The 72,089-nt window shown below is 38.5% G+C and overlaps 1 pseudogene; it reads left to right on the forward strand.

The window, feature by feature from the left end:
* The first annotated feature begins 23,024 nt into the window (after positions 1–23,024).
* On the forward strand, positions 23,025–24,866 carry LOC117072604 (annotated as a pseudogene).
* The last annotated feature ends 47,223 nt before the right edge of the window (positions 24,867–72,089 follow it).

A 72,089-nucleotide genomic window follows, 5' to 3' on the forward strand; every position in this document is an offset into this window, starting at 1 on the left:
CTTTGTGGATTTTTCTACCTTTGATCTTTGAGGCTGATGACCTTTGGATAGGGTTTTTGTGTGGGGGTCTTTTTTGTTGATGTTTTTGTTGTTGCTTTCTGTTTGTTAGTTTTTCTTCTAATAGTCAGGCCCCCCTTCTGCCCATCTGCTGCAGTTTGCTGGAGGTCCACTCCAGACCCTATTCACCTGGGTATCACTAGTGGAGGCTGCAGAACAGCAAAGATTGCTGCCTGCTCCTTTCTCTGGAAGCTTTGTCCCAGAAGGCAGTAGCCTGGTGCCAGCCAGAGCTCTCCTGTATGAGGTGTCTGTCGACCTGTGTTTGGAGGTCTCTCCCAGTCAGGAGGCATGGGGTTTAGGGGCCCATTTGAGCAGGTAGTTGGTCCCTTTTCTGAACTGGTGTGCTGTGCTACGAGAATCATCCTTGTCAGGATCAGCTGCTCTCTTCAGTGCCAACAGGCAGGAAAGATTAAGTCTGCTGAACCTGCGCCCACAGCCACCCCTCCCCTCAGGTGCTCTGTTCCAGGGAGATGAGAGTTTTATCTGTAAGTCCCTGACTGGGCCTGCTGCGTTTCCCTCAGAGATGCCCTGCCCAGTGAGGGGGAATCTAGAGAAGCAGTCTGGCCACAGCCACTTTGCTGCATTGTGGTGGAATCCACCCAGCCCAAACTTCCCAGTCTCCTTAGCACTGTCACGGGAAAACTGCCTACTAAAGCCTCAGTAATGGTGGTTGCCTCTCTCCCCACCAAGCTCTATCATCCCTGGTCAACTTCAGACTGCTGTGCTGGCAGTAAGGATTTCAAGCCAGTGGTTCCTAGCTTGCTGAGTTCTGTAGGTGTGGGAGCCACTGAGTAAGACCACTTGGTTCCCTGGCTTCAGCCACCTTTCCAGGAGAGTGGACAGTTCTCCTGTCTCACTGGGGTTCCAGGTGCCACAGGAGTATGAAAAAAGCCCCTGCAGCTAGCTTGGTGCCTGCCCAAACAGCCGCCCAGTTTTGTGCTTGAAACCCAGGGCCCTGGTGGTGTAGGCTCCAGAGAGAATCTCCTGATCTGCAGATTGCAAAAATCCGTGGAAAAAGCATAGTACCCAGGGTGGGTAGCACAGTCCATCACCACTTCCCTTGGCTGGGGAGGGCGGTCCCACAGCTCCTTGTGCTTCCTGGGTGAAGTGACGACCCACCCTGCTTCTGTTTGCTCTCTGTCAGTTGCACCCACTGCCTAACCAGTCCCAATGAGATGAACTGGGTACCTTAGTTGGAAATGCAAAAATCACCTGCCTTCTGTGTTGGGTTTAATGGGAGCTGCGGACCAGAGCTGTTTCTATTTGGCCATCTTGGCTCCTCCCCGTTTTAAGGTTTTCGTATGAAAATAAATATGTATGCAGGTATGTATTTGTATCATTGACCAACATTTCATTAATATTCACTAATGCAGAATAATAGTTTTCAAACCAAGCAAGTTCCAATTTGAATATTAAAAGTCAATTATTTTTTCTTATAGATCAGGAGTCAATGTGGTCTCAGAGGAAGAATAACACGCATATCAGCTACTTAAATTGAAACTGTTGAGGCACTAAGTCCATTGGGAACTTGGGGATGTGACAGTGCAGGCCTATTGGCATCCTGTGCCATAGGCTTTAGACTCTAGTTTCCACTATGTTCTATGCTTGGCCTCTTTGGTATGTTTCTAATTTTCATAATGGTTTCAGCTTTGATACTTTTTAACCAAGGACCATAATATTTCATTGATCATCTTTGAAGACATTGAGAGAGTCACAAAGGGGAAGTTTACTTTAACAGTGAGGCACTGATGTTTCTCTGCTTACTTCCATGGAATCTACATTGAGTAAGCAGAACAAGGATACATAAAAGACAAGAGTTTGACTTTGTGACCTAAAAATTGAGTTTTAAGATTGAGATAACTGGAGAAGTATGTCTAAAATAAAAATAAATCCTGAGTCTTTAAACATTTACTCTGCGTCTGTTTGCTGGAGTCATTTAACAATGGTTTTATCTGCAGGAAATGCTTTCTCTCTCACAGTAGTGGCGTGCTAGCATACTTATATAGAATATTTTTATTGATAAATAATATGTAGCACACAAGTTACAAATACTGATAAAAATACAGTACTCTTTATTATAAATTCCATATGGCTAATTGATTCTCCCAGAATACTTTAATAAATTTTTCCTAAGCTCTTGTATCCATAGCTAATGTCTGGCTTCAATTTAACCATAATTTGACAAATATAACTGCATCCCAGCCTACTAACTCTTTTCTCAATAACTTTATTGTCATTAAACCTGATATATGATTATAGATAAACTATATTTCACCTTTGTACACATTACATTCATTTTGTATGACAAAAACTGAAACATGTTTCTACTTCAGCATTATGTAAGGCAAAAATTCACTTGTTTATCCATGATAGATGTGACTTTTTTGCTGAGCTAAATAACAGTTTTCAAATCCTGGAATAATATTTTCTTAATTTTTTGTGCATAAATGTAATGACTACAGACGCAACACATTTTTATTTCACCTGAATTATTAATATTTTCACAATCTCTTTCTTTAAGTCTAGGCGTTGAATCAAGTCCTGATTTATAGTGTTTTCCAATTCACATGGGATAAATATTCCTGCTATGGCTGATTTTAAACTACCAATGTGATGTTACTGAACGTAGGCTTCAGAAGAGATGTATACAGCATTTCATCACACAGATACAACAGAAGTAAATAACATCAAGGTCATATGTAATTAGAAAGCATACTGAATAAATAGTAATGAGTTTGAAGTATTCATTCCCTTTGTTATTAATATAATTGATTTAATTATGAGCTTATAAAATTTAATTTTTAATAATGACCATGTTTAACAACCATGAAATTCCCGAAAATTTAACTGTCAGCTCTCATGAGCCAGTATAAGCTGGCGCAAATTTCTTACAGTCATATAAACTCCATATTCAGGAAGTCAGAATTCTAAGTGAGTAACCTAACATGTGTGTCATAATAAAATCTCACAAATATACACAAAAGGAGACAGAAGAGTATAATTTACTTCTATGCATCCACTACTCAGCTTTGACAACCATCAATATTTTGACAAACTTATGTCATCTATCCCCTCTCTCCTTTCTCTTTTCTGAAATATTGTAAAGCAAATATTTTAAAGCAAAGATAATCTCCTGCATCACACTACAGCATGGAGTTGCCAGAGTACTTGGCCCATCTACTGAGGGCGGGACAGCTGTTTGAGGGTTTAATAGCTACAAGTGCAGGTACTGGCTATTGAGATGGATGGGGATGCATCTCCATTATGGCCAAGGAGAACAGTAAGAGAAGATGGAAGTCTACACAAGTGACTGGCCCCAAGTGCAAGATGAAGTACTAGGATGTTTCAGTGGTGGGGAGGGGGATCAGAATTAAGGCATCTTGGGGGAGGTGCTCCTTGGGAAATCTGACAGGCAGGTTTCAGTGCTTAGTAGGACTCAGTTCCCATTTTGAGAATAATTTTGGTCCCTTGGAGGGAATATTGGCCACAATAAGGCAAAGGCCAGTCTCAGGAGAGAGCTGGAGGTACTGGAAGCTTTAGAAGAACAGGAACCGTGTCTTTAAAATTTTAGAACTACAGGTTTCCATTTATGTGCCTCCAATCAAAATCAAAACTGGGCTTCCAAATTAGAAACAAAGCTCAACCTGTGAGTAGACATCAAATGATGGTGGCTACAGAGAAAGGAGGCAGATTGGACCTAGCATATGACAGACCACTCCCAAGAGATGTAGAGCTGCAAAAACCAATACAAGCCCTAAAGCAGCTATTCTCAGACTTGAGCATTCAGAATAATCACATGAGGAGCACCCTAGTGCAGATTCTTGAGCTACACCTCAGGGACTCTGGTTTTGTAGGTTTGAAGGGGCCCTGGAGTCTTTGCCTTGAGTCATTGACCCTGGTCATTCTGGAGAACAGGGTGCCAGGACCATTCATAGAGAAAATTTGCTCTAAGTTTCAACAGAGGATAGAGCCTTCCTTCCTTTTGATCACCCCCATCTTATTATATAATTGATTTCTATTCTTTCCATAACGTGACTAAAAAGTGTTAACTTAAACTTGACATGGCGGGAGAAAATGAATATGATATACTTTGTAAGTGAAAAAGCTGAAAGAAAACTACATACATATTTCATCCTAGGCAATGTGCATAGTACTTTACAGAAATTGGTTTCCAAGCTAAGAGTTTCTTATTGTGGGGGCAGTATGGGTACAGTGACAGAAGCCTGCATTTGTTGAGTGCTTCTTCTGTGTCAGGACATAGCCGGCGTTAATTCAATTTCTCCAACAACTCATTGAGTAGGCACTATGATTATGATTATGCCATTTTACAAATAAGAAAACTTTTATTGGAGGTTTTCGTATTGACCTTTATTGGAGGTCATAGAGCAAGTGAGTGGTAGAGCTGGGATTAAGCCTAGGCATTTGGCTCCATAGATCACATCTGACGACCAGATGACTTGGCCAAGCACCTTGGTTGGTGGTCAGATGTCCTCAGTTTCTGGTTGCCATCTCCCCTCTCCCAGAGCTAGTTTGGTCAGTAACAACAGCTCTCCACAGAGTGGCTCCGACATGTTCTTGTACAGACTAATCCTTTTATTGTGGTAAAATATACATCACATAAAATTTACCAACTGTAAGTATTTATAAGCATACAGTTCAGTGGCATTAAGCACTTTACACTGTTATACAACCATCACCACCATCCATCTTCAGAGCTTTTTCATCTTCTCAAACTGAAACTCTGTACCTGCCATTACAACTAATTTTGACTCCTGGCTGTGATGGATCACTCTCTAGTTGCTTTCAACCCTATCTCTGCAGCTTAGATACAGTGGGAGTCCCCTTCCAGTCCTACATTCTTCCTCATTTGGGGGAAATGTGCAGCTTGCTCAAATAATGTTCCCCTTTCACGCTTCTCTTGCTTTTCATGGTCACAATGCTGCTTTCTCCCTCCCTAATTCACCTTCACAATTGTATATCTTGAAACCCACATCTCACAGGTCCTAGAAAATGCAAACTGCGTGAGAAATCCAGCCTCCCCCTTCTGGCTCTGCTCCCTGCTTCCCCTTCTGAAGAGCCCCCGGCCCTCTTGGCCTCCCCTACAATACACTGTCCTCTTTGTATTCAGCCTTGTCTTATACTGAAGAGACATCTCTTTTTTCTTCTCCCAGGGCCCCAGCGGCTACCTCTCTGGCCTCCTGCATTCTTAGTCCACTTGTTGTACATATTCCTACGCTAAGTTGTGATTTGTGTTTGTGTCATTTGAATGAGTCCTTGGAGGCTGTCTTTGAACTGTCTGCACTCCCCTCCCCCCGCTCTGCGCCAGCTCTTTCGCTGGGGGCGACCTCCCACCTCCAGTATTCTGATTCTATCCAGGCTGGGTCTGCTGAGCTCATTCTCTTGGCTCTTTTCCGTTCACTGGACCTTGGACACCCTCCTCCCAACCTCTGCCACCCCCTCCACCCAATCCTTTCCTCCTCAGTGGATTCTTGCAAAGTGCTCTCTTTTTGACCAGGAAGGCTTCTGCCTTCTTGTCTACTGTCTTCAGCCCAGCCCAGCTCACTTCCAAACACCTCTCTGTCCTCCCTAGCCCATTTTCTTATTGAGTTTTTTTTTCTATCCCACTGAAACTTAAAATTCAGCCTCTTTGTTTGCCTTCCCTTGGTTCCGCCCTCCTTTCTCCTTCTCTTACAGACTAAGAGATACCTGGGCCGCTCCTTCTTCCTTTTCTCCTTTCCCTCTGCTCCTACCTCTCTCCCAAGACAAAGTAAATACACAATGTCCTTTGCCAGTAGCACTGCAGAGCCACCAAAACCCCTTGTCCTGCCAGTGATTTCTTGTGCTACACCCATGTCTTATCTTTGGCCCTCCCTAATGCCTACACTGGAAACAATTTCCAAACCAAAATCAGAACAATGACAGCTTTTTTCTGACTTGGGCTTTGTCATGAAACATCCCCTAAAGAAAGCGATAGAGACTACATCTCACTGAGTTCTGCTCATAATGTGTTCCATGTGTATGTCCCAGGAAATGTACTCCAAAGAAGCAGTGCTCCTTTCCCAGATTCAACTCTTGCCTGACCCAAGCTGGAGAGCCCTGCTTGTCCTTCAGCTCTTTGGATCATGCTTATACACTTAGGCCAGCTCCCAGAGATGTCTGGTTTTTGTCCTATGACTGCGAATACATCTACAATGGCTCTCCTGATCAGGTCAGTGTTTCATTCCTGCAGAGAATGAACAGATTCCCTGGCCATGGCCTGCCAAGTGGAATCATCCTGCCGCCGCCCTGGCCCCTTTTCTTCTGATACGGTCTCCACCACAAATCAAATTTATCTGCTCAATCTGAAGCTCCCATCAAACCTCTTACTTGCCAGGATGTGAATTACTGTTAATCGGTCTCGTGAGTCAGTTGCAATCAAATTAATAAGCAGGATCCCCACCGGATTTTCTCTGATTGAGTAACTGCTCTCATCCTCCAAATGAATCTTCCCATGCAGGGGTCTCCAGCTTGTTTCACTCATCCTGAGGATACTGGAAAGTTACCTCTCACTTCTGCTTGTCCTTTCCTCCTCTCAATTAACCTGACTTAAAACACTGCAGACACAGAAATATTACACTGCTTTTCTTTCTCACTTCATCCTTGTAATTCTCCACATTTACCTCCCTCCCTCCTTTCCATCTAACCCGGTTCTTGAGTTTCTCCTTGGCATCCCTGTTCTAAAGGGTTCTCACGTGCAGCTGGCTCCAAAGCAGGTAGATGTTGTACTCGAGTTACCCTCCCATCTGTTATTTATGCCTACCCTGGTCTCTCTCTGTCCTCATTTGGGCCTGGCAGCCTAAACTGCTACTTCTTCAGAGATATCACACACCTTATAAAGGTGGCCATATTGTCTCCTTCCCAGTATTCACCATTTACTCACAAGTGATACTTGTTCTAACCTTTTGATGCCCTTTTGGGTAAACAAGACAGGATCAGGTAGCATCTCAATTTTGCATCTGGGAAAGGTGAAGCCCAGAGAGATTTCATGATTGACCCAAAGTCCCTTGGTGAGTTGCTGTTAGGGGCGAGACTATGACTCAAGCATCCTGGTTCTTAGGTGGGTATTCTGTCTAGCAGATGCTGCCACAATCCATTATCCAAATAATATCTGACTTAGACCAACCATCTATGAATAATCCCCATTTCCCAGACCATGTCTGCCACTGAGAAATTGAGGACCTGGTTACATTTAAGCAGCACACAACATGGCACATGTATGCATATGTAAAAAACTTGCACGTTGTGCACATGTACCCTAGAACATAAAGTATAATAAAAAAAAAGAAAGAAAGAAAGAAAAAAAAGAGTCTCTAAATGACTTAAACTCCCACCCAGAGTTTCTGAGCTTTTAATAACAGACCTACTGAGGATAATTGTGTATTAACTAAGCACCCTATCCATGTTCTCTTCTCCTTTGACAGCTCAGTTCTATGAGCAGAAGAGGAGCCTTAGGCACGACCATCCCCCAACTCTTCACTCTTACCATTCTTTCCACTTCTTACCCCTCCAACCACTTTGTTGGTTTCTCACAGTTCCTTTTTCAAAGATTATTATCTTCTGCTCGAAATGTCTTCCATTCTTCTCTCTCATTCTCATCCCTCATGGCCCCAGCCCTGTCATTAATTCACTGTATACACTGAGACAATCATTCCTTCTCCCTGTCCCTGATCTGCATATCAGATGCCTGGTTAATAAAATAATGTCATCTATTTTATCTTGATGGTGCAAATACTATAATGGAGGATTGATGAACAATAAACCAAGAAGGACTTAGAGAGAGGAACCCAAATTTTAGCAAATAACAGACAATAAGACCTGATTTAATGGAGTGACATACTTGGTTTCTGGAGAGAAAGATTTAACATCACCAAGATGTAGATATTTAGCAAATTAATATAAAAATGTGACTTCAGTCAAAGTATCAGTGGTGATTTATTTCAGACTTTACAAATGATTCTAAATTTCTTCTTAATGTAATTATAAGTAGATATATTTGAAAAAGAAGAATAATAAGAGAGGTCATATGTACTAAATTCTCATTAATGAAAACAATGTGGAACCAGCACAGAAAGAGTTTAGTCAATCAGTGGAACAGAATAAGCATTTTAGAAACAACCACATATGTCTGTCTATGAATGTACTACTTAATAATGTTGGTATTTCAATTCAGTGGGAAAAGTAAGTATTAGTCAACAAATAAAATGCAGGGATTATTAACTATCTATATGGAAGAAAACATATGCAGAGACCTGCTTCACTCATTTTGCAAAAATAAATAAATAAATCAGGTGTCTTAAGATCTAAATGTGAGGGGGCGGAGCAAGATGGCCAAATAGGAACAGCTCCAGTCTCCAGCTCCCAGTGCAAGTGACACAGAAGACGGGTGATTTCTGCATTTTCAACTGAGGTACTGGGTTCATCTCACTAGGGAGTGCTAGACAATGGGTGCTGGTCAGTTGCTGCAGCCCGACCAGCAAGAGCTGAAGCAGGGCAAGGCATCGCCTCACCTGGGAAGCGCGAGGGAGAAGGGAATCCCATTTCCTAGCCAGGGGACCTGAGACACACAACACCTGGAAAATCGGGTAACTCCACCCCAATACTGCGCTTCACCAAGGGTCTTAGCAAATGGCACACCAGGAGATTATATCTCACACCTGGCCGGGAGGGTCCCACGCCCGCGGAGCCTCCCTCATTGCTAGCACAGCAGTCTGCATTCTAATAGCAAGGCAGCAGCGAGGCCGGGAGAGGGGTGCCCGCCATTGCTGAGGCTTAAGTAGGTAAACAAAGCCGCTGGGAAGCCCACAGCAGCTCAAGGAGGCCTGCCTGTCTCTGTAGACTCCATCTCTGGGGACAGGTCACAGCTAAACAAAAAAAAAGCAGCAGAAACCTCTGCAGATGCAAACGACCCTGTCTGACAGCTTTGAAGAGAGCAGTGGATCTCCCAACACGGAGGTTGAGATCTGAGAAGGGACAGACTGCCTGCTCAAGTGGGTCCCTGACCCCTGAGAAGCCTAACTGGGAGACATCCCCCACTAGGGGCAGACCGACTCCCCACACCTCACATGGTGGGGTACACCCCTGAGACAAAGTTTCCAAAGCAAGAATCAGACAGGTACCCTCGCAGTTCAGCAATATTCTATCTTCTGCAGCCTCTGCTACTGATACCCAGGCAAACAGGGTCTGGAGTGGACCTCAAGCAATCTCCAACAGACCTACAGCTGAGGGTCCTGACTGTTAGAAGGAAAACTAACAAACAGGAAGGACACCCACACCAAAACCCCATCAGTACGTCACCATCATCAAAGACCAGAGGCAGATAAAACCACAAAGATGGGGAAAAAGGAGGGCAGAAAAGCTGGAAATTCAAAAAATAAGAGCACATCTCCCCCTCCAAAGGAACGCAGCTCATCGCCAGCAACAGATCAAAGCTGGATGGAGAATGACTTTGATGAGCTGAGAGAAGAAGGCTTCAGTCCATCAAACTTCTCAGAGCTAAAGGAGGAATTACATACCCAGCGCAAAGAAACTAAAAATCTTGAAAAAAGAATGGAAGAATGGATAACTAGAATAATCAATGCAGAGAAGGCCATAAACGAACTGACAGAGATAAAAACCATGACATGAGAAATACGTGACAAATGCACAAGCTTCATTAACCAACTCAAGCAACTGGAAGAAAGATTATCAGCTATTGAGGATCAAATGAATGAAATGAAGCAAGAAGAGAAGTCTAAAGAAAAAAGAGGAAAAAGAAATGAACAAAGCCTTCAAGAAGTATGGGATAATGTGAAAAGACAAAATCTACGTCTGATTTGTGTGCCTGAAAGTGCGGGGGGAAATGGAACCAAGTTGGAAAACACTCTTCAGGATATCATCCAGGAGAACTTCCCCAACCTAGTAAGGCAGGCCAACATTCAAATTCAGGAAATACAGAGAACGTCACAAAGATACTCCTCGAGAAGAGCAACTCTAAGACACATAATTGTCAGATTCACCAAAGTTGAAATGAAGGAAAAACTGTTAAGGGCAGCCAGAGACAAAGGTCAGGTTACCCACAAAGGGAAGCCCATCAGACTAACAGCAGATCTCTTGGCAGAAACTCTCCAAGTCAGAAGAGAGTGGGAGCCAATATTAAACATTCTTAAAGAAAAGAATTTCAAACCCAGAATTTCATATCCAGCCAAACTAAGTTTCATCAGTGAAGGAGAAATAAAATCCTTTACAGACAAGCAAATGTTTAGAGATTTTGTCACCACCAGGCCTGCCTTACAAGAGACCCTGAAGGAAGCACTAAACATGGAAAGGAAGAACCAGTACCAGCCATTGCAAAACATGCCAAAATGTAAAGATCATCGAGGCTAGGAAGAAACTGCATCAACTAACGAGCAAAATAACCATTAATATCATAATGGCAGGATTGAGTTCACACATAACAATATTAACCTTAATGTAAACGGACTAAATGGTCCAATCAAAAGACACAGACTGGCAAACTGGATAAAGAGTCGAGACCCATCAGTTTGCTGTATTCAAGGAGACCCATCTCACATGCAGAGACAACACATAGGCTCAAAATAAACGGATGCAGGAAGATCTACCAAGCAAAGGAGAACAAAAAAAAAGCAGGGGTTGCAATCTTAGTCTCTGATAAAATAGACTTTAAACCATCAAAGATCAAAAGAGACAAAGAAGGCCATTACATAATGGTAAAGGGATCAATTCAACAGGAAGAGCTAACTCTCCTAAATACATATGCACCCAATATGGGGGCACCCAGATTCATAAAGCAAGTCCTTAGAGACTTACAAAGAGACTTAGACTTCCATACAATAATAATGGGAGACTTCAACACCCCACTGTCAACATTAGGCAGATCAATGAGACAGAAAGTTAATAAGGATATCCAGGAATTGAATTCATCTCTGCACCAAGCGAACCTAATAGACATCTATAGAACTCTCCACCCCACATCAACAGAATATACATTCTTCTCAGCACCACATCACATTTATTCCAAAATTGACCACATAATTGGAAGTAAAGCACTCCTCAGCAAATGTAGAAGAACAGAAATTATAACAAACTGTCTCTCAGACCACAGTGCAATCAAATTAGAACTCAGGACTAAGAAACTCAATCAAAACCGCTCAACTACTTGGAAGCTGAACAACCTGCTCCTGAATGACTACTGGGTACATAACGAAATGAAGGCAGAAATAAAGATGTACTTTGAAACCAATGAGAACAAAGATGCAACATACCAGAATCTCTGGGACACATTTAAAGCAGTGTGTAGAGGGAAATTTATAGCACTAAATGCCCACAAGAGAAAGCTGGAAAGATCTAAAATTGACACTCTAACATCACAATTAAAAGAACTAGAGAAGCAAGAGCAAACACATTCAAAAGCTAGCAGAAGGCAAGACATAACTAAGATCAGAGCAGAACTGAAGGAGATAGAGACACAAAAAACCCTCCAAAACATCAATGAATCCAGGAGGTAGTTTTTTGAAAAGATCAATAAAATTGACAGACTGCTAGCAAGACTAATAAAGAAGAAAAGAGAGAAGAATCAATAGACGCAAAAAAAAATGATAAAGGGGATATCACCACCGACCCCACAGAAATACAAACTACCATCAGAGAATACTATAAACACCTCTATGCAAATCAACTAGAAAATCTAGAAGAAATGGATAATTTCCTGGACACTTACACTCTCCCAAGACTAAACCAGGAAGAAGTTGAATCCCTGAATAGACAATAGCAGGTTCTGAAATTGAGGCAATAATTAATAGCCTACCAACCAAAAAAAGTCCAGGACCAGATGGATTCACAGCTGAATTCTACCAGAGGTACAAGGAGGAGCTGGTACCATTCCTTCTGAAACTATTCCAATCAATAGAAAAAGAGGGAATCCTCCCTAATTCATTTTATGAGGCCAGTATCATCCTGATACCAAAGCCTGGCAGAGACACAACAAAAAAAGAGAATTTCAGACCAATATCCCTGATGAACATCGATGCAAAAATCCTCAATAAAATACTGGCAAACCAAATCCAGCAGCATGTCAAAAGCTTATCCACCATGATCAAGTGGGCATCATCCCTAGGATGCAAGGCTGGTTCAACATATGCAAATCAATAAACGTAATCCACCATATAAATAGAAAAAAAAAAAAAACCACATGATTATCTCAATAGATGGAGAAAAGGCCTTTGACAAAATTCAACAGCCCTTCATGCTAAAAGTTCTCAATAAATTCGGTATTGATGGAATGTATCTCAAAATAATAAGAGCTATTTATGACAAACCCACAGCCAATATCATACTGAATGGGCAAAAACTGGAAGCATTCCCTTTGAAAACCAGCACAAGACAGGGATGCCCTCTCTCACCACTCCTATTCAACATAGTGTGAGAAGTTCTGGCTAGGGCAATCAGGCAAGAGAAAGAAATAAAGTCTATTCAGTTAGGAAAAGAAGAAGTCAATTGTCCCCATTTGCAGATGACATGATTGTATATTTAGAAAACCCCATTGTCTCAGCCCAAAATCTCCTTAAGCTGATAAGCAACTTCAGCAAAGTCTCAGGATCCAAAATCAATGTGCAAAAATCACAAGCATTCTTATACACCAGTAACAGACAAACAGAGAGCCAAATCATGAATGAACTTCCATTCACAATTGCTTCAAAGAGAGTAAAATACCTAGGAATCCAACTTACAAGGGATGTAAAGGACCTCTTCAAGGAGAACTACAAACCACTGCTCAGTGAAATAAAAGAGGACACAAACAAATGGAAGAACATTCTATGCTCATGGATAGGAAGAATCAATATCGTGAAAATGGCCATACTGCCCAAGGTAATTTATAGATTCAATGTCATCCCCATCAAGCTACCAATGACTTTCTTCACAGAATTGGAAAAAACGGCTTTAAAGTTCATATGGAACCAAAAAAGAGCCCGCATTGCCAAGACAATCCTAAGTCAAAAGAACAAAGCTGAAGGCATCACACTACCTGACTTCAAACTATGCTACAAGGCTACAGTAACCAAAACAGCATGGTACTGGTACCAAAACAGAGATAGAGACCAATGGAACAGAACAGAGTCCTCAGAAATAATACCACACGTCTACAGAATCTGATCTTTGAAACCTGAGAAAAACAAGAAATGGGGAAAGGATTCCCTATTTAATAAATGGTGCTGGGAAAACTGGCTAGCCATAAGTAGAAAGCTGAAATTGGATCCTTTCCTTACTCCTTATATGAAAATTAATTCAAGATGGATTAGAGACTTAAATGTTAGACCTAATACCATAAAAACCTAGAAGAAAACCTAGGTAATACCATTCAGGACATAGGCATGGGCAAGGACTTCATGTCTAAAACACCAAAAGCAACGGCAACAAAAGCCAAAATTGACAAATGGGATCTCATTAAACTAAAGAGCTTCTGCACAGCAAAAGAAACTACCATCAGAGTGAACAGGCAACCTACTGAATGGGAGAAAAGTTTTGCAATCTACTCATCTGACAAAGGGCTAATATCCGGAACCTACAAAGAACTCAAACAAATTTACAAGAAAAAAACAAAACTCATCAAAAAGTGGGCAAAGGATATGAACAGACATTTCTCAAAAGAAGACATGCATACAGCCAACAGACACATGAAAAAATGCTCATCATCACTCGCCCTCAGAGAAATGCAAATCAAAACCACAATGAGATACCATCTCACACCAGTTAGAATGGCGATCATTAAAAAGTCAGGAAACAACAGGTGCTGGAGAGGATGTGGAGAATAGGAACACTTTTACACTGTTGGTGGGATTGTAAACTAGTTCAACCATTATGGGAAACAGTATGGCGATTCCTCAAGGATCTAGAACTAGAAGTACCATATGACTCAGCCATCCCATTGCTGGGTATATACCCAAAGGATTATAAATCATGCTGCTATAAGACACATGCACACGTATGTTCACTGTGGCACTATTCACAATAGCAAAGACTTGGAATCATCCCAAATGTCCATCAGTGACAGACTGGATTAAGAAAATGTGACACATATACACCATGGAATACTATGCAGCCATTAAAAAGGATGAGTTCGTGTCCTTTGTAGGGACATGGATGCAGCTGGAAACCATTATTCTCAGCAAACTATCGCAAGAACAGAGAACCAAACACCGCATGTTCTCACTCATAGGTGGGAACTGAACAATGAGATCACTTGGACTCGGGAAGGGGAACATCACACACCGGGGCCTATTATGGAGAGAGGGGAGTGGGGAGGGATTGCATTGGGAGTTATACCTGATGTAAATGACTGATTGATAGGTGCTGACGAGTTGATGGGTGCAGCACACCAACATGGCACAAGTATACATATATAACAAACCTGCACGTTATGCACATGTACCCTAGAACTTAAAGCATAATAATAATAAAAAGAAACCAAAAAAAAAGTTGAATTAATCTATACCCAGAAAAAAAAAAAAGATCTAAATGTAAAAACTTTGGAGTTTTAGTAGAAGATACAAAAGAATTATTACCCTGAGATAAAATGCCTGAACTCAGAAACCATAAAGTGAAATGTTGACAATATGACTACATAAAAGATTTAAAGCTATATGGTAACCATCTGACAAGGGATTAATTACTAGCATACATAAAGAGCTTAAACCACTCATTAAGGAAAAAATAATCTGATTAAAAATGGGCAAAAGATCTGAATAGACATTTCTCAAAAGAAGACATACAAATGGCAACAGGCATGTGAAAGATGCTCAAGATCACTAATGGTCAGGAAAATGCAAATCAAAACCACAATGAGATATCATCTCACCCCAGTTAAAATGGCTTTTATCCAAGAGACAGTTAGAATGGCTATTAACAAAAAGACAAAAAATGCTGGCAAGGATGTGGAGAAAGAGGAACCCTCATATACTGCTGATGGGAAAGTAAATCAGTAAAATCCCTATGGAGAACAGCATGGAGGTTCCTCAAAGGACTAAAAATACAACTGCTGTATGATCCATTAATCTCACTGCTGGGTATATATCCAAAAGAAAGGAAATCAGTAGATCAAGATATCTACATCCCATGTTTATTGCAGCACTTTCATAATAGCCAAGATATGGAATCAACCTAAGTATCCATCAACAGGTGAATGAATAAATAAAATGTGATACATATTCACAATGGAATATTATTCAGCCATAAAAATGAATGAAATTCTGTCATTTGCAGGAACACGGATGGAACTGGAGGACATTATGCTAAGTGAAACAAGACAGTCACAGAAAGACAAACTTTGCATGTTTTCACTCATACTTGGGAGCTAAAAAACATAAAATGAATTGAACTCATGGAGATGGAGAGTGGAATAACGATTGTCAGAGGTTGCGAAGGGTGTGGGGAGGAGGAAATAAGTGGGGATGGTTAGTGGGTATAAAAATCCAGTTAGATAGAAGGAATAACATCCAGTACTTGGTAGTGCAATAGGATGACAATGGTTAAAAATAATATATTGTATATTTTAAAGTAACTAAAAGAGTGGAATTGGAATGCTCCTAAAACAAAGAAATGACAAATGCTTGAGGTGATGGATACCCCAATTATCCTGATTAGATCATTATACATTGTAAGTTTGTATCAAAACATCACACATACCGCATAAATATATACAACTACTACGTATCCATAATAAAAAATTGTTTTAAATGTTAGATTTTTAAAAATGAAACTATATGGCAAACTACATATAAACAAAGTTAAGGACAAGCAAAGAACTGGGAAAAATATCTGCAACATGTCTAACAAAGGATTAATAATTTTTCTATACAAAAGTTTCTACAACTAACCCAGTTAAAAAATGGATGAAGAATACTACACCATTCAGATTCTTTAAAACATAATAAAAATAGGCGAAAATATGAAAATATGTTCACTTCCACTAGAAAATAACATAAAAGTTAAAATAATGCACCACTTTCCCAGATTAAGGAGAATTTAAAATATGGATAATATCAGGTATTAGTAGGTATGAAAGGGAATGGATATTCATGGACTGTTAAACAGAATATATACATATGTCCACACACACAGACACACAGTTACATGTGTATATATATATATGAAGCTAGGTAGTGTCTAATATGTGTGTGTATATAACATATATGTGTAATATATATATGCCCCCATGCCAATGAACTTTGTTTCCAGGAACCCATAATTCATTTTATAAAAGTATTATCACAAATATTTATAAAGGTATATGTGTGATATATATGAGGATGTTTGTTTGAACCTTTGTTTTCTCCTGTGATTCGAGTGGCCCAGAGACGGGCACAGCCTGCCTCCCAGGATGACAAGGGCTACTCTATTCCTTCATTCTGGCTGCTGGGAGCAGTGGAGCTCCAGACAGTCAAAGCTTGAGGGGACTCAGTTTTGTTTTTAATGGTAGAAAAAGGGAGGTGGACAACCTAAGTGTCTATCAATTTACTATACTATACCCACACAGTGGAATACTAGGCAGCCATTAAAAAGCCAGGATAGATTTATATATCCTGTAAAGACACCCAGATAGCTTGTTAAGTGAAGAATAAATTACAATCTCATATGTCTAACATTGCAACTTATTTTTTTAAAATAACATATTTATGTCTATTTATATATAATCATGGATTTATAAGCATAGAACAATGTCAAGAGATCTATGCACCAAAATGCTTCAGGAGTAACCCCTACCCCTCTGGGGGTGATTGGAGAAACTAAAAGGGGTACTTTCATTTTTTACTTTATATTATTTTCCCAAAAGATGATAGAGAATAGATAGTATTTATAGTTTTTCTGTGTGAGTTTAAAAAATGCAAACAAAATCATAAAATGATCAAAAGAATGGTTATGACTATAAGTCCAATAATTTCATTCGTTTATTGAACCAACAATTAGGCACCTACTTGCGCACCTGGCACTATACAAGATGCTGAGGGTAAGTGACTAAGGGACTAAGCCAGGGTGCCTACTATTAAGAAAATTAAATGCACACACCTGTAAGAGAAAGAAATAAGCAGACAGTGACAACCCTACTGGGAGCATGGTGACACCAGTAACCAAAACGGAAAAGACAGAGGCAGATTTGGAAGACTTGAGGTGATGACGAGTCTGGTTTTGGATATCTGGACTTGGGAGTTGCCTGTGGGACCTCCAGGTGGAACTATCCAACAGACTGATAGATGATTCTGGAGTTTGAAGGGAGAGATTTGGGCTAAAGGTAGGAATCTTAGAGAACCTTGCCAGATGTAATATGAACTCATGTGAGTTGGCAAGATCACTTAGGAAGAATGTGAACAGTGAGAAGAGCCCCACCTGGGAACCCAATCTTGAAAGTGCAGGTGGAGGAAGAGCGACCAGACCCGCCCAACATGGAGAGCTGCAGCAGATTCTCCAAACTTCATAACAGAGCTATTGTTAGTGACTTGAAGAGAGCTGGTCCAGGGGCAGAATCCAGATTGTGATCCATTAAGAGTGAGAAAGAGCTGAGTGAGTGGAGACTGTGTTTGTGCATTACCTTTGTGAAAAGTTTGGAAGGGAATTGAAGGAAAGGAATCTCAGGCAGGTAGTTAGAAGAAGACGAAGTGTCACGGGAGAGGGATTTTGTTGTTTTTTTTTTAAGATTCAACTACCCAGAGGAGAGAGTAACCTTGATTCCTACTTCATATCTTGTTTGTTTTCACTTTATATAGTGTAACACAAACAGCAATATCACCAACAGTCTTTTAAAACATTATTTAAACATACGTAGCATTCATAATATGATAGCACAAGTATGTCACTAATAATATGATTAAACAATATATTTAACTAAATAGCTCTTGGTGGGCATTTATGTTATTTCCAGTTTAAACTAATTATGTATAACACCTATATGCATAAATCTTTGAACATATCTCTGAAGCAGTTTGGGGTGTGTGTCAATAAGTAGAATTTCTGGGCCAAAGTCAATGAACCATTTTAAGTTCTTGATGCAAATTACCAATTGCCTTCTAGCGGGTAGGTGAATGTCCTCCTCTGCACACCTCTACCACAATTGGGCATTAGTGCTTAAAGAAAAACTGTCCATTTAATAGACAATAATTAGGGTACTGTTAAATTAGTGGTTTTTTTCATTAATAAGGATTTCACGCTCATTGGCCATTTGCATTTATTCATCGTGAATTATCTGCTCATGTCCTTTGTCCACATTTTTATTAAGTGATTTCATCTTTTTCTTATTGACTTGTCAGAATCTTTACTATATATGTATTGTAAATATTGTTCAGAGTCTGTCATTTGCCTTTTAATTTTAGTTATGATGACTTTCTTGACTTGCAGTTCTTTTTGTAATCAAATTATAAACAATCAGAATTTGTTTAGGGGCATCCTGTGAGGTCTACTTTTATTAATAACTTTTTACACCAAATAGCTATCCAATTATCTCAGTACCTTTTATGGGATAAATAATTCTTTTTCCAGATCAGAAACAACACCTTTCATGCATGATAAATTTTTATATACTGGGGCCTGTTTCTAGACTTTTTATTTTGTTCCATTAATCTACATCTATTTTTGACAGTGATACTGCACTGTTTTGTTTTGTTTTGTTTTTTTAACTTTTATTTATTTATTTATTTGAGATGGAGTTTTGCTCTTGTTGCCCAGGCTGGAGTGCAATGGCACCATCTCGGCTCACCGCAACCTCCGCCTCCCAGGTTCAAGCAATTCTCCTGCCTCTGCCTCAGCCTCCTGAGTAGCTGGGATTGCAGGCATGCGCCACCACGTCCAGCTAATTTTGTATTGTTTTAGTAGAGATGGGGTTTCTCCATGTTGGTCAGGCTGGTCTCGAACTCCAAACCTCAGGTGACCCGCCCGCCTCGGCCTTTGAATGTCTGATAGCACAAGGTAGTAGAGGGAGGGAGAGAAGAGAAGAAAAAGGAAATCCTCATTTTAGGCACATCTCAGTGAACCTCAGAATGACCCAGTGATCCAGCAATATCAACTCCACTACTTTGAACTACACAGGGTTGTGTTTGCTGTTTGTTATTCTTGTTTGGTTTGGTGGTTTCTTTGGTTTGGTTTGGTTTGGTTTGATTCAGTGAACTTCTGGTAGGACTTAAAGGCAGAGATCTATGTTCACTCAGTTTCTGGATATCAGCTCTGCCAGAACCAAGAACTGCTGCTTGCTGGCTCCCAGTGTCCTGTGCAAGGAGAGACAAGATATACTCTGTTTGGATGCACTCCCCCAGTCCTTGAGGGAAAGGAGTAGTGACTTGTGGAAAGGAGTAGTGACTCCTCTTGCATGAGCAAGAATTAACCATAACAATCATTGAGTTTTACTGTATTAGGAAAAGGAGGGAGGTAATCTCTTGACACAGACTCACACACTTGCCCACGTCCAACATTCACCAAATGACATGTTCAAGAAGGCACCAGTGAGGCTTTCAAGAATTTTAGATTAAAGAAGCCTAAATTGGGTTTTGTAAAACTCAGAGAAAATTTCACTTCCCACAAATTCAAATCAGGGCACTCCTCTCCTCAATATGCCAGATCTACATCAGGCTTCCCAGGCTCACCATCATTATTAGTTTATAAAGATTCATTGATATTCAATTAAGTAGTTCTAATGTTCTCAATGCAGCCCTAGACAGCACTTTATAAAGAATACATCCGCCCTCTGGAGACAGCCGGGGAAGCCAATTAGTCCGGGTAAATTTACATATCAATCCAGCTGTGGAATGAAGTCAGCCTTGTTCACCAGTCACAATGTGAAGAGCAAAGGGAGGAATCCTAGCGCTCCCTTGTCTTTTATTCCCTCACCTCAAGTGAGCCACAGCTCTCATTAAAAGGCTGTGAATACTGGGAGAGAAAACCTGTAAACGCTCCCATTCCCTGCCAAGTGTGGACTATCACTTAGAAGCAATTATTAATGGCGAATGTTTAATGCTCTTCCAAAAGTTAGTACTAATTCACATAAATATTGTATCATTTAAGAAACGATTTTTGTTCAAGGGGTTGAAAAATTGGGAAGTAATTCTATTGTCAAGTTAAACTTCAATATAGCGAGTTTCCATTTTTCTAATGATTTCATTAAATAGAAAGGATCCAACTCAATTCAAAAAACATTTAATGAGTCACTACCATGCTAAGGTCCTGTGCAAAGAATGTGAGGAAGGACTTTGATAAGCCACAAATAGCAATCCCTAATGATGGCAAATTGATAAACTATAAAGTTTATTTAAGCCACGAGCCAAACCCTAGAAACTTTCATAAGTTCCACCACTAGAATCCTCCCAAGGCAGCCTTTCTAATCTCCAAGTCAGTTTATTATGTCTCCCCTAATGGCTCCATTCCCAGGCTAAACTGAAGCTCTTCCACATTTGACAGAGCTCTGCTAGCCCTCTATACTAGCATCAGCTCTCTGCTGAACATGTTGCTGCTGGTATCTCCTTGAAACATTGCAATGAGAAGAGATTGGAACAACATCCTTAATGTGCTGAAAGAAAAAATATCTATTCAGAAGAGAGAAGGAAATCCAAATACACTGCACACTAGTGCTGGGCTCTACAGCTCATGATGTCATTTGCATATGCCATCACTCTGTGAGTTGCAACAATCAGTAGGCATTATTATCTTCATTTCAGAGATGAGCAGCCTGAGGCCCAAAAAAGGACGGTGACTTGCTCAAAGTCACACAACTAAGAAATGATGGAGCCAGGACCCTCTTTTCAATGATTTTGGCCAATATCGTTTATTCCCTTGCTTCACTGTCCACATTCTACTTCATCTCATCCCCAAAATGGCCACACCTGGGCTGACTTCACTGTTGCGTTTCTCACTCCTACAGCAGCATCATGGAGTGCTACTAGAAAAACTCACCTGGCCATGCAGGTCCTCCCACCAAAGATTTGACCCATTTGCTCCCAGGCACCTTCTCAAGACCACCATCTATCAATTATGGTCTCATTCTCTTGTCTGGCTTTTTCTCCTTAGCATCCAAACCTGCTAACCAACCCACATACTCCACTTAAAAAACAAACAACAAACAAACAAAAACCCTTTTCTGAATCCTGTATCTCACTCTAGGTACTGTCATATCTCTTTCCTTTCTCAACAAAGCTTATTGAGAAAAATCATTACTGGTCATTGCCTCCTTTCCCTCACTTCCCGTTCATGGTTTAATCAATTGCAATTTTGGGTACAACCTCCATATTTATCCTTGAAACTGTTCTTAAGGCCAAATTCAATGGGCACATGTCAATTATCATCTTATTGGTCCTGACAGCAACGTTTAGTCAGGTTAACCTTCAATCTTGAAAGTCTCTCTTTGGCCTTTGCTTCCGGGACTCAACTCTTGCCTCAATTTCCTTCTGCTTCTCTTGTGGTTTCTTTTTAGTCTCTTGCTCAGACTTGTCCTCTGTCTACTCCAACAAAATATGTAGCTATCCAGCTGTGAAGCAGTCTTGAGCAGTAGAAAGTTCCCCATCACCAGGGGAGTTCAGTCAGAGGTTACATAAGTATCTGTGTAGAGACATCATAGAAGAAATTCCTACACCAAGTGTTAACTTCAGTTAATGAACTTTAAAGTTCTTTCCAACCCTAAAATTGTGTAAGTCTACATATGCTGAGTGCCAAGTAAGAGGTCTGGTGAAAGAAATGCTATCAGAATTCAAAGGTGGGGGGAAAAATTTTTTTTAAAATGAGTTATCCCATTTAAATTTGTTTGAATAACACTATGGCCATAAAGATCACCCGGTAATAGGACAATGGCTGCTATTCATTTTTCTAACTCAAGGACTTATTTGTCTTTGATGTTGCGATATCACTACTCGAATCTGGGCCTACCTGAAGGGTAAGAGGGCAGAAATGGAGAAAATCTTCCACTCTTTAACCTGTATCCTCATTCTCAAACCTTTCCGACACTCGGGTCTTTCTCATCACCTCCACCACCACACAAAATCTTTTATGGATTACAAAATCTATAATCCATGAAAGAATTACAAGTGCCCTCTAGAGCTTTGGTGTCCATCTCTGGAAAACTGCTGTAGCTTAAGTTTTTATCTCCTATCTTTCAAGAATAGATTTCTCTTTGGTGTCAGACTGCTTTTCTGATATTATTCAGAGATTTGGATATAATTTATATTCAGAATTTGGGTCATATTCCTGCTTCAGTTACCTTAATAATAGAATTGCCGTTTAAAAATTGTAATCATATTTCTAGAATTAAAATTACAAGTTGATTTTACATCCCTGAATTCTGAACTCTGGCACCTTGAACTGGTAAGGCTATCATTTTCTAACATTATTTTCAGTAGTCATAGCTGTGGGGTTTGCGGGTCATCCTTTTACTATAAAGCAACAAAATCACAATCTTACAGCTGGAAGTTTTAGAGTAAATTATTATCTGTATTCTGGATGCTCTTAGAGACATGTCAGTGTCTTTAAATAATTGTCTTTGGGTGTATCATCCAGTTTCTATTATTGTCATCTGTGGGAGGGTTTACATGACTACTTCACCCTTTTGACATTACCATTCCTAGGTCATTTAGGGCTGACCAAACAGAGACCTACATGGCTCTCAATTAAAAGCACAGGAGTGGGGAGAGGCGCTGCCGCCACCGCGGCCAAGGCCAAGCCAAGCGAGCGCAGTCGGGCAGGTGGGCGAGAAGAAGCGGCGGGACCGAGCTGGGGGGCAGCAGGGAGAGAGCGCCCACCACCTTCCCTTCCCTTCTCGATGTGATCGGGGGCGTCCCGGCCTCCGCCTCCGCAGCCGCCGGAGGAGGGAGAGCCGGGTGGCCGTCGCTTCGGAGTTGGGGCCCAGTAGTCCTCAAGGAGAGCGCCTAAGACCGCGGCAGTTGCTAGTTGAGTTAAACCCAGCCACTGTAATGGCTGTGGCCTTACCCAGGACCCTGGGGGAGTTGCAGCTGTATAGAATATTACAAAAAGCCAATCTGCTTTCTTATTTTGATGCCTTTATCCAACAAGATGATGATGATGTCCAGCAACTCTGTGAAGCAGGAAAAGTGGAGTTTTTGGAAATCATGGCACTTGTGGGCATGGTTAGCAAGCCCCTTCATGTTAGAAGGCTACAGAAGGCTTTGAGAGACTGGGTCACAAACCCTGGACTTTTCAATCACTTGCTGACTTCCCTTCCTGTCAGTAGCATACCCATCTATAAACTGCCAGAGGGATCACCAACATGGCTGGGAATATCCTGCGGCAGTTATGAAAGGAGTTTAGCAATGCCTGGGAACCTCAATTTAAAATCCCCAATTTTACCACCCAATGTTTTCACCACCCAATTTCCCCAATTTTGCCACCACCTGTGTGCAGAGCTTGGGACAGGGGAAGTCAGATGTGGTCGGGAGCCTAGCACTGCAGGATGCTGGTAAATCCAGACTCTGGCAAGGCCACCATGCCACCAAGAGCGAGCACAGCCTCTCCCCAGCAGACCTGGGCTCCCACACGTCCCCAAAGGAGAGCAGCGAGGCACTGGATGCTGCTGCTGTGCTCTCAGTGGCCGAGTGTGTGGAGCGGATGGTCCCCACACCGCCGAAGAGTGACTTGAACGAAATGAAAGAGCCGCTAAAAAACAAGAGAAATGGCTGGGCGCGGTGGCTCAAGCCTGTAATCCCAGCACTTTGGGAGGCCGAGAAGGGCGGATCACGAGGTCAGGAGATCGAGACCATCCTGGCTAACACGGTGAAACCCCGTCTCTACTAAAAAAAAAAAAATACAAAAATCTAGCCGGGCGAGGTGGCGGGCGCCTGTAGTCCCAGCTACTCGGGAGGCTGAGGCAGGAGAATGGCGTAAACCCGGGAGGCGGAGCTTGCAGTGAGCTGAGATCCTGCCACTGCACTCCAGCCCGGGAGACAGAGCGAGACTCCGTCTCAAAAAAAAAAAAAAAAAAAAAAAGAAGTTGGCCAAAATGATTGGGCACATCTTTAAGATGAACAATAATGATCCACACAAAGAGGAGGAAATTTGGAAATACAGTGAGTATATGGCAGATTTGACTCAAAGAGGAAGGATGGAAAACATCTCTTGCTTCATGAGCTCACTGTTAATGAAGTGGCTGCTCAACTCTGTGTGAAGGATAATGCTCTGCTGACAAGAAGAGATGAGCTTTTTGCCTTGGCTAGGCAGATTTCTCAAGAAGTCACCTATAAATATACTTACAGAACCACCAAGTCAAAATGTGGAGAAAGAGATGAATTATCCTTGTAGAGGATTAAAGTGGAGGATGGGTTTCCAGATTTCCAGGATTCTGTGCAAACGCTCTTCCAGCAGGCTAGAGCTAAGAGTGAAGAACTCACAGCTCTTAGTTCACAGCAGCCTGAAAAGGTGATGGCAAAGCAGATGGAGTTCCTTTGCAACCAAGCTGGCTGTGAGAGATTGCAGCATGCCAAGAGGAGGCTGTCTGCAGGGCTTTACAGGCAGAGCTCAGAAGAGCACAGTCCTAATGACTTGACTTCCGATAACTCAGATGGACAAGGAGAAAGACCTTTGAATCTCCAAATGCCTAATTTACAGAACAGACAACCCCATCATATTGTGGTGGATGGGGAGCTGAGCAGACTTTATCCCAGTGAGGCAAAGTCCCACTCATCAGAGAGCCTTGGGATTTTAAAAGACTACCCTAACTCAACTTTTACTTAGAAAAGAAAGTCATCAAAACAGACCCTGAAGATTCAAGATACCGTTCTCTGGAAATGGAATCAGGTTAAGGATAATACTCCATCACAGAAATAAGCCTTAATAACCAGTGTTGCCTCATTCAGCTCGAACAGATTTCATAGCCATTGTAAAAGGACTGGTACAGTAGCCCGCAGAAACCAGGAAGATAAAATAACAGCCACAAAAGAGAAAATCAAAAGAGTGTTGCAATCTATAACAATAACATTGATTCATTCACATTCCTGTGTTGAGTCATTCTATATGGAAAGGCTTACAAATCAATATTGTAAGCATTCATTATTTAAGAATGTGCAATGTATTTGTGTAATTTATAGAAGTGAAATCTAGATGTTCAGTCCTGTTTGGTTCAATAGATGTGGATACAGTTTATTTTACTTGAAATTTTGTTGTCTACTTTGTGTGTTTAATGTAAATATATGTCAGAGTTTAGGATCTTTGCCTGCAGTTGTGAAAAAGAAAGCTTAAGTGATGTAGTTGTTGGCAAGATTGCAATGATTATGGAAAAATAGAAAGCAAATACTCAATTTAAGCCAAGGAAAATATTGTGGATTTAATATTTGACAAAACTGATTTTGTTTAACAAGAAATGTGTAGCATTCACTCATATAATATCTGGTTATCAATGCACGTTTACACAATAAATACTTGAGTGGAGGAAAGTTAAAAAGATGAGCAATAGAGTAGAAAATCTCTCTCTTAAACTAGTTGACCTAGATTGTATTAACAGCTACTTAAAATGTATCAAAGATAGGAAGCTACTACATAGACAGATAAATTGAATTAAGTGTACCCATGTATAAAAGCTTTGACTTAAGCACTGATATTTCAGAATGTGTTAAATAGATTAAGACATAGTAAGTTAACCCTACGTGTTATAAAGATGGTGACTGTTAACAAAGGCTATAACAGATTAAGTACTGTTTATATCCAGAAAGTCTTCTCTATGTAGAGAAGACAGAGAGACTAGATGCTTTCACTAGAGAATGTCTCCCCACCCAGCCATCACAAGTGTGGACAATCACTGCATCCACATTGTAGGCATATTTCTATGGAAGTTTAGTTGACACCTATATTCATTACTTATTTTACGATTTCATTTTTCTACACCTTTGAGATTTGTGAATGCAGTTTTTTCTTAAAATTCATTTTAACTTGACAGTACGTTTTTAATTCCCCCAATTTAATTAATGGACTGTGTGCATACATATGAGAGTGTGCTTAGAGGTTTATAACGTACTCGCATACTTATGAGAATTTCACACTGGAATTCATAATGGTAAAAAATCAAATACATCTGCCAATATACGTTTTTTTCTGTTGGTTTAAGAGAAGATGGCCAGGTGCAGTGGCTCACTCCTGTAATCCCAGCACTTTGGGAGGCTGAGGCGGGTGGATCACCTGAGGTCGGGAGTTCAAGACCAGCCTGACCAACATGGGGAGACCCCGTCTCTACTAAAAACACAAAGTTAGCCAGGTATGGTGGCACATGCCTGTGGTCCCAGCTACTTGGGAGGCTAAGGCAGGAGAATTGCTTGAACCCGGGAGGCAGAGGTTGCAGTGAGCCGAGATTGCACCATTGCACTCCAGCCTGGGCAACAAGAGGGAAACTCCGTCTCAAAAAAAAAAAAAAAACAGAGCAAAACAAACCCGACAGCTTCACCTACTTCCTACAGATTCATCTAAACCCACGTATTGTTGAGAAGAGTGTATATTGACTTAGAGTAGTATTTTTTTTTTTTAGTTCTGCTCTAGATCATAACCGTGTACAAAATATTAAGTCATAATCTGTTACACTAAAATTTGTCAGCCAAATGTTAGATGAAATGTCTGCACTGTAATCTCAGATCACTGTCACATATATAAACTGCTTCTTCATTTTAATTTGTGGAAGAACTTTACAGTAGGAAACACCAGTAAACAACTTTTATACTGTTAAACAGCTTTTTCCCCTTCCTAAATGTTTTAATTGTACCATAGTGTTTTGCGCACTGAAGAAGCTTCTTATGGACCTTGCAACTTTGTTGCTAGCTTGAGGTTGATTATTGTGGTTGTATTGTTCACTGCGTGTAGAAATACTATGAGTATGATTTCAATAGACTGTTCAGTTTTTAATGTTAGCCATAGCACTGGTTAGTATCTCAGCGGTTTCATGAAACGTTTCCTGTATTAGAATCTATTTTGAGACATTTATTTGTGTGTGTGTGTGTGTCTTAGGGTCAAGTTTGTAAATTTTAATAAGCCACAATGTTAAAACATGCAGTAATCTTCCAACTTCCAATATTTATCCATTCCTTGTGGACCCACAAATTGCATCTTTAAATTCATAATACCTTTCCTTAAGTATCATATGCTTCCAGTTGTTCAAGCTTAGTGATGAGGTGGAAGTACAAGAGAAATTTCAGTAGAATATAGTTTTTATTTTGTAAACACTAATGTATTAAACTTGTAATACATTAAAGCAAATAATATATTTTTTATTTGAATTGTATATATGAATTTGATGTTATAACTAGTTGATTTTTTTTTCATTTCATTAGAGGTATTTTCACTGAACAAAGTCAATTGGTTACCTCAGTATTAGGGCCAATATAGTCCAAGGGACCATTTCTCCCTGAGTTTCTGACACTTTATTTTGTGATGTCCACGTTTTTTGTTTGTTTGTTTGCTTGTTTGTTTGAGATGGAGTCTCGCTCTGTCACCCAGGCTGGAGTGTAGTGGCGCGATCCTGGCTCACTGAAAGCTCCGCCTCCCGGGTTCACGCCATTCTCCTACCTCAGCCTCCCGAGTAGCTGGGACTACAGGCGCCCGCCATCTCGCCCGGCTAGATTTTTGTATTTTTTAGTAGAGACGGGGTTTCACCGGGTTAGATAGGATGGTCTCTATCTCCTGACCTTGTCATCCACCCGCCTCGGCCTCCCAAAGTGCTGGGATTACAGGCGCGAGCCACCGAGCCCAGTCTAATTTTTTAGACTCTTCAAGCTGTTGGTGAGGTGGGAGGAGTGCACTTGCTTCCTGTTCCTTTGGCAATAAAGATTTTCTGTGCCCCCCAACCCCCAAAAAAGCATAGAAGGACCATCCCCAAGTAAGAGGGATGCACCAGAGTTTGGTTAAGTTTTATTAAAACTTCAGCGGAGTCCCAAGCACTAAGGTGATCAACATTTCACTCTATCAGACTGAGAGGAAATAGGACAATTATATGGTTCTCTTATACAGTAGACATAAGAAGAAGTAGAAAGACATGTGACCTATAATCAAGGAAAAAGCATACTATGCAAGCAGACTCAACATTACATGAAAGACACAAGCCTTCTCCTCTATTTTCAGACAAAAAGAAAGTTGATTTGTGAAAAAGTGAAGATTACTGGAAATGGAACACATGAAAGTAAACATAAAATTTGTTTATGTCTTCGTTTGTGACTATATGACTGAATGCACCGGCTTTGTTGCTGACTGCCAGCTGACAGTCATCTTCATGTCTTAGGGGCCACCTGCAGTTCCCAGTTTTTTCCCATGTGGGCTTTCTCGTCATGGCTGCTTACTTCATCAAATCAGCAAGAGGGATTTCTTACCTCACAGAGGACCCAGTACCTCTTTTAAAGGCTTTTAGCTAATTAAGTGAGGCTCATCCACTGTAATTTCCTTTTTGATTAACCCAAAGTCAACTGATTTACAACCTTAACTACACCGAAAAATCTCTCGCCTTTGTTATATTCTATTGACTAGAAGCTAGCCAGAGGTTCCACCCACACTCAAGGGGAACAGATCATAGAGGGCATGAACACAAGGGTAGGGGAACCTTGGGACCCATCATAGAATTTTGCCTACCATAGTTAGCATTTATATACAGAGCAAGCCTCCAGGAGGTTAGGCAAAGAATAGCTACTGAGGAAATAAATATTACTGAGAAAGAAACAACTGGACAACTACTAAAACTCACATAAGACTGTAAGAAACTTAGGTGTCAACCAATCAGAATGTATAGACATCACTGAACATCCAGGACATTCCAGTAGATATCCCAGAGAGACCACACTTTAGGAGTAGGGAACAACTATCTCAAGGGTAAAAGTTATTCTAGACCCACTCCAACAAAAATATAAGCCTCAAAAGGATCAAGCTGATGCACAGTAAATTGTCTGCTAAAATAAAATTTAATACAATTAAAGAATACAACAAAATGCTGACACTCAAAAACATACCACTCCAGCCTGGCCAATATAGTGAAATCCCTTCTCTACTAAAAATACAAAAATTAGCCAGGCGTGGTGGCACGTGCCTATAGTCCCAGCTACTCAGGAGGCTGAGGCAGGAGAATTGCTTGAACTCAGGAGGTGGAGGTTGCAGCGAGCTGAGTTCATGCCACTGCACACCAGCCCAGGCGACAGTACGAGACTCCATCTCAAAACAAACAAACAAACAAACAAACAAACAAACAAAAACATACCACTAATAATGTCCATCATACAGTCCAAAATTTTTAGCTATGGGTATTTCTGTTTCGCCCATAGGAAATAACTGATGTAAGAGTAGCTATCTCACAACAAACAACTGTAAAACTAGACAAAATAAATGAAACAAATGCTTTCAGACATTGTACAAGAAGCAAAGCAGGTCAGTGATCCAAGACAGTAGGGGAACTAATGAGGTGAGCCCTATATTTACCCAGGCTTTTTGCTTCAAGGCAATTGCCAGACTGCAACAAAGGCAGGGAGAACCCAAGTAGATCTTGGAAATTTTGCTGAATAAAAACACAACAGTCTCTAAATAAAGACAATAAAATCCAGACATTTAACATCATAATTTCCATAATGTGTGTCACCTCATTAAAATAAACCATTACCAAGAGAAAAATCAGTCATATAAACAAGCTCAGAAATGACAGGTAAAATGGAATTAGCAAACAAGGACTTTAAATGATGTACTATAAATATTATCAAGGGCTTAAAGCTAAACATGAACACAATGAGAAAACATACTGAAGATACAAATGAAAATGAATCAGAACTTCTAGAGCTGAGAAAAATATGAAGTGAAAAAGTCACTTGACAGATGAAGAGACAGATGTACCAGCAGATTAGATACTACAGAAGGAAAGATTAGTAAATTTGAAGACAAAGCAATAAAAACTACCCAAACTGAAACAAAGACAAATACTGAAAAAATTAAAAGAACTTCAGTGACCTGTGGGATAATGCCAAACAATCTACATATCAATAATTGCTTAAACTGTGAAAAGGCAAAATTATCCCAGGAATGAAGAGTAAATCACAAACTGTTCATAAGAGAATATACTCAAATAAAAATTAATAAGGGGCATTGAAGAAAGAGACAAAAATAATCAAGTGAATGAAAATGACCTAAGAAAAAATGTTTAAAGGGTCAGAGAAAAGTAGTGGAAGTGAAAAACAGGCAAAGAGAAAATAGATTTGTATTATCAGAATTTCTAAAGAAGAAAAACAAGACAATGAAATACAGTGAATACTTAAAATTATAATCCAAGAAAAAGAAAATCAGAAATAGAAAAGACCTGAATCTACAAATTGAACAAGCTTCCTAGGTACCTAGAAAAAACAACCTAGACCTATGAACTGTAAGATATAGGTAAATAAAACTATAAGATTTTAAAATAAATATAAAGCCCTCAACTTTCACTTTTAGCCAATATGGAAAAACGAGTAACAGATTTACTATCCCACCTGAAAAAAAAAAAAAAAAAAAATGAACAAAATGTATAAAATAATGGTTTGCAAGGCATGCAGGTAAAAAGGACAGTGAATCTTGAGAGATGGGAAACAATGGAAGTAAGCTATACAATTGTTCCCTGCTTACTGTCTTGAAAGAGTTTCCAGGCTGCAAGGAACAAAGGAAGAACCCAGGAAGAGCCTTGATCAACTCCCTGAGATCAGGAATCAGCACTAACACTATGGGAAGACCAAGATAGCTAGAGTTCATGAAACAGAGAACTGGAGATGAGAGTACAACACATAGACAGAAATTGGGAGATCTGCAAAGGATTATTCTTAACAATTTAGCTGATATTGATCAGAAATTCATATGAGGAAATTATCTAAGGAGAAAGAACCATCAGAAAAGATAAGAAGCAATAGAGCCTTGCACTCAAACAGGACAAGGAAGTGTACTGGTTACCACTAGCATTATTGTAAATGCTGAAGATTCATGGAGTATTAGGTAGAGTACACACAAAAAATGTCTTGTCTCAGTAGGGATAATTAGGTCTAGATTGAGCATAGTTTAAGTCCCACTTAACAAAGTCCAAAATAAGACCCAAAAGTAGCAAATTGTCTCCAAGTAACTCAACTGCATTCCAGAACAAAGCTCAAGATTTATAGGAATGCAAAAATATCCATCATCCAAAAGGCTAAATTTGCAACGCTTATCATAAACCAAAGATCACAAAGTGTGCAGAGAAGTAAATATATATATATATATTTACACATATATATGCCATGATGTGAGGTAAATAAATAAAGCAAACTCAGAACTGACAAAGATGTTAAATTAGCAGACAAGAGCAATAAAACAGTTATTATGACTGTATCCCATATATTCAACACCTTAAATTTATACATTCAAAATGTATTTTAAGGGCCAAATCAAACTTCTAATAATGGAAACTACAGTATGTAAAATATGATTAGCTGAATGTGGTTAACAATAGATTTGACATTGCAGAATAAAAGATAAATGAAGTTGAGGATGTAGTAAAGAAACTACCCTCGATTATGCACAAAGATAATTAAAGTTAATAAATAGAACAACAAAGAGCTGTGGGATAACTTCAAGTAGCCTAATATAGGTTTAATTTGAGTACCCACAGGAAACAAGAGAAGGGAGTAACAAAAAAGTATTTTAAGAAATGATGGCCAGATATGGTGACTCTCGTCTGTAATCCCAAAACTTTGGGAGGCCGAGGCTGGAGGATCACTTGAGGTCAGGAGTTCGAGACCAGCCTGGCCAACATATGGAAACCCCGTCTCTACTAAAAATACAAAAATTAGCTGGGCATGATGGTGCACACCTGTAATCTCAGTTACTCAGGAGGCTGAGGCAGGATAATTCCTTGAACCTGAGAGGCAGAGGTTGCAGTGAGCCAAGATCATACCACCACACTCCAGCCTGGTTGACAGAGTGAGACTCCATTTCCAAAAGAAAAAAGAAACAATGGCCAAAATTTTTTTCAAATTTGATAAATATTATAAATATAGATTCGAGAAGCTCAGTGAAGTCCAAGCACAAGAAGCATGAGGAAAACTATGACTGCATTTAATTATAACACATCATAATTAAATGGCTCAAGACCAGTGACATAGAGAAAGTTTTAAAAGCAGCTGGAAAAATAGACACATCATATTCAGAGGAACAAAGATAAGGGTGATAAAATATTTCTTATAAGGTATAATGCAAGTGAGAAGATAGTGGAGTGACATCTTTAAATTGCAGAAAGAAAAAAACTGTCAATCTAGAATTGCATGCCCAGGGAAAAAAATTTTCGAACATGACGGCAAAAGAAAGCATTTTTCAGACATATAAATATTGAAAGAATTCATCACTAGCAGATGCACATTACAACAAATGCAACTCTTTCTTGTAGAAAGAAAATGCCAGATGGAATATGGATTTATACAAAGACATGAAGATCATCAAAAATAGTAACTACATGGCTAAATACCTGAGATTCTTTTCTTATGCAAATACCTTTAAGAGATGTTTTAAATCAACTTTTAAAACAAAAATAATAGCAATACAGTGAAGGTATTTGTATTAGTCTGTTCTCACGCTGCTAATAAAGACATACCTGAGACTGGATAATTTATAAAGAAAAGAGGTTTAATGGGCTCACAGTTCCATATGGCTGGGGAGGCCTCACAATCATGACAGAAGGTGAAGGAAGAGCAAAGGCATGTCTTACATGGTGTCAGGCAAGAGGGCTTGTGTAGGGGAAACTCCCCTTTATAAAACCATCAGATCTTGTGAGACTTATTCACTATCATGAGAACAGCATGGGAAAGACCCACCTCCATGATTCAATTACCTCCCATCGAGTCCCTTCCATGACACGTGGGAATTATGGGAGCTACAACTAAAGATGAGATTTGGGTGGGGACACAGCCAAACCATATCAGTGTTAAAACATCTAAACAAGTAAAATGTATGACAACAATAGCCCAAAGGACAGGGCAGGGCAGAAATGGAAGTTACTATCTTCAGCTTTTTATACTATACTTGAAGAGGAATAATGGCACTTGAAGGTAGAATCTGGTAAATTAAATATGAGTACTATAAACCCTGAAAAAACAAGTTATAGCTAATATACCAACAAATATAAAATGAAAATTTTAAATGTATTGGATTCATTCAAACTGAATAGAAAAAGCGGAACATGGAAACAAAGAGCAAATAGGATAAGTATAGAATAAATAACAAGCAAGATTACATTTTTAAACCTAAATATATGAATAATCACATTAAAAGTAAATATTCTAAATACCTCAATTAAGAGGCAGAGATTGCCAAAGTGCATTAAAAAAATCAAGACCTAACTGTATGCTGTTTACACACACCTTAAATATAAGACACAAATAGGCTTAAAGTAAAAGGATAGAATAAATATACCATTATGCTAACAAAAAGAAAGCTAAAGTGGCATATTAATAGTCAAAATAGATTGCAGAGCAAAGAACATCACCAAGAATAAGGAAATTCATTTCATAGTAATAAAGGGCAGATTTATCAAAACAGCATAAAGATCCTAGACACGTATGCACCTAACAACAAAGCTTTGAAACAATGCAAAACAGATAGAACTTCAAAAGAAAATAAGTAATCCACAACTATAGTAAAAAATTTAAATATCCTTCCCTCAAGAATTGATAGAACAAGTAAACAGAAATTTAGTAAAGCTATAGATGCAAACACTCTGGAAAAAGTTTTAGCAAATCTACTCCAACAATATAAGAATAATAAATCATTACCAAGTGGGCCTTATCTCAGGAATTCAAGGTGAGTTTAACATTCAAAAATATATCAATACAATTCACCATATTAACAAACAAAATTCATATGATCATCTCATAGACACAGAAAGAACATTTGGTAAAATCTAACATCAATTACTGTTAGAAATGGTCAGCAAAGTAGGAAAAAAAGCTATAGTGTTCAGTATTCGAGACACTGTGTTATTGGCATAATGATTGAAATATAAATCAAATGAACAGACAGGGCACAGAAATAAACACAATGATGTTTGACAAAGGTATCAAGAAAATTCAGTAGAGTACAAAAATCTTTTCAACAAACTTGGCTGAAACAGTTGGATATCCACATTCAAAACAATGAAATCAGACCCTTGCCTCACATTATACACAAAAATCAACTCAAAATGGATCATAGAACGAAATGTAATAGATAAAATTGTAAAACTCTTGGAAGAAAACACAAGTGTAAATATTTATGATTTGGGGTAAGCCAAGTCCTTCTTAGATATGATACCAAAAACACAAGTGACAAACAAAAAAGTAAATAAATTAGATTTTATCAAAATTTAAAACTTTTGTGTTTTAAAGGCACCATCATGTTTTAACAGTACCTGGGATCTATTTTAATCTGGCATGGTAAGACATACCAAAATAGAGATGACAGTCTTGAAGGAATAAGTTGATACTCACAGATCTCTAGAAATAGGAGGCACAGAATGCCCCATGGTGGGTCCACACGGGGAAGCACAGAGTTGGTCAGGAACCATAAGGAGTATGGGAAAAACATGTGTACTTAGAAGGAACTGGTTTGAATAATTCAATAATTTCAACAAGATCTGGGGCATAGGGGCTGTCCCTTTTCTGGTACTTGGCCCTGAGTTGACAAGGGCAGGGGAATAGTGGCTTGGAGTATAAAAGCCTGATAAAGAAAGTTGAGGGCAGGAGCTCTGGAGTGATTGGTTTGTATCTGGAAAGCACATTCACAGGTTTACTATCTTCAGGAATTGGCTAGCCCTGAGAGGAGCAGTCCTGCCACAGTCAGCAATAGCCCAAGATGCCAAAGCTTCAAAAATATACAAAATAAAAAAGCATGATTAATACATAACAACAAAGTCAAAAGACTACCCATGGAACTGGAGACATGATTGCAAATCATGTACTTGGTAAGAGACTTGTATCTATAATATGTAAAGAACTCTTGCCTGTTAATAAGAATAAAAATGATAGCCCAATTTTAGACAAACAATTTGAATAGACACTTCACCAAAAATACAGCAATGGCAAATAAGAACATGAAAACATGTTCAACCTCATTGGTCTTCAAGGAAATGCAAATTAAAAACACAATGAGATACTGTTACACAACTCTTAGGATGACCATAATAAAAAAGAAAGTTAATAACAAGCATTAGTAAGAATGCCAAGAAAATGGAACCTACATACATTGCATGCCAGGTGTGAAATGGTGCAGACACTTTAGAAAAGAGTTTGGTATGTTCTTAAAACGTTAAACATGGAAAGTTCATCAGAATTTTAAACAAAGAGTTAACCTATCACCTAGTGATTCCACTCAGGGATATACACTCAACCGAATTGAAAATGTATGTGCACAAAAAAAATATAGCAAAAGTTTATAAGAGCATTGTTCATAATAACCAAAAAGTAGAAACAATCCAAATGATAATGAATTGATGAATGAATAAACAAAATGTAGTCTATCCATACAATAGAACACTATTCAGTAAAATGAATCAGAAATCGATACATGCTACAACAAGAATGAACCTCAAAAACTTTATCCTAAGTGAAAGAAGCCAAATACAAAATAAATACATATTGCATGATTCTATATGTATCAAGTTTCCCAAACAAAAGGTGAATGCTTTGATACTGAAAGTAGATCATTGCTTGCCTAGATCTGGGGGTGAGAATAGGGAGTGTATGGTTTACATATTTGACCCTCCACATCCATGCTGAAACTTGGTCCCCACAGTTAGAGGTGGGGATCATGGGAGATGTTTGGGTCATGCGGTCGCATCAATCATGAATGTCTTGGTACCATCCTCACGGTAATGAGTTCTTTGTTTATTAGTTCCTGCAAGGGCTGGTTGTTAAAAAGAACCTGGCACCTCTCTGCCACCCTCACCATGTGGCCTCTGTACACACTGGCTTCCTGTCATCTTCCACCATGAGTGGAAGCAGCCTAAGCCCTACCAGAAGCTGAGCAGATGCTGGTGCCATCATTTTTGTACAACATGCAAAACTGTGAGCCAGGTAAACCTCTTTTCTTTACAAATTACCCAGGCTTGGGTATTCCTTCATAGCAACCCAAACAGGGAGTGACTGCAGATTGCCTTGAGGAATCCTTTTGGAGTGGTGGAAATGTTCTAAAATGGCATTGTGGTTGATGTTTGCAAAACTCTACGAACTTACTGAAAATCATTGATTTGTACACTTATAATGGATGAATTTTGTTAGATAAATTGTACCTCAATAAAGCTGCTTTAAAAACAACTGCATGCTGTATGCAAGATACAGAGCTACAACAAAGTAATTCAGAGAGACTAAAAATAAAGAGTATAGGTAAAAATTTACCAGGCTCACCAAAACCTTTTGAAAGAAAGTGTAATGATCCTGATATCACACAGAGCAGAATTCAACTCCAAAAGCATTATATATGGCAAAGAAGGACAATTTTAACGCAAAAGTTACAGTCTATAATGAACAGATATCACTTATTCATGGTTATACATTAAATAACACAACAACTACCTTTTTAAGGCAAAAACTACAGAAGATGCAAGGAGACACGTACATTCATAAAAATAGGACACTTTAATATACCATTTTCATTACAAGACAAATCAAGTGAACAAAAAATATGTATAGAAATAAAACATGCATATGAATTAGGAAACAACAATTAATAGGATAGATATCTTGAATATATATTGAAATCTACATCATGATAGTAGGAAATATATACATTCTTCTCAAGTGGTCATGGCACATTTATAAAAGTAATCACTTATTAGTTCACAAAAATTATGTCCATAAAATATAAATATTATAATAAACACTCTGATTAAAATGCACTCACAACTAGAATTTACTAACAAAAACAAAAACATAAAGGTCCTTCCACCTCAAAATTTAGAAATCTCCTATTAAACAACTCCAAACTACAATGGAAACTACAAACTGAAATGACATAATTTTTAAAAAATGATGACAACAAAAATACTACATATCAGAATCTATGGGATATATTTAAAGCAGTGATCAGGGGAAATTTTTTGGTTTAAACACTTTTATCCTGAAAACTGAAAGAGCAATACCAACTCAATTTAATTCCCAGTTCATAAAATTAGAAAAAGAATTAAAAAGTAAACCGAATGAAAACACAAAGAAAGCAATAATATAGATAAAATTGGAAATTAATGAAGAGAACAAAATAACAGTAGACCTAAAAGTAAAATTATTTTTTCAAAAGTTAACAATATAGACAAACTACTAAATAACTTTACTAAGAAAAGAAATGGAGAAAAAATCACAAATATATAAAGGAATGACAAAGGAGAAATAGCCATTGAAACAAAAGAAATGCTTTAATCATATGATAATCACAATGGATTGAAGGTTTATGCTGCCCAAAATTTGTATGTTGAAATCTCAACCCCCAGGATGATGGTATTAGGAAGTCAGACTTTTGGGAAATGATTAGGTCATAGGGGTGGAACCCTGATAAATGGGATTAGTGCCTTTATTTAAGACTCCAGAGAGAGCCTCACCCCTTCCACCATGTGAGGTTACAGTGAGAAGACAGCAGTTTTTGAGAAAGCGGGACTTCACCAAAGCTCAGATTGGTCAGCACCTTGATTTTGAACTCCTCAGCCTCTAGAATTGCAAGAAATAAATTTCTGTTGTTTATAAGCCACCTAATCTATGGCATTTTGCTATAATAAGCCAAACAGACTAAGCTAAGACTATGCAAACAAATTTGAAAACCCAGAGGAAATAGATAATTTCATAAGGGAATTCAACTTACTAAAATTGGCCCCGTTTGTGTTAGAAAGCTTAAACAGACCAGTTTCTATAGAGGTAATACAGGAAGTTATTAAGAGAACGCTTTACACAAAAAGCAACAAGCCCAGATGGTTTCACAAGAAAGCGACAAAGTTAGATTCATATCTCACCACCAACTACCAAAAGATAGACTCCAAATGGATTAGAGAGCTAAATGTAAAAAATAAAACCAGGCCAATTACTAGAAGAAAACATGCATAAATTTCTTTTTAACCTTGATGTAGGGAAAGGCTCTCTAACCACGACTCAAAATCCAGAGGCAACAAAAGTCTATTAAATTTGATTACATTTTTTAAATGTGCATAACAAATGCACCATAACAAAATCAAAACATGAGAGGTAAACTGGTAGAAAATATTTACAACATATAACACAGAGAAAGGACACATCTATCTAACATATGAAGAACTCTTAAAAATTGAGGGGCAAAAGCCCAGACTTTGCCACTATGCAATATATCCATATAACAAAATCGCACTTGTACCCCTTAAATTTGTACAAATAAAAAATATTAAGGGACATACAGGCAGGACCAGAGATAGGCAGACAGTTCAATAAGCCTAATGTACAGAGTGGGTCAAAGTAGTGTACTATCAAGCTAGAGGTTTAGAGTATGCTTCTCTGGGTTAGGAGGAGAGATATGTTTAGATCTGCAGTTTAGAAAGAACACTCTGTTGGCTTGGTGAATGTGAATTAGAAAGGCAGGGAGAGGGGTTCAGAAACTTAAAGTAATCCATCTGAGAGAGAACGGTGCTTCATAATAAGGTAGTGACTATAAGGATTAAGAGAAAAGGTAAAGATCTGTTGAAGAGGTAGAATTCACTGGATTTATAAACCAAATTATGTGGGTGAGGTAGGAGTCCTGGATGAACCCAGGATTTTAACATAGGCAGTGAGATAGGTGGCAGTCTTATAGAGAATGTAGAGAATGCAGGCATCTACATTCAGTCTGGACTGGATGCAATGGCTCACACCTGTAATCCCAGCACTTTTAGAGGCCGAGGCAGGTAGATCACTTGAGCCCAGGAGTTCAAGACTAGCTTGGGCGACATAGTGAGACCCCGTCTCTACAAAAAAAAAATACAAAATTAACCAGGTGTGGTGGCATGTGCCTGTAGTCCCAGCTACTCTGGAGGTTGAGGTGGGAGAATCGCTTGAACCTGGGAGGCAGAGGTTGTGGTGAACTGTGATTGCGCCACTATACTCCAGTCTGGGTGACAGAGCAAGACCCTATCAAAAAAAAAAAAAAAAAAAAAATCAATCTGAAGACTAAATACAGTGGTCCATATTAATTGTTCAGTGCTGCTGGCCATCAGAGAAATGCAAGTCAAAATCACAATGAGATACCATCTCACACCAGTTGAAATGGCAATCATTAAAAAGTCAGGAAACAACAGGTGCTGGAGAGGATGTGGAGAAATAGGAACACTTTTACACTGTTGGTGGGATTGTAAACTAGTTCAACCATTGTGGAAAACAGTATGGAGATGCCTCAAGGATCTAGAACTAGAAATACCATATGATCCAGCCATCCCATTACTGGGGATATACCCAAAGGATTATAAATCATGCTGCTATAAAGACACATGCACATGTATATTTATTGTGGCACTATTCACAATAGCAAAGACTTCGAATCAACCCAAATATCCATCAGTGACAGACTGGATTAAGAAAATGTGGCACATATACACCATGGAATACTATGCAGCCATAAAAAAGGATGAGTTCGTGTCCTTTGTAGGGACATGGATGCAGCTGGAAACCATCATTCTCAGCAAACTATTGCAAGAACAGAAAATCAAACACCACATGTTCTCACTCATAGGTGGGAATTGAACAATGAGATCACTTGGACACAGGAAGGGGAACATCACACACCGGGGCCTATTGTGGGGAGTGGAGAGGGGAGAGAGGTGGCATTGGGAGTTATACCTGATGTAAACGACGAGTTGATGGGCGCTGACGAGTTGATGAGTGCAGCACACCAACATGGCACATGTATACATATGTAGCAAACCTGTACGTTGTGCACATGTACCCTAGAACTTAAAGTATAATTAAAAAATAAAAAAAAAGGCCGGGCGCGGTGGCTCAAGCCTGTAATCCCAGCACTTTGGGAGGCCAAGACAGGCGGAGCACGAGGTCAGGAGATCGAGACCATCCTGGCTAACACGGTGAAACCCCGTCTCTACTAAAAAATACAAAAAACTAGCCAGGCGAGGTGGCGGGCGCCTGTAGTCCCAGCTACTCGGGAGGCTGAGGCAGGAGAATGGCGTGAACCCGGGAGGCAGAGCCTGCAGTGAGCTGAGATCCGGCCACTGCACTCCAGCCCGGGTGACAGAGCAAGACTCCATCTCAAAAAAATAAAAAAATAAAATAAAAAAATAAAATAAAAATTGTTCAGTGCTGTTCTCAGCATATAGAAAATATATAATAAGGTTAGCTATTGCTGCTCTTCTCTTAGGCTAAACTGGTTTGATTAATCCTAATATAATTTACTATGAAATACTATTCACAGTTGATATTTAACATTCTCTAAGCAGATCTGGTTTCAAGTTGCACAACTTTCCAGCTTTGTGACTCTAGACAAGTTTCTTAACCTTTCTTGGCTTCAATCTCCTTCTTGTAAATGGGAGTAATAATATCAACCCAGTAATGTTTTGGATAAGAAATAAGGGAAGTCAAGTGCCTGAAGTGGTGTCTGTCACATAGTAGGATCTCAATAAATGATAAACATAAAGCAATATTATTGGTTTTAGGGGATTCTCTCTCATTTATCTTTGTATTTCCCATAGATCCCACCTGCCTAGAACAGTCTTACAGTTGATAGATAGTAAATACTGATCAAATATGTGGTAATTGTTTTCTGCTTGATCTTTTTCTTTTATTTTTTTCTTCTAATCTGCCAAAGGCTGTTAATCTTCATTTTAAAAGTATCACTTAAATGGTTGGAGCACCTTCTCCTTGCTTAATGTTTATTTTGCTTAATCTCTCTCTCTCTCTCTTTTTCTTTTACTTACAAACAAACAATAACCCACGCTTCATAATACATAACACTTTCTTATAAAATTTCTTGAGAACTCCCCCTATCTGCACTCCCAAACCCTTACAAGAGTTTCATTCAATAATAGAATCTCGATCCCCACCTGGCTTGACTGTGTTGAGAATTACCCGTGCTGCTGAACCTATTCCAGAATTGTTGCTGATCTCCAGAACTTCTGCCAGAATTAACAACAGTCAATTAACAACTTGGTCAAACATGTTGTATTTAATCATGGTGAATCATAGCCACTGAAAAGACATTTAATTTGATCTGAAATACTTTCACAAGAATATCAAATCTCAGGCATAATTTATGATTAGCAACTCTATAAAAATAAAGAGTAATTTGAAATTTTAAAAGACTAAGTGTCAAAGGACCAGATACCCAGAAGTGTAACTGCCAATTCTGTTGATGAGTCTTAGGGAAACAGGCATTCTCATTGCTACTGAGAAGGCAAACCAGTATAGCTCTTTGAGAGGGAATTTGGCAATATCTAACATAACCTTTCAACCCAGAAATCCCAGTTCTAAGAAACTATCTCTAATATGAACACTTTCTTACATTCAAAAATACATATGCACAAAGTTATTCATTGCAGCATAGTTTGTAATTGTAAAATATTGGAAACAACTTAAATGCCTGTACATAGAAGATTGGTTAAATAAATTATTCAACATAAGCTCAGTGGCATTCTATACAGCTGTTAAAAAAAAAAAAAAAGAATAAGGAAGATCTCTAGGAACTGATGTGGAGTGGGTCCATGACATACTACCCAAATGAAAAAAATCAAAGTGCAGGAGACCGCTTCTGGAATGGCAGAGTAAGGAATTCCAAAAATGTATTTCTTAATAAAAGCAATGAAAACACCATAAAAACTGTAAAAAATCAAATTTTTAGAACTCCAGAAATTAACCTAAGGCTGGCAATAATCCACAGAGCGTTTATTCAAGAAAAAAATCACTGCATCTTGGTAAGAACAGTGAGTTTCATGGCGCTTTAACTTGCCCTACTTCTGTTCCTCTCCCTTAGTCCCATAGTAACCTTAAAAACCAACAGTGTCCCAATGATAGTAGTTGTGAAAATCAGTAGCCTAGTAGCCACTAGAAAGGGCACAGAGGCTTACAAGCATCCAAAGGTCCCATCCCCAGAGAAATTTCAATTGTCAGCTATTCTGATTGTCTGATAACTTGCAGAAAAGTTCCATGCTCAGGAGTTGTCATTCTTTGAGCTGACTCAGAGCTTACGCTGTGTTAATAGGCTTATCCCCAGGGCATTTGTCGTAAACAATCATTGGCAATGAATATTGGAACTGCCCGAGGCTGCATTATCAGTTGGGATTAATAAGAAGCTGACCAAAAAACTTGAGAGGAAAAACTGGGGAATGAGATGACCATAGAGGGCTTTAAAAAGCTCCAAAATGTTCCAAGAAATCTGGAAGACCTCACATATGCTGAAGGCTGTGCACATGCCCATGATTGTGTACATGCTTAGGAAAGATCCGAGAAGAAGAACAAAGTCAGAAGATTTACCCTATCTCACTTCAAGACGTACCATAAAGCTACAGTGATCAAGGTAGTGTGGTATTGATGAAAGAACAGACAAATAAATTAATGAAAGAGAATGGAGAGCCCAGAAAGAGTTCCACATAAATGTAGTTAACTTAGTTTTGCCAAAGGAACAAAGGTAATTCAATGGAAAAAAGTATTCTTTTTTGCAAATGATGCTGAAACAACTGTACAACCACATGTAAAAAGATTTTTAAAAGCCCAAAAACAAATAAACAAAAAGCCCCACAAGAATCTAGAGACAGAATTTACACCTTTTCCCCAAATTAAATAGATATAATTAAAATAGACTGTAGTGTTAAATGTAAAATGCAAGGCTATAAAACTAGAAGATAACAAAGGAGAAAATCTGGGTGACCTTGACTTTGGTAATGACTTTAACAAAAGGTCAATCTATAAAAGAAAAAAATGATAAATTAAACTCCATTAAATTCAAAACGTCTACTCTGTTAAGCAAATGAAAAGACAAACTACAGACTAGGAGAAAATATTTGCAAAACATATATCCAATTAAGGTCTGTACCAAAATGTACAAAGAACTCAAAACTCAACAACAAGAAAACATACAAACCAATTTAAAAATGGGCCATATATTTGAACAGATGCCTCATCAAAGAGGAGGTACAGATAGCAAAATAAACATATTAAAAGATGCTCAACATCATATACCATTAGGAATTCACTTTTTAAAGTAGTTTTGCGGCATATAAGTTTCTTGCTTGAACAGCCTTTTTGTTTTAGCAGTTGAATACAGTAGTTCCCCTTTATCTGCAAGGGATGCATTCCAAGACCCCCAGCCTGAAACTCTGGATAGTAACAAACCTTATGCATAGTTTCTTCTATACATACATACCTATGGTGAAGTTTAATTTATAAATTAGGCATAGTGACAATCAGAATAACAATTATTAAAAAGTCAAGGAACAACAGATGCTGGTGAGGCTGTGGGGAAATAGGCATGCTTTTACACTGTTGGTGGGAATGTAAATTAGTTCAACCATTGTGAAAGACAGTGTGGTGATTCCTCAAGGACCTAGAACCAGAAATACCATTTGACCCAGCAATCTCACAACTGGGTATATACCCAAAGGAATATAAATCATTCTACTGTAAAGATACATGCACACATATGTTCATTGCAGCACTATTTACAATAGCAAAGACATGGAAACTACCCAAATGCTCATCAATGATAGACTGGATAAAGAAAATGTGGTACATATACAACATGGAATACTATACAGCCATAAAAAGGAATGAGATCATGTCCTTTGCAAGGACATAGATGAAGCTGGAATCCATCATCCTCAGCAAAGTAACACAGGAACAGAAAACCAAACACCGCATGTTCTCACTCATAAGTGGGAGTTGAACAATGAGAACACCTGGACACAGGGAGGGGAACATCACACACCGGGGCCTGTCAGGGGGGTGGGGAGGGAGAGAGAGCATCAGGACAAACAGCTAATGCATGCAGGGCTTAAAATCTAGATGATGGGTTGATAGGTGCAGCAAACCACCACAGCACACATATACATATGTAATGAATCTGTACATTCTCCACCTGTATCCCAGAACTTAAAGTAAAATTTTTTAAAATAAATTAGTCATAGTAAGAGATTAACAACAATAATAAAATGAACAATTATAACAATATACTGTGTAAAAGTTATGCAAATGTGGTCTTTTTCTCTCTCTCTCAAAACAGCTTATTGTACTATATTACCTGTTTTTGAATTAAAGTTGACTGTGGGTGACTGAAACTGAGGAGAGTAAAACCATGGATAAGGGGGGACTACTGTATGTTATCCCACTGCTTCTTGTCTTTATGGCTTCTTATATGAAATAGGCTGTCAATCTTATTGAGAATGACTTGTATGAGATGCATTGTTTTCTTCTTGAAGCTTGCAATATTCTTTCTTTGTCTTCTGACAGTTTGAGTATCGTGTGTCAAGGTGTAGATCTCTTTGGGTTTCTCCTACTTAGAGGTCATTTAGCTTCTTAGATATGCAGATCAATGCTTTTCATCTAATTTGGGAGGTTTGGGCCATTGTTTCTTCAAATAGTCTTACTGCCCTGCTATGGTTTGAATATGTCCCCTCCAAAATTAAGGTGTTGTCAACGTCATAGTGTTAAGAGATGGGGCCTTTAAGAGGGGATTAGGCCATGAGGGCGCCTCCTTCATAACTGGGATTAAGGCCTTTATAAAAAAAGCTTCATGCACCTTTTGGCCCTTTTGCTCCTTTTGCCCTTCTCCCATCTGCCATGTGAGGACACAGCATTCTTCCCCTCTGAAGGGTGCAGCAATAAGTTCACCATCTTGGAAGCAGAGAGCAGCCCTCACCAGAAAACCGAACCTGCCAGCACCTTGATCTTGGATTTCCTCGCCTCCAGGACTGACTAAAGAAATACATTTCTGTTCTTTATATATTACCCAGTCTCTAGTGTTCTGTTACAGTAGCACAAATAAACCAAGACATGCCCCATTCTCTCTCTCTCCTCTCTTTCTATAACTCCCATTATGTTATATTCTTGATGGTATCCCACAGGTCCCTAAGCCTCTGTTAATTTAAAAATAAATTTTTTCTCTGTTCCTCACACTAGATAATGTCAATTTATCTATTTTCAAGTTTGCTGTTTTTATCTTCTGCCTACTCAAATCTGTGGAGCCCCCTCTAGTGAATTTTTCATTTCAGTCATATTTTTTACCTCAGAATTTCTGTTTGTTTCTTTTTTGTAATTTTATTTCTTTATTGATGTCCTCATTTTGGCGAGGCATCCTTTTCATGCTTTGCTTTAGTTCTGTGGACATTGTTTCCCTTTAGCTGTTTCAATGTCTTTAAAATAGCTGATTTAAAGTCTTTGTCAAGTAATTCCAACGTCTACCCTTTCTCAGAACAGTTTCTCTTGACTGGGTTTTTAAACATTTATTTTCCCTATCAATTTCCTGTCTTCAGTGTCATTGATTTCTGCTCAATCTTTTATTTATTTATTTTTGCTTGTTTTAGGCTTATATTTATCTTTTTTTTTTTTTTTTAGATGGAGCCTTGCTCTGTCGCCCAGGCTGGACGGAGTGCAGTGGCGCCATCTTGGCTCACTGCAACCTCCGCCTCTCGGATTCAAGCAATTCGCTTGTCTCAGCCTCCGGAGTAGCTGGGAGTACAGCGCGCGCCACGACGCCCGGCTAATTTTTTGTATGTTAGTAGGGACTGGGTTTCACCATATTGGCCAGGATGGTCTCAATCTCCTGACCTCGTGATTCGCCCGCCTAGGCCTCCCAAAGTGCTGGGATTACAGACGTCAGCCACCGCACCCGGCCCTATTTATCTTCTTTTTCTAAGTTTACTTTATTTTATTTCATTTCATTTTTTGAGAGATGAGATCTTGCCCTGTCACCCAGGCTGGAGTGCACTGGCTTATCATAGCTCACTGTAACCTCCAACTTCTAGGCTCAAGCAAGCTCCTGACTTTGCTAGGTTTGTGGGGGGGGTTGTTTTTTTGTTGTTTGGGGTTTTTTTTTTCTGTTGTTTTTGTTTGTTTTGAGGCGTAGTCTCACTCTGCCCAGGCTGGAATGCAATGGTACTATCTCAGCTCGTTGCAACCTCCGCCTCCCAAGTTCAAGCGATTCTCCTGCCTCAGCCTCCTAAGCAGTTGGGATTACAGGCGCGCACCACAATGTCTGGCTATTTTTTGTATTTTTTTAGTAGAGACGGGGTCTCACCATGTTGGCCAGGCTGGTCTCGAACTCCTGACCTCAAGTGATCCACCCATTTCTGCCTCCCAAAGCGCTGGGACTAGAGGCGTGAGCCACCACACCCAGCCCTTTCTCTAGTTTTCCAAGGTGGAAGCTTAGATTATTGATTTTAGATTTTCTTTCCTCACATATGCATTCAATGCTATAAATTTCCTCCTAAGCACTACTTTTGCTGTACCTCACAAATTTTGGTAATTGTATTTTCATTTTTATTTAATTCAAAATATTTTTTGAATTTCTCTTGTGATTTCTTGGCCCATGAGCTGTTTAGAAGTGAGTCATTTAATGTCTAGTTATTTGGATAATTTCTCTTTTTTCCCTCAATCCTTAGAACCTGCTAATATTTGGGGGGCTGGGGGGCGATTCTAGGTGTTTCTCTGTCATTGATTTCTAGCTCTAGTTTAATTCTATGTTAGTCTGAGAAGACACTTTATATGATTTCTATTCCTTCAAATTTGTTAAGGTGTATTTATTTTTCATCAGAATGTAATCTATCCTGATGAATGTGAGCTTCAGAACAATCTATACTCTGCATTTATTGGATGAAGTATTACATAAATGTTAATAATACACAGTTGATTGATAATACTGTTCAGTTCAACAGTGTTCTTACTGACTTGCCACCTGTTAGGTCTGTTCAAATGCTGATAAGGGGTATGGAAGCCTCCAACTTTATTTGTGGATTTGTCTATTTCTCCTTGCAGTTCTATCAGTTTTTTGCCTCATATATTTTGACACTTGGTTGATAGGGGAAAACACCTTAAGAATTGCTCTTAAGAATTGTCATTTATTCTTGGAGAATTGAACCTTTATCATCATGTAATGCCCTCTATATCCCTGATTATTTCCATTGTTCTGAGGTGTGCTTTATCTGAAATTAATATAGCTACTACAGTTTTCTTCTGATTAGTGTTAGCATGAACTACCTTTTTCCATCCCTTTACTTTAAATCTTTAAATCTAACTGTGTCTTTATATTTAATGTGGATTTCTTATAGGTAACTCATAGTTCTGTCTTGTTTTTATAATCCACTCTGACAGTCTATGTCTTGTAATTTATTTTTTTAATTTTTATGGATACACAGTAGGTGCACATGTTTATGGGGTACATGAGATGTTTTGATACAGTATATAATGTGTAATAGGGTAAATGGGGTAGCCGTCAGCTCAAAAATTCATCATTTCTTTGTGTTATGAACATTCAATAAAGCTGCCAAGAACATGCATTGGGGAAAGGATAGTCTCTTCAATAAATTGTGCTGAGAAAACTGGATATCCATATGCAGAAGAATGAAACTAGACCCTGTCTCTTACTATATACAAAAATCAAATCAAAATGGATCAAAGACTTAAATCTAAGACCTTAAACTCTGAAACTACTACAAGAAAACATTGGGGAAAATCTTCAGGACATTGGTCTGGATAAAAATTTTCTGAGCAATACTCCACAAGCACAGGCAACCAAAGCAAAAATGGACAAATGGGATCACATCAAGCCAAAAAGCTTCTGCACAGAAGAGGAGACAATCAACAAAGTATAGAGACAAATCACAGAAAGGGAGAAAACATTTGCAAATTACCCATCTGATGAAGGATTAATAACCAGAATGTATATAGACCTCAAACAACTCAACATGGAAAATGTTCCAATTGTACTCCCTCAGTTATTCTAAAATGTACAACAAATTATTGTTGACCATAGTCACCCTATTGTACTATCAAATACTAGATCTCATTCATTGTATCTTACTATATTTTGTACCCATTAACCATCCCCATCACCCTTACCCCACTGCCCTTCCAACCCTCTGTTATTCATCATTCTACTGTCTCCATGAGTTCAATTTTTTTAATTTTTAGATCCCACAAATGAGTAAGAACATGTGAAGTTTTTGTCTTTCTGTGTCTGGCTTATTTCACTTAACATTATGTCCTTTATTTTCATTCATGTTGTTACAAATGGCATAATCTTGTTCTTTTTATGGCTGAATAGTGCTCCATTGTGCATATGCACCACATTTTTTTTTATCCATTTGTCTACTGATGTACATTTAGGTTGATTCCAAATTTTGGCTATTGTGAATAGTGCTGCAATAAACATGAGAGTGCAGATAAATGTTTGATATACTGATTTCTTTTCTTTGGGTATATATCTGGCAGTGGCATTGCTGAATCATGGTAGTTCTAGTTATAGTGTTTTAAGGACCCTCAGTACTGGAGGATCCTATGTACATGGAGGATACTCTATGGTAGCTGTACTAATTTACATTCCCACCAACAGTGTACAAGGGGTCTCCTTTCTCCACATTTTAGCTAGCATTCATTATTGCAGGTATTTTAGATGAAAACCATTTTAGCTGGGGTGAAATGATATCTCATTGCCGTTTTCATTTGCATTTCTCTGATGATCAGTTATGTTGAGCACCTTTTCACATACTCATTTGCCATTTGTATGTCTTCTTTAGAGAAATGTCTATTTAGATCTCTTGCCCATTTTCAAATTGGATTATTTTTTCCTTAATGAATGGTTTGAGCTCCTTAGATATTCTGGTAATTAATCCCTTGTCAGATGGTTACCATATAGCTTTAAATCTTTTATGTAGTCATATTGTCAATATTTTACTTTATGGCTTCTGAGTTCAGGCATTTTACCTCAGGGAAATAATTCTTTTGTACTTTCTCCTAGAACTCCATAGTTTTTATATTTAGATCTTTAAGTAACCTGATTTTTTTAATATAATGAATGAACTGGGTATCTGTATATGTTTTCTTCTATATAGATAGTTAATAGTCCCTGCATTCTATTTGTTGAATACTACTTACTTGTCCCACTGACTTGAAATACCAACCTTATTAAATAGTACCTTCATAGACATATGTGTTGTTTCTAAAATGCTTATTCTGTTCCATTGACTGACTAAACTCCTTCTGTGCTGGTTCCACATTGTTTTCATTAATGAGACTTTAGTGGATATGTCCTCTCTTATTATTATTCTTTATCAAATGTGTCTTATTTATAATTACATTAAGAATAAATTCAGAATCAACTTGTAAAGTTCAAAAAATAACTTTTATTGTGTTGAGGTATGTTTCTTCCTTCTATGCCCAGGTTTTTTAGGGTTTTATTATGCAGAGATGTTGAATTTATTGAATGCTTTTTCAGCATCAATTGAAATAATCATATGGATTTTGTCCTTCACTCTGCTGATATATCATATTGATTGATTTGCATAAGTTTTATCATCCTTGCATCCTTGGGATGAACCCTGCTTGGTCATAATGAATACATTTTTTTAGTAAGTTAACAAATTCAGTTTGCTAGAATTTTGTCAAAGGTTTTTGCATTAATGTTCATCAGATATATTGACCTGTAGTTTTCTCTTTTTTTATATTTGTTTGGTTTTAGTATCAGGGTAATACTGGCCTCATAGAATGAGTATGAAAATATTCCCTCTTACTTTAATTTTTGGAATAGTTTGAGTAGGATTGGTATTAGTTCTCCTTTAACGTTTGGTGGAAAAAGCTGGCAGAGGCACAATGAAAAAAAAAAAACTTCAGAGCAATATCACTGATGAACACAGATGCAAAAATCCTCAACTAAATACTAGCAAACCAAACCCAGCAGCACATCAAAAAGGTAATTCACCATGATCAAGCAGGCATTATTGCTGGGATGGAAGGTTGATTCAACATATGCAAATCAATAAATGTGATTCACCACATAAACAGAACTAAAAATAAAAACCATATGATCATCTCAATAGATCAGAAAAAACTTTTGATAGAATTTAACATCCCTTCATGCAAAAACCTTCAACAAATGAGGCACTGAAGGAACATACATCAAAATAATAAGACCCATCTATGAGAAACCCACAACCAACATCATACTGAGTGGGCAAAAACTGGAAGCTTTCCCCTTGAGAACTGGAACAAGACAAGAATGCTCATACTCACCACTCCTATTCAACATAGTACTGAAGTCCTAGCCAGGGCAACCAGGCAAGAGAAGGAAATAAAAAACATACAAATAGGAAATGAAGAAGTCAAGCTATCTCTCTTCATTGATGATATGATTTATCAATGATCATCAATGATTCACCAATCTAGGTATATGATATACCTAGAAAACCCTAAAGACTCTGCCACAAGGCTCCTAGAGCTGATAAATGACTTCGGTGTAGAAAAATCATTAGCATTTCTATAAATCAATAATGTCCAAGCTGAGAGCCAAATCAAGAAGGCAATCCCATTTATAATAGCCACAAAAAAAAAACATACTTAAGAATATAGCTAACCAAGGAAGTGAAAGAGATCCACAAGGAGAATTACAAAACATTGCATAAAGAAATCAGACATAACACAAATAAATGGAAAAACATCTCACGCTCATGGATTGGAAGAATCAACATCATTTAAATGGCCATATTGCCAAAGCAATTTACAGATTCAATGCTATTCCTATCAAACTACCAATGTCATTTTTCTAAGAATAAGAACAAATTATTCTAAAATTCCTGTGGAACATAAAAGAACCCAAATAGCCAAAGCAATCCTAAGCAAACAACAACAACAACAACAACAACAACAAATCCAGAGGCATCACTTCACCTAACTTTAAACTATACTACAAGGCTACAGAGTAACACAAACAGCATGGTACTGGTACAAAAACAGACAGGTAGACCGGCAGAAGAAAATAGAAAAAGAAAATAGAGAAACCAGCAATAAAGCTGCACACCTACAACCACCTGATCTTCGACAAAGCCAACAGACATAAGAAATTGGGAAAAGACTCCCTATGCAATAAATCGTCCTATGAAACTTGACTTCTACCTATCACCATATATATAAATATTAACTCAAGATGGATTAAGCCTTTACTCCATCTTGAATTAACATAAGACCTCAAACTATAAAAATCCTAAAAGAAAACCTAGGAAACTCCCTTCCTAATGTCAGCCTTGGAAAAGAATTTATGGCTAAGTCCTCAAAAGCAAATGCAACAAAACAAAAATTGACAAATGAAACCTAATTAAACTAAAGTGCTTCTGCACAGCAAAAGAAACTGCCAAGGGAGTAACAGACCACCTATAAAATAAGAGAAAATATTCACAAGCTATGCATCTATTAAATGTCTAATATCCAACATTTATAAGGAACTTAAATCAACAAACAACAAAGCAAACAACCCCATTAAAAAGTAGACAAAGGGCCAGGTGCAGTGGCTCACACCTGTAATCCCAGCACTTTGGGAGGCTGAGATGGGTAGATCACCTGAGGTCAGGAGTTCGAGACTAGCCTGGCCAACTTGGCAAAACCCTGTCTCTACTAAAAATACAAAAATTAGCTGGACGTGGTGGTGGGCACCTGTAGTCCCAGCTACTCAGGAGGCTGAGGCAGAAGAATTGCTTGAGCCCAGGAGGCAGAGGTTGCAGTGAGCCAAGACTGAGTCACCGTAGTCCAGCCTGGGGTGACAGAGCAAGACTCCGTCTCAAAAAAAAAAAAAAAACGTGGTCATAGGACATGAACAGACACACTTCTTAAAAGAAGACATACAAGTGGCCAAGAAACGTGAAAAAATGCTTGTCATCACCAATCATCAGAGAAATGCAAATCAAAACCACAACAAGACATACCATCTCACACCAGTCATAATGGCTGTTATAAATAAGTAAAAAAACAACAGATGCTAGTGAGGCTGTCGAGAAAAAGGAACACTTATACACTGCTGTTGGGAATGCAAATTAGTTCACCCACTGTGGAAAGGAGTTTAAAGACTTCTCAAAGCACTCAGAGTTGAACTACCATTCGACTCAGCAATCCCACCAATGGGTATATACCCAAAGTAAAATAAATTGTTCTACCAAAAAGACATATGCGCCTGTATGTTCACTGCAGTAGTATTCACAGTTGCAAAGACATAGAATCAACCCAGCTGCCTGTCAACAGTGGACTGAGTAAATAAAATGTGGTATGTATACACTGTGGAATACTACATAGCCATTAAAAAGAATGAAATGATATCCTTTGCAGCAATATGTATGTAGCTGGAAACCATTATCCTAAGCGAACTAACATAGAAATAAACCCAAATAACACATGTTCTCACTTATAAGTGGGAGCTGAACATTAGGTACAAAAGATTACAAACATGAGAACAATAGATACTGGAGAATGCAAGAAGGGGAGGAAGGGAGGTGGATAAGGGTTGAGAAAAACCTCCATGTTGGGTACTATGCTTACCACGTGGGGGACGGATTCATTCATATTCCAAACCTCACCACCACACAATGTACCTATGTAACAAACCTGCACATGTACCCCCTGATTCTAAAATAAAAGTTGCAAACAAAACTGGTAGAATCCAGCAGTGAAACCATCAGATCTCAGGTGTTTTTTGCTGGAGGACTTTTATTAGGGCTTTGATCTCATTACTTGCTGTTGGTCTATTCAGGTTTTGGATTTCATCATGTTTCCATCTTGGCAGGTTGTACGTGTCTAGGAATTTATCCTTTTCTTCTGGGTTTTCCAATTTATTGGCATATGGTTGCTCATAGTAGTCTCTAATGATACTGTGAATTTCTGAGATATGAGTCGTAATGTCTCCATTTTCATCTTTGATTTTATTCGTTTGGGCGTTCTCTCTTTTTTCTCAGTCTAATCAAAGGTTGGTCAATTTGCTTATCTTTTAAAAAAAAATGACTTTTCATTTTATTGATCTTTCATATTGTTTTTTGTTTTTTATTTTTATTTTCATTATACTTTAAGTTCTAGGGTACATGTGCACAACATGCAGGTTTGTTACATATGTAAACATGTGCCATGTTGGTGTGCTGCACCCATTAACTCATCATTTACATTAGGTATATCTCCTAATGCTATCCCTCCCCCTTCCCCCGCCCCATGACATGTGTGTGATGTTCCCCACCCTGTATCCAAGTGTTCTCATTGTTCAATTTCCACCTACGAGTGAGAACATGCGGTGTTTGGTTTTCTGTCCTTGTGATAGTTTGCTCAGAAAGATGGTTTCCAGCTTCATCCATGTCCCTACAAAGGACACGAACTCAACCTTTTTTGTGGCTGCATAGTATTCCATGGTGTATATGTGCCACATTTTCTTAATCCAGTCTATCATTGATGGACATTTGGGTTGGTTCCACGTCTTTGCTATTGTGAATAGTGCCGCAATAAACATATGTGTGCATGTGTCTTTATAGCAGCACCATTTATAATCCTTTGGGTATATACGCAGTACTGGGATGGCTGAGTCAAATGGTATTTCTAGTTCCAAATCCTTGAGGAATCACCACACTGTCTTCCACAATGGTTGAACTAGTTTACAGTCCCATCAACAGTGTAAAAGTGTTCCTATTTCTCCACATCCTCTCCAGCACCTGTTGTTTCCTGATTTTTTAATGATTGCCATTCTAACTGGCATGAGATGGTATCTCATTGTGGATTTGATTTGTATTTCTCTGATGACCTGTGATGATGAGCATTTTTTCATGTGTCTGTTGGCTGCATAGATGTCTTCTTTTGATAAGTGTCTGGTCATATCCTTGGCCCACTTTTTGATGGGTTGTTTGTTTTTTTCTTGTAAATTTGTTTGAGCTCTTTGTAGATTCTGGATATTAACCCTTTGTCAGATGGGTAGATTTCAAAAATTTTCTCCCATTCTGTAGGTTGCCTCTTCACTCTGATGGTAGTTTCTTTTGCCATGCAGAAGCTCTTCAGTTTAATTAAATTCCATTTGTCTATTTTGGCTTTTGTTGCCATTGCTTTTGGTGTTTTAGACATGATGTCTTTGCCCATGCCTATGTCCTGAATGGTATTGCCTAGGTTTTCTTCTAGGGTTTTTATGATTTTAGGCCTAACATTTAAGTCTTTAATCCATCTTGAATTAATTTTTGTATAAGGTGTAAGGAAGGAATCCAGTTTCAGCTTTCTACATATGGCTAGCCAGTTTTCTCAGCATCATTTATTAATAGGGAATCCTTTCCCTGTTTCTTGTTTTTGTCAGGTTTGTCAAAGATCAGATAGTTGTAGATGTGTAGTGTTACATCTGAGGGCTCTGTTCTGTTCCATTGGTCTATATATCGGTTTTGGTACCAGTACCATTCTGTTTTGGTTACTGTACCCTTGTTGTATAGTTTGAAGTGAGGTAGCATGATGCCTCCAGCTTTCTTCTTTTTGCTTAGGATTGTCTTGGCTATGTGGGCTCTTTTTTGGTTCCATATGAACTTTAAAGTAGTTTTTTCTAATTCTATGAAGAAAGTCATTGGTAGCTTGATGAAGATGGCATTGAATCTATAAATTACCTTGGGCAATTTGACCATTTTCACAATATTGATTCTTCCTATCCATGAGCATGGAATATTCTTCCATTTGTTTTTGTCCTCTTTTATTTTGTTGAGCAGTGGTTTGTAGTTCTCCTTGAAGAGGTCCTTCACATCCCTTGAAGTTGGATTCCTAGGTATTTTATTCTCTTTGTACCAATTGTGAATGGGAGTTCACTCATGATTTGGCTCTCTGTTTGTCTGTTACTGGTGTATAAGAACGCTTGTGATTTTTGCACATTGATTTTGTATCCTGAGACTTTGCTGAAGTTGCTTATCTGCTTAAGGTGATTTTGGGCTGAGACAATGGGATTTTCTAAACACACAATTATGTCATCTGCAAACAGGGACAATTTGACTTCTTTTCGTAATTGAATACCCTTTCTTTCTTTCTTTCTCTTGCCTGATTGCCCTGGCCAAAACTTCCAACACCATGTTAAATACGAATGGTGAGAGAGGGCATCCTTGTTTTGTGCCGGTTTTCAAAGGGAATGCTCCCAGTTTTTGCCCATTCAGTATGATATTGGCTGTGAGTTTGTCATAAATAGCTCTTATTATTTTGAGATACTTTCCATCAATACCTAGTTTATTGAGAGTTTTTAGTGTGAAGTGCAGTTGAATTTTGTCAAAGGCCTTTTCTGCATCTATTGAGATAATCATATGGCTTTTTGTCATTGGTTCTGCTTATGTGATGGATTATGTTTATTGATTTGCATATGTTGAACCAGCCTTGCATCCCAGGAATGAAGCCCACTTGATCATGGTGGATAAGCTTTTTGATGTGCTGGTGGATTTGGTTTGTTAGTTTTTTATTGAGGATTTCTGCATCGATGTTCATCAGGGATACTGGTCTAAAATTCTCTTTTTTTGTTGTGTCTCTTCCAGGCTTTGGTATCAGGAAGATGCTGGCCTCATAAAATGAGTTAGGGAAGATTCCCTCTTTTTCCATTGATCAGACTAGCTTCAGAAGGAATGGTACCAGCTCCTCTCTGTACCTCTGGTAGAATTTGGCTGTGAATCCATCTGGTCCTGGGCTTTTTTTGGTTGGTAGGCTATTAATTATTGCCTGAATTTCAGAGCCTGTTATTGGTCTATTCAGGGATTCAACTTCTTCCTGGTTTAGTCTTGGGAGGATGTATGTGTCCAGGAGTTTATCCATGTCTTCTAGATTTTCTAGTTTATTTGCCTAGAGGTGTTTATAGTATATCTGATGATAGTTTGTATTTCTGTGGAATCACTGGTGATATCCTTTTATCATTTTTTATTGCAGCTATCTGATTCTTCTCTCTTTTCTTCTTTACTATTTTTGCTAGCAGTCTATCAATTTTGCTGATCTTTTTGAAAAAACCAGCTCCTGGATTCATTGATTTTTTGAAAGGTTTTTTGTCTCTATCTCCTTCAGTTCTGCTCTGATCTGAGTTATTTCTTGCCTTCTGCTAGCTTTTGAATGTGTTTGCTCTTGCTTCTCTAGTTCTTTTAATTGTGAAGTTAGGGTGTTGATTTTAGATCTTTCCTGCTTTCTTGTGGGCATTTAGTGCTATAAATTTCCTTCTACACACTTCTTTAAATGTGTTTCAGAGATTCTGGTATGTTGTGTCTTTGTTTTCATTGGTTTCAAAGAACATCTTTATTTCTGCCTTCATTTCTTTGTTTACTCAGTAGTCATTCAGGAGCAGGTTGTTCAGTTTCCATGTAGTTGTGCAGTTTTGATTGAGTTTCTTAATCCTGAGTTCTAATTTGATTGCACTGTCATCTGAGAGACAGTTTGTTGTGATTTCTGTTCTTTTACATTTGCTGAGGAGTGCTTTACTTCCAGTTATGTGGTCAATTTTAGAATAAGTGTGATGTGATGCTAAGAAGAATGTATAGTCTGTTGATTTGGGGTGGAGAGTTCTGTAGATGTTTATTAGGTCTGCTTGCTGCAGAGCTGAGTTCAAGTCCTGGATATCCTTGTTAACCTTCTGTCTCATTGATCTGTCTAATATTGACAGTGGGGTGTTAAAGTCTCCCATTATTATTGTGTGGAGTCTAAGTCTCTTTGTAGGTCTCTAAGGGCTTGTTTTATGAATCTGGGTGCTCCTGTGTTGGGTGTGTGTATATTTAGGATAGTTAGCTCTTCTTGTTGAAGTGATCCCTTTGCCATTATGTAATAGCCTTCTTTGTCTCTTTTGATCTTTGTTGGTTTAAAGTCTGTTTTGTCAGAGACCAGGATTGCAACCCTGCTTTTTTTTTTTTTTTTTTTTGCTTTCCATTTGCTTGGTAGATCTTCCTCCATCCCTTTATTTTGAGCCTATGTGTGTCTCTGCACATGAGATGGGTCTCCTGAATACAGCACCCTGATGGGTCTTGATTGTTTATCCAATTTGCCAGTCTGTGTCTTTTAATTGGGGCATTTAGCCCATTTACATGTAAAGTTAATATTGTTATATGTTAATTTGATCCTGAGATTATGATGTTACCTGGTTATTTTGCCTGTTAATTGATGCAGTTTCTTCATAGCATCAATGGTCTTTACAATCTGGCATGTTTTTGCAGTGGCTGGTACTGGTTGTCCCTTTTCATGTTTAGTGTTTCTTCAGGAGCTCTTGTAAGGTAGGCTGGGTGAGGACAAAATCTCTCTGCAGTTGCTTGTCTGCAAAGGATTTTATTTCTCCTTCACTTATGAAGCTTAGTTTGCCTGGATATGAAAATTCTGGGTTGAAAATTCTTTTCTTTAAGAATGTTGAACATTGGCCCCCACTCTCTTCTGGCTTGTAAGGTTTCTGCCGAAAGATCCACTGTTAGCTTGATGGGCTTCCCTTCATGGGTATCCCGACCTTTCTCTCTGGCTTCCCTTTATATTTTTTCCTTCATTTCAACCTTGGTGAATCTGATAATTACGTGTCTTGGGGTTGCCCTTCTCGGGGAGTTTCTTTGTGGTGTTCTCTGCATTTCCTGAATTTGAATGTTGGCCTGCCTTGCTAGGTTAGGGAAGTTCTTCTGGATAGTACTCTGAATAGTGTTTTCCAACTTGGTTCCATTCTCCCCATCACTTTCAGGTACACGAATCAAATGTAGATTTGTTCTTTTCACATAGTCCCATATTTCTTGAGGATTTGTTTGTTTCTTTTTACTCTTTTTTCTCTAAACTCATCTTCTTGCTTTATTTCATTGATGTTATCTTCATTCACTGATATCCTTTCTTCCACTTAGTCGAATCGGCTATTGAAGCTTGTGCATGCATCACGTAGTTCTCGTGCCGTGGTTTTCAGCTCCATCAGGTCATTTAAGGTCTTCTCTACCTGTTTATTCTAGTTAACCATTCATCTAACTTTTTTCAAGGTTTTCAGCTTCCTTATGATGGGTTAGAACATGCTCCTTTAGCTCAGAGAAATGTGTTATTACCGACCTTCTGAAACCTGCTTCTGTCAACTCATCAGAGTCACTTTCTGTCCAGCTTTATTCTGTTGCTGGTGAGGAGCTGTGATCCTTGGAAAGAGAAGAGGTGCTGTGGTTTTTAGAATTTTCAGCTTTTCTGCTCTGGTTTCTCCCCATCTTTGTGGTTTTATCTACTTTTGGTCTTTGATGTTGGTGACCTACAGATGGGGTTTTGGTGTGGATGTCCTTTTTGTTGATGTTGATGGTATTCCTTTCCATTTGTTAGTTTTCTTTCTAACAATCAGGTCCCTCAGCTGCAGGTCTTTTGGAGTTTGCTGGAAGTCCACTCCAGACCCTGTTTGCCTGGGTATCACCAGCGGAGGCTACAGAACAGCAAATATTGCACAACAGCAAATATTGCTGCCTGATCCTTTCTCTGGAAGCTTCATCCCAGAGGGGCACCTGCCTGAACGAGGTGTCTGTTGGCCCCTACTGGGAGGTGTCTCCCAGTTAGGCTACATGGGGGTCAGGGACCCACTTGAGGAGGCAGTCTGACCATTCTGAGAGCTCAAACGCCGTGCTGGGAGAACCACTGCTCTGTTCAGAGCTGTCAGACAGGGACGTTTAATTCTGCAGAAGTTTCTGCTGACTTTTGTTCAGCTATGCCCTGCCCACAGAGGTGGAGTCTATAGAGGCAGTAGGCCTTGCTGAACTGCAGTGTGCTCTGCCCAGTTCCAGCTTCCCAGCCACTTTTTTACCTACTCAAGCCTCAGCAATGGCAGATGCCCCTTCCCGCGCCAGGCTGCTACCTCTCAGGTCAATCTCAGACTGCTGCACTAGCAGTAAGCAAGGCTATGTGGGCAAGGGACTCTCTGAGTCAGGCATGGGAGAGAATCTCCTGGTCTGCTGGTTGCTAAGACCTTGGGAAATGTTCAGTATTTGGGCGGGAGTGTCCCGTTTTTCCAGGTGCAGTCTGTCATGGCTTCCCTTGGCTAGGAAAGGGAAATCCCTCAACCCCTTGTGCTTCCCGGGTGAGGCAACACCCTGCCCCGCTTCAGCTCACCCTCCGTGGGTCATACCCACTGTCCAACCAATTCCAATGAGATGAACCAGGTACTTCAGTTGGAAATGCAGAAATCACCCATCTTCTGCACCAATCACAATGGGAGCTACAGACTGGAGCTATTCCTATTCCGCCATCTTGGAATGGATCCTATTGGTTTTTTTAATTTCAATTTCCTTTATTTCTGCTCTGATCTTTATTATTTCTTTTCTTCTACTAATTTTGGTTTTGGTTTGCTCTTGCTTTTCTGATTCTTTAAGATGTATAATTAGGTGGTTTATTTAAAGTTTTTCTACATTTTGATATAGGTTCTTATTGCTATAAACCTTCTTCTTAGTACTGCTTTCACTGCATCCCATAGGTTTTGGTATGTTGTGTTTCCATTGTCATTTATTTCAAGAAATTTTTCAGTTTCCTTCTTAATTTCTTCGTTGACCCAGTGGTCATTCAGGAGCATATTGTTTAATTTCCATGTATTTGTATGTTTCCAATATTCATTTCTTTATTAATTTCTAGTGTTGTTCCATGTGGTCAGAGAAGATGCTTGATATTGTTTCATTTTTTGAATGTTTTAAGACTTGTTTTTGTCAACTAATATATTGCCCATCCTTGAGAATGATCCATATGCTGAGGAGAAGAATGTGTATTCTGCAGACATTGGATAAAATGTTCTGTAAATATCTATTAGATCCATTTTACCTATAGTACAGATTAAGTCTGATGTTTCTTTGTTGATTCTCTGTCTGGATGATCGACCAATGCTGAAAGTGAGGTATTGAAATCCCAAACTCTTATTGTATTGTGGTCTATCTCTCTTCTTATCTCTAATAATATTTGCTTTGTATATCTTGGTGTTCCAGTGTTGGGTTCATAGATATCTACAATTGTCATTTTCTCTTGCTGAATTGATCTTTTTATTATCATAATGACCTTCTTTTTCTCTTTTTATAGTTTTTGTCTTGAAATCTATTTTGGTTGATATAAGTACTACTCCTTTTTTTTTTTTTTTTTGGTTTCCATTTTCATGGAATATCTTTTTCCATTACTTTATTTTCAGTCTATGTGTGTCTTTATAGGTGGAGTGTGTTCTTGTGGACAATAGATCACTGAGTCTTTTTTAAATCCGTTCAGCCACGGTATGTCTTTTGATTGCATTTTATGCAGTTTAGTCCATTTACATTCAATCTTATGATTTATAAGTAATGATTTACTACTACCATTTTGTTTTGTTTTCTTGTTGTTGCGTGACTGGCCTGCCTTCTTCTTTTCTTCCTTCCTTCCTTCCTTCCTTCTTCCTTCCTTCCTTCCTTCTTTCCTTCCTTCCTTCCTTTCTTCCTTCCTTCTCTTTCTTCCTTCCTTTGTCTTCCCTTGTATGAAAGTGATTCTCTCTGATGATATGTTTTAATTTCTTGCTTTATATATTTTTGTGTATCTGTTGTTGGTTTTTATTTGAAGTTACCATGAAGCTTGAGAATAACATCTTATAACTCATTATTTTATTTATTTTTTAATTTAACTTTTACTTCAAGTTCAGGGATTCAACTTACCTACCAAGTTAAACTTTTATTTTAAGTTCAATAAACATGTGCAGGTTTGTCATATAGATAAACTTGTGTCATGGGGCTTTGTTGTATAGATTGTTTTATCACTGAGGAATTAAGCATAGTACTCATTAGTTACTTTTTCTGATCCTCTCCCTCCTCTCATCTTCCACACTCTCATAGGCCTCAGTGTGTGTTGTTCCCCACTATGTGTCCATGTGTTCTCATCATTTAGCTCCCACTTATAAGTGAGAACATGTGGTATGTGGTTTTCTGTTCCTATGTTCATTTGCTAAAGATAATGGCCTCCATCTTCATCCACGTCCCCTCAAAGGACATGATCTCATTCTTTTTATGGCTGTATAGTATTCCATGGTATATATGTACCATATTTTCTTTATCCAGTCTACCTTTGATGGGCATTTATGTTAATTCCATATCTTTGCTATTGTAAATAGTCCTTCAATGAACATAGGCGTGCATGTGTTTTTATGATAGAATGGTTCCTATTCCTTTGAGTATATACCCAGTAATGGGATTGCTGGGTCAAATTGTATTTCTGTTTTTAGGTCTTTGAGGAATTGATACACTGTTTTCCAGAATGGTTGAACTAATTTATACTCCCACCAACAATGCCTAAATATTCATTTTTCTCCACAACCTTGCCAGCATCTGCTATTTTTTGACTTTTTAATAAAAGCCATTCTGACTGGTGTGAGATAGTATCTCATTGTGGTTTTGATTTGCATTTCTCTAATAATAAGTGATGCTGAGCTTGTTTTCATATGCTTGTTGGCTGCATGTCCTTTGCCTCCTTTATAATAGGGTTTTTTTTCTTGTAAATTTAAGTTCCTTATAGATGCTGGATATTAGACCTTTGTCAGAGGCGTAGTTTGCAAAAGGTTTCTCCTATTCTGTAGGTTGTCTATTTACTCCCTTGATAGTTTCTTTTGCTGTGTAGTAGCTCTTTAGTTTAATTAGGTCTCATTTGTCAAGTTTTGTTTTTGTTGCAATTACTTTTGGTGTTTTTGTCATGAAATCTTTGCCCATTCATATGTCCAGAATGGTATTGCCTAGGTTTTATTCTAGGGTTTTTATAGTTTTTGGTGTTACATTTAAGTCTTTAATTAATCTTGAGCTATTATAATTTTTGTTTAGGTTGTAAGGAAGGAGTCCAGTTTCAGTATTCTAGATATGGCTAGCCAGTTGTCCCAGCACCATTTATTGAATAGGCAGTTCTTTCCCCATTGCTTATTTTTGTCAGGTTTGTCAAAGACCAAATAGTTGTAGGTGTGTTGCCTTATTTGGGGGTTCTCTATTCTGTTCCACTGATAACCCATTATTTGAAAGTGATGACAACTTAAGTCTGATTGCAAAAACAAACTAACAAACATGCAATGATAAAACTCATAAAACTCTACACTTTAACTTCATCTCTCCTGCTTTTTAACTTTTTGTTCTTTCTATTTATATATTATTATACTTTCTATGTCTTCAAAACTTGTTCATAACTTTCGATAGGTTCATCTTTTATTCTCTGACTCAAAATGTGAGTAGTTTACACACTACAATTATAGTGCTATACTATTCTGTATTTGTCTGTGTACTTACTGTTATCAGAGAGCGTTGTACCATCAGATGATTGCATATTGCTCATCAATGTCCTTTTCTTTCAGATTGAAGAATTCCCTGTAGCATTTCCTTTTTATTTAATTTTTAATTTTTGTGAGCACCTAGTAGGTATATCCATGTATGGGGTATGTGAGGTGTTAGATACAAGAATACAATATGTATAATCACATCAGGGTAAATGAGGTATCCATCACCTCAAGCACTTGTGCATTCTTTGTGTTACAAACAATCCAGTTATACCCTTTCAGTTATTTTTAAATGTACCATTAAATTATTTTTGACTCTTGCCCTCCTGTTGCGCTAGCAAATACTAAGTCCTATTTATTCTTTCTATTTTTTGTGTGTGTGTGTGTGCCCATTAACTCTCCCCACTTTCCCTCATCACTCACCACTACCCTTCCCAGCCTCTGGTAACCATCCATTTACTCTCTATCTCCATGAGTTCAATTGTTTCAAAGTTTAGGTCTCCAAATTAGTGAGAACACGCAATATTTGTCTCTCTGTGCCTGGCTTATTTCACTTAATATTATGACCTCCAGTTCCATCCATGTGTTGCAAATGACAGGATCTCATTCTTTTTTATGGCTGAATAGTACTCTACCGTATGTATGTGCCACATTTTCTTATCCATTCATCTGTTGATGGACACATTGCTTCCAGATCTTGGCTATTGTAAATAGTGCTGCAATAAACATGAGAGTGCAGATACATGTTTGATACACTGATTTCCTTTCTTTTGGTTATACACCTAGGAGTGAGATTGCTGAACTGCAAGGTCGCTCTATTTTTAGCTTCTTGAGGGCTTCAAAACTGGTCTCCCCAGTAATTGTACTAATTAACCTTTTCACCAACAGTGTACGAGGGTTCCGTTTTCTCCATATTCTTGCCAGCACTTGTTATTGCCTGACTTTTGGATACTTTAGCATGTCTTATAGGACTGGTATGGTGTTGATAAAATCCTCAGCTTTTGTATCTCTGGGAAAGTATTTCTCTTTCATGTTTCAAGAATATTTTTACTGAATATACTATTCTAGGATAAAAGATTTTTTCCTTTAGCACTTTAAATATATCATGCCACTCTCTCCTGGCCTATAAGGTTTCCACTGAGAAATCGACTGCCAGACATATTAAAGCTCCTTTTGTGTTTATTTGTTTGTTTTTACTTTTCTCTTGCTGCTTTTAGGATGCTTTCTTTATCCTTGACCTTTGGGGCCAGGCACAATGGTTCATGCCTGTAATCCCAACACTTTGGGAGGCCAAGTCAAGTGGATTCCTTAAGCCCAGGAGTTTGAGACCAGCCTGGGCAACATGGTGAAACCACATCTCTACAAAAACAAACAAACAAAAAAAGCCCACAATATATTCTTGACCTTTGGTAGTTTGAATGTTAATGTCTTGACATAATCTTTTGGGGTTAAATTTGATGGTATTCTATGACCTTCTTGCACTTGAATATTGACATTTTATCTAGGTTTAGAAAGTTCTCATTATTATCTTTTCAAGTAACCTTTCTATTCCCTCTCTCTCTCTACCACCTCTTTAAGGCCAATACTCTTAGATTTGCTCTTTTGTGGCTACTTTCTAGATCCTATAGTTATACTTTATTATTTTTTATTCTGTTTTTCTTTTATCTTTATCCCTCTGACTTTGTGTTTTTAAATAGACTGTCTTCAAGTTCACTAATTGTTTCTTCTGTTTGATCAATTCTGCTGTTGAGAAACTCTGATGCATTCTTCAAGTTGTCAATTGAATTTTTCAGCTCCAGAATTTCTGCTTAATTTTGTTTAGTTATTTCCATCTCTTTGTTAAATTTATCTGATAGGATTTTGAATTTCTTCTCTTGTTATCTTAAATTGTGTTGAGCTTCCTCCAAACAGATATTTTGAATTCTCTGTCTGAAAGGTCCCATATCTGTGTCACTCTGAAATTGGTCACTGGTGCCTTATTTAGTTTGTTTGGTGAAGTCCTGTTTCCTGAATGGTCTTCATGTCTGTGGATATTCATCAATGTCTGGGCATTGAAGAGTTAAGTATTTCTTCTAATTTTTGCAGTCTGGGCATGTTTGCACCCATTCTTCTTGAGAAGGCTTTCCAAGTATTCAGAGATAATTGAGTGTTATAATCTAAGTGTCTGGTCATTGCAGCCGTATGTGCATTAGGGGGCACCCCAAGCCCAGTAATTCTGTGATTCTTGCAGACTTGTAGAGATACCACCTTGATGGTGTTGGGTAAGACCTGAGAGAATTCCATGGATTACCAGGTAGGCTCTTGTTCTCTTCCCTTACATTTTTCCAAATAAATAGAATCTCTCTCTGTGCGGTATGCTGCATGGATTTGGGAGAGAGGTGATGCAAGTACTCCCGTGGCCACCACTGCTGGGACTGTACTGCATCACACCTGAAGCCAGCACAGTACTGGGTCTTGTCCAAGGCCAGGTGGCGACTATTTCTGCCTATCATTGATGTTTATTCAAGGCTCAAGGGCTCTTTAGTCAGCAGGCAGTGAATAGTGCCAGGACTGGATCTTTCTTTTGGGTAGTGGGCTCCCTTCTGGCCCAGGGCAGGTCTAGAAATGTCCTTCAGGAGCTGAGGCCTGGAATCAGGGTCTTTTGTGGTCTGTTTGGTATTTTATTTACTGTGGCTGAGTTGGTACCCAAGTTGCAAGGCAAAGTCCTTTTTACTCTTCCCTCTCCTTTCCTCAAGCAGAAGAAGTCTCTCCCCATGGCCACTAGAGCTGGGAATGTGCTGGGTCACACCAAAAGCCAGCATGGTACTGGGTCTTGCCCAAGGCCCATGATGACTGCTGCCTGGCTACTACCGATGTTTATTCAAGGCCCATGGGCTATTTAGTCAGGAAGTGATGAATTCTGCCAGGACTGGGTGGTTCCATTCAAGGCAGTAGGTAACCTTCTAGCCCAGGGTTGGTCTAGAAATGCCATCCAGGAGATGTAGCCTGAAATGTGGGTTTCAGGACTCTGCCTGGTGCCCTGTCAACTATGGCTGAGCTGGTATCCAAGTTGCAAGACGAAGTCCTCTTTACTCTTCCTTCTCTCCTCAAGCAGATGGAAGGACTTTCTTGAGGAGCTGTGAGTGATGCTGACTGGGATTAGGGGAAGGGTGGCAAAGCACTCCCTTGGCTGCCCTAGCTGGTGTCTTACTGGGTTACATGTCCCCCAGGTCCACTGTCCCTAAGCCTAGCACAGCACCAGGACTTGCCTGGGTGCCATAAGGACTAGACCTTATGGCTAGACTGCCTTCAAGTTATTTAGGACCCCAGAGTGTTTTAGCTTATGGTGGTGGGGCTTGCCGGAACTCACCTTTCCACTGATGAGTTGGACAATTTCCCTCTGGCTAGGGCTGGTCTAAGTGCCCTCTCCATGACAGCCAGCTGAATTCTGTCCTGTGTTGCTTTCCACTGTGACAGGACAGAACTGAGTTCAATGCAAAGTCCCGCAATCACTTTGCTCTCCCTCTTTTAAGCTCACAGATTCTATCTCTGAGCCATGCAGTACTGCCAGGGGGTGAGGGAGGGGTGGTAATTCAAGACTGTCTTTCCTACCCTCTTCAGTGCCTCTTCAGTAATATGATGTTAAAATCGGATACTATGGTTGCTCACCTGATGTTTAATTATTATGAACATGCTTTCTTGTGTGGATAGTTGTTCAGTTTGGTATACTGGGAGGGGAATAATCACTGGAGGCTTTTATTCAGCCGTTTTTCTCCACCTCCCTTGTTAATCGATGTCTTAAACCTTCACATTTAAGTGATTATTGATATAATTGGATTAATATACACCGTATTTGTAATTGTTTTCTATTCATTACCTTGTTCTTTGTTTCTCAGGGTTTTTTTGTGTGTGTGTCAGATTTTTTGTTTGTTTGTTTGTATTGAGTCTGTTCTCATGCTGCTATAAAGATACTACCTGTGGCTGGGTTATAAAGGAAACAGATTTAATTGACTTACAGTTCTGCATGGCTAGGAGACCTCAGGAAACTTATAATTATGGCAGAAGGTGAAGGAGAAGCAGGCAGCTTCTTCATAGGGTAGCAGGAGAGACAGAGAGTGCAGGGGAAAATGCCACTTTTAAAACCATCAGATCTCACGAGAACTCCCTTACTATCACAAGAACAGCGTAGGGGAAACCACTCCCATGATCCAATCACTTCCCACCAGGTCCCTCCATCGACATGTGTTCCTTACAATTCGAGATGAGATTTGGGTAGGTATACAGAACCAAACCATATCGTTGTTTCTTTGGTTTTTCTGTCTCTTTTTCTTTCTTTTTTTTTTTTTTCAAACTTGTCATGTTTTATGGAATGTTAGGATACTTTGGAAACTGAAAATGATCAACCTGAACAAAATATCTATAAGAAGGTAATTTACTACATATATAAATACTATATATATTTAAAAAATGCAAAACCAATTGTTTCTCAGCATAATAAGCATTTGAACAATAGAATAAAAATGAAAATAATCTAAAAACTAAATTCCCCAGAAACATCCACGATATATAGCAAGAAAAAAAAAACTATTGATATTTTAAAAGTCTTACAAAAAATAGCATATTCCTGAATAGAAAACTTACCAGTATACATATTACAATTTTCTTTTTTTTTTTTTTTATTATACTTTAAGTTCTAGGGTACATGTGCATAACGTGCAGGTTTGTTACATATGTATACTTATGCATGTTGGTGTGCTGCACCCATCAACTCGTCAGCACCATCAATTCATCATTTATATCAGGTATACTCCCCAATGCAATCCCTCCCTCCTCCCCCTCCCCATGATAGGCCCCAGTGTGTGTGATGTTCCCCTTCCCGAGTCCAAGTGATCTCATTGTTCAGTTCCCACCTATGGGATCTGTCTCTTTTTCTGCCTTTTCTGGGTTTAATAGTGAACATTTTGTGATTCCATTTTCTCTCCTCTCTTATATACTGATTGCACTTCTTTGTTTATTTTTTAGTGGTTTCCCTGGAGTTTGACATATACATTTACAACTAATCTAAGCCAACTTTCAAATAACACTATACTACCTCCCAGGTAGTGCAGGTACCTTATGACAGAGTATTCCCAATTCTTCCTACCCTCCCTAATAATATTGCCGTCATTCATTCACTTATCCATAAGCTATAATCAACTAATACATTGTTGCTACTATGATTTTAACAAACTGCTACCTATTGGATCAATAAGCATAAGAAAAATGGATTAATATTGCCTTCATTTATTGCTTTTCTAATGTTCTTCCTTTACTTATGCAGAAATAAGCTTCTGACGTTTTCTCTGAAGAACCATTTTTAACATTTCTTCCAAGGTAGGTCTATTAGTGACAACTTCCTCATTTTTATTTGTTGAGAAAGCCTTTATTTCTCCTTCACTTTTAAAGGATAATTACATTCAATATATACATCCAGGCTGTTGGATTTTTTCTTTCAACGTTTTAAATAGTTCACTCCACCCTCTCTCACTTGGGTGCTTTCTAAAGAGAAGTCCAATGTAATTCTTATCTTTTGCCTCTAATATAAGATTTCTTTTCCTCTCAATTCTTTCACATTTCTTTCTTTGCCTTCAATTTTCTGCAGTTTGAATATGACATGTCTAGGTATAAAGTTTTTGGCATTTATCCTGCTTAGTGTTCTCTGAGTTTCCTGGATCTATAGTTTGATGCCTGAAACTAATTTTAGAAAACTCTCAGCCATTATCACTTCAAAGATTTCTTTAATTCCTTTCTCTCTTTTCTTTCTAATATTCTCATTATGCATAGGTTACACTGTTTGTTATTGTTCCACAGCCCGTGGATGCTCTGTTTTTTTTTTTTTTTTTCATTCCTTTTTCTCTTGCTTTTCAGTTGGAAAATTTCTATTGTCATATCTTCAAGTTCACTGATTCTTTCTTCAGAAGAGTCCAGCCAACTAATGAGCCCATTAAAACTAATCTCCTTTCTGTTACAGTGTTTTTTATTTCTAGCATTTCCTTTGATTTTTCTTAGAGTTTCCTTCTCTCATATTACTCATCTGTTCTTCCATGTTATCTTACCTTTTTCCATTGTAGTCCTTAGCATATTCATCACAGTGATTTCAGTTCCTAGTCTGGCAATTCTAAAATGTCTGCCATAACTGAGTGTGGTTCTGACATTTGTTTTGTCTCTTCAGACAGTGTTTTTTGCTGTTTAGCATGACTTCTAACTTTTTTATGGAATCTGAACATGACGTACCAAAAAACTGAGGTAAATATACATTTAGTGTGAAGTTTTAGGTTTCTCTGGCTAGAAATCAGGCTGTTTTCACTGTTTGCTATAGTGTCAGAGGCTAAAATTTCCTCTAGTGTCCTTATTTTTGTCTCCCTTGTTGTCTTTAGCTTTTTCTAGAATTTTTTCTTTAAATAAGATTAGAAACTTGCAGGGGTTTTTTTTTTTCAGCTGCAATGTCCTGTTTTATGGAACTTTATTGGTGTGGTGATAAATTGTGAAGGAAAGAGAATTCTATAGTCCTGTGATTAAGTCTCAGTGTTTTAGTGAAACTGTGTCTCTGAGCTGTGAGCTTTACAAGTGCTGTTTCACTCCCTAACCCTTAAGTGAGACAAGAAGGCTAAACGGGACTGGAGTCGGGTATTTCCCTTCTACCAGGTTAGTTAGGATTGTAAAATGATGCGGCCACTGTGGAAAACAGTATGACATTTTCTCAAAAAATTTAAACATAGAATTCCATACGATCCAGCAATTCTACTTCTGAGTATATACCCAAAGAAATTGAAAGCAGGGACTCAACACAGATTTGTATGCCAATGTTTACAGCAGTATTATTTATAAGAGCCAAAAGGTGGAAAAAGTCCAAATGTTCATTGGCAGATGAATGGATAAACAAAATGTGATGATATGTAAATGGAATTATATTATCAACCTTTAAAATGAATGAGATTCTGATACCTGCTACAACATAGATGCATTTTGAGAACTGTATACTAAGTGAGAGAAACCAGACACAAAATGCTACATATTATGTAATTTCATTTATATGAAATATCCAGAATGGGTAAATCCATAGTCACAGAAGATTAGTAGTTGCCATGGGGAAGAAGGGGATGGGGAGGTGAACATTAATGGTTACAGGGTTTCTTTTGGGGTGATGACAGTATTTCAGAATTAGATAATGGTTCTGGTGGTGACACAACTTTGTGAAAACACTATAAACACAGAACTGAACACTTCAAAATGATCAAATTTACTATATGAATTATGTCTCAATAAAACTATGTCTCAAAAAGATAGTGTATATATATATAGATATAGACACTTACTATAGAAAGTGTTAAAAACATACAGTCTTTTCATATCCTCATTTTGGTTTTATTAACAAACTAAATTACATATCTTTTTATTACATGCCTTTTTCAACTTAATATAAATTGAAACTATTCCACATCAGTAAACCTTTCCACAAAATTTTAAAAAAGAATTGCTAAAACACACAACGACACAGATTCATCTCAAAAACGTAATGTTTAAGAAGAGAGCCAGTCACAGTGGCTCACATCTGTAATCCCAGCTACTAGGAAGGCTGAGATGGAAGGGTCACTTGAACCCAGGAGTTTGAAACCAGCCTGGGAAATACAGTGAGATCCCCACCCAAAACAAAAAAATAAGTAAATTAAAATCTATAATGTCTAACAAAAGAAGCTACACTTAAAAACCTATACGTGTATTATTCCTTTTATATGAAGGACAGGCAAAACTAATTTGTAATAATAGAAATTCAACCACTAATTAACTGTAAAGGAGGTATTGACTGAGTTGGGGCGTGAAAGAGCCTTCTGGGGTCTTAGAAATGTTCTATATCTTCATCTGAATGATGGTTACAAAAATATGCATATACATATAAAATCCATTTAACTGTACATGATATGTGTGCACACCACCGTACACAAGTTATGGTTAATTAAATTTGAAAACGATGTGGTATTGGTGCAAGGATAGACTAATGGAACAGAATAAACAGTCCAGAAACAAAGAGATAAAAAGAGAGACATGTTATATATGATTACCTAAATGGCAACAAAGTCTTTACCGTAGTTCAGTGGGGTAAAGTATGGTCTTTTCAACAAATGGTGATAAAATGAAAATATGAACCCTGGCTATACAAAAACATGAACTTTGGTCCCTACCCACACCATACACAAACAAATTAACTTGAGATGGATCATAGACTTAAATGTGAAAGACAAAACTGTAAGGTTTCTAAAATAAAAAATAGGAGAATATATTAATTATATTAGAATAATCAGAAATTTCTTAAACACAAAGCACAGTCAGAAAAACTGATAAGTTGAGGCCGGGCGCGGTGGCTCAAGCCTGTAATCCCAGCACTTTGGGAGGCCGAGGGGGCGGATCACGAGGTTAGGAGATCGAGACCATCCTGGCTAACACAGTGAAACCCCATCTCTACTAAAAATACAAAAAAAAAATTAGCCGGGAGTAGCGGCGGGCGCCTGTAGTCCCAGCTACTCGGGAGGCTGAGGCAGGAGAATGGCGTGAACCCGGGAGGTGGAGCTTGCAGTGAGCTGAGATCTGGCCACTGCACTCCAGCCTGGGCGACAGAGCGAGACTCCGTCTCAAAAATAAAAAAAAAGAAGAAAAAAAAACTGATAAATTGGACTTTATAATATTAAGGATTTTTGTTCATCAAAAGATACAATTAAGAGAGCAAAAAGGCAAACCACAGACTGAGAGAAGATATTCATGCAATTGACATATACACACATGCATATCCTGTTACGAGTCATAAGAAAAAGACAGAAACTTCCATTTTAAAATAGTCAAAATATTTGTTCAGGGCCTTCAATAAAGAAGATATTTAAATGGTCAATAATCATGTGAAAAGATGATTAACATCATTGCTTATTAGAGAAATGCAAACTGAAACCACAATGAAATAGCACTAGACACCCACTAGAATAGCTCACATTAAAAAGGGCTGAAAATATCTAATGTTGGCAAGAATGCCGAGCACCTCAAATTCTCATACCTTACTAGTGAGGCTAAAAAGCAGTTCAACAATGATACGATTCGGCTGTGTCACCACCCAAATCTCATCTTGAATTATAGCTCCCATAATCCCCAGGTGTTTTGGGAGGGACCCAGTGGGAGGTAATTGAATCATGAGGGTTTTTTCCTGTGCTGTTCTCTGATATTAAATAAGTCTCACAAGATCTGATGGCTTTATAAAGAGCAGTTCTCCTGCACATACTCTCTTGCGCACTGCCATGTAAGACGTGCCTTTGCTCCTCCTTCACCTTCCACCATGGTTGTGAGGCCTCCCCAGTCATGTGGGAGTGTGAGTCCATTAAACCTCTTTTTCTGTGTAAATTACCCAGCTCAGGTATTTCTTCATAGCAGTATGAAAATGGACAAACACAAACAACTTTGGAAAAATATTTAGCAGTGTCTACTAAAACTAAATGCATATATACTCATCACTCAGCAATTCCAAGCCTAGGTATATTTCCAAGAGCAATAAGTCCATATGTGCATCAAAAGGCATGTACAATAATGTTCATAACAGGTTTCTTAAAAGCCCCAAACTGGAAAACAGCTCAAATGTTCAGCCACAGTAGAGTAGCTCAAAAGTGGTGTTATAGTCATACAAAGAAATTCTACATAACAATAAAAGAAAATGAATTCCTTATACCTAAAGTAACATGGATAAATCTCACAAACAAAATGATGAAGAAAAGAACACAAACACAAAAGATGCATTCTGTATGCTTCCATTTAAATAAAATTCAATAAACCAGCAAAATTACTCTGGCATAAAAGCGCTTCTGGGGTGCTGGAAATGTTTTATATTTTGATGTGTGTGGTGGCTACATGGGTGT

This window comes from Trachypithecus francoisi, unplaced genomic scaffold (assembly GCF_009764315.1).
Source record: "Trachypithecus francoisi isolate TF-2019V2 unplaced genomic scaffold, Tfra_2.0 Contig00010, whole genome shotgun sequence".
Classification (NCBI taxonomy): Eukaryota; Metazoa; Chordata; class Mammalia; order Primates; family Cercopithecidae; genus Trachypithecus; species Trachypithecus francoisi.